The following is a 57,292-nucleotide window of genomic DNA, read 5'->3' as shown; positions in this document are numbered from 1 at the left end:
AGGCGCCCTAAGAAGCATATTTTTAAAGTCTTGGACTTTCCACTTGTTCCTGAGAGCTGTTCTATGTTAAAACATTTTATTTATTTTTTTATTAATTTTATTTTACTCTAGAACAATGTCCTATTTTAGCTATTCTACTTTAAAATTTGTATTCCTAACTGAGGAAGGCCTGCATGATTAGCATTAGCAGCCTGAGTCCCCGGAACCAGTGTAGACGGGCAGCCATCCCTCCACGTGGTTGGAAGGAAGCACGCATCACCTCTGTGAAATCTAGAGGCTTCCAGTTGACCTATAACTCTCCTTGTGTCACTAACCTAAACTTGAGTTTGAGACAATGAAGTATGAATTATTGTCCTAAGCGAAGCACAATTTACATATTCAAATGGGTCCTTTCCTGCTCAAAACAGCCCCTTTTGGACAGGTGGGGGGGTCTGCCTATTTATTTTAACTCTGCTGCTATGGCTCAAAATGGACACAGAAATCCTCTTTCAGACTGCATCTTGTTTTGAATGTAGTTGAAAATTTTAGAAAAAGCCAGAAGTCATTGGAGGCCAAATCTGATAAATAACGTGGCTCCAGGAAAAAACCATCATTGGCTAATCTTCAATAGTAGATTTTTGGGACTAGATTTGGTTGGTTCAGAATACAAGTATTTTTTTGAGCACCTGCTATGTCTAGGCACTGTGCTACGTGCTGGCCTCTAAGAGCGTATGTGAAGACAGTTCTCAAACTGGATTTCCTAAAATATTCTGATGAAGCATAGCATCTCTGAAATAAGGGTGTAGGACCAAGGACATCATGCATTTGTACGGGTGTATAGATGTATTTTGTAAGGTTCTTTCTACATTATAGTAATCTTGTATCTAATTTGCTAGAATGCATAACAAAATCGATTCACCTGCAAAGCAAACGTTTCTGAGTGCCGGGCACTGTGGCAAACAGCAGAAATAAAAACATGCGAACTGAAGGAACCTAAAATCTGGTGGCACACAGACATATTCAAATACCCGTGAAAAAATATAAATGATCTAACAGATATGAACGGTGAGCAGGAGGGACGAGGAGGGCGCGACCTGCTCCTTCAAAGCCAGATCCTGGCAGTGTGATTCACCAGATGGTTCTTTTTAAAATCTAATTTTAGACTTCCTACCTATTTACCAAATACATTGTTCTGCAAACCAAGAAATTAGATCTGAGGTAAAAGGTTCTCTGGCGCCAGAGTTGGGGAAGGGGCCAAGCCAGCCAACAATCCTTTGGAATACTGCTTGGAGGTAGAGGGCCCAGAGGCCGTGCTGGGGAGTCACTGCCTTCAGGCCTAAATTCTTTGTGAGGGGCAACTTTAAGGTTCCATACAATATTCTTTATTTTTATTCAATTTGGATTTTAGACTATGAAGTGTGGGGTGCCTGGGTGGCTAGGTCGGTTAAGTGTCCGACCCTTGACTTCAGCTCAGGTCATGATCTCATGATTCTGGAGTTCGAGCCCCAGGTTGGGCTTTGCACTAACAGCCCGGAGCCTGCTTGGGATCCTGTCTCTCCCTCTCTCTGCCCCTCCCCTGCTGGTACTCACTCTCTCTCTCTCTCTCTCTCAGTAAATATATAAACTTAAAAAAAATATGAAGTGGCATCTGAATATCTAGAGGTTAGTATTTTATGGTTGAGGAAAAAACCAGATGGGAACCAGGTGACGCCTTCAAGCTGCCAATGTGTCTAATCTCTAACTGAAGCAAAAGGCAGAAGCTTTGACTGTTGAAATATAGAATTTAAAGTTACAAAATCCTGTATACATTCACACTGGGCAGCATGATTGTCCTGTGATTAGCTCTGCTCTACTGAACCAATCTGCAAGTTTAAGAAATGCTTTAATAAGCACCCCCCATGCCCCCTCACCCCCGCGCCCTGGAGTAATAAGGATCAGGCCAAGGTGGAGACTATACCAATGCTAAAGGGTTTCACCCCACTCCAAGGGATTGACCTTAGTACACAACATCACCCAGCCGGTAACAGGGCTGGAACTCAAACCCAACCCAACTTTATCTTGGAAAGAATTCTGTTCTATATGACACAGCTATTGTCCCCAAGGGATTCGGAACCCTGAGTAAAGAGGAAGAAGTAAAGGCCACTGGCCCTATCATGGTTTGCTCTGGTTCAAGGCACATGTATCTAGCACACAGGAGACATAGGGACAAAGAAAGATTTAGTGAGGATAAGGCAAGGCTTGGCCCGATATGCTGGCACAAACCCCACAGAGGCCAGTGGGAGTGGGTGAAGCTGTTCACTTTCTTTGGTGCTGTAGCCTGAAGCATGCTGCCTTGCCCCACAGAGCATCTGGAAAGAAGATGTAGGACAGCGACCACATCAGGCAGTAAAAAGCAGTTAGGGAGAATGGAGACACAAGCAGCATGATGACACCTGGAGGGAGAAAAAAAGCAAACATTCCATGTCTATGAAGCTCTCTGCGTGTATTTCCCGCCCTCTTCTCTCCCATCCCCATCCTCCCATCCTTCAGTTTTTACTCATCGGCCTAAGAAACAAGAACCCACGAGACCCGAGCCCTGCCTTTAAGAGGTTTTGTCTCTTTGTAACTAGATAATTATAATGTAATGCAAACTCAGGTTCCATTTGGTTGAATTCAGATCAGAAATCAGTCTTAGCCGAGAATAAATTTGAGTTGTCCAGACCCCTTGTTAGAAATATATATATATATATATCTCCATCCATCCCAGGGGCGCCTGGGTGGCTCAGTCAGTTAAGCATCCGACTCTTGATTTTGGCTCAGGTCATGATCTCAGGGTTCGTGGGATCGAGTCCTGTGTGAGGCTCTGTGATGACAGCATGGAGCCTGCTTGAGACTCTCTCTCCCTCTCTCTCTGCCTCTTCCCTACTTGTACTCTCTCCTCTCCCCTTCCAAAAATAAATAAACATTAAAAAGAAAAAAAAAATATATATATATATGAATGACATATATATTGCCAATTGTGTCAAGTTTAATATGTGATAGTGGCCAATACAATGTTACACATATGCAGAAGAGCACAGCAGACCTGGGACAGCTCTCTTTAGAAAGGCCTGCTTGCAAGGTGCCTGGGTTTGTGAGTTCAAGCCCTGCATTGCGCTCCATGCAGACAGTATGGAGCCTTCTTGGGATTCTCTTTCTCCGTCTCTCTCTGCCCCTCCCCTGGTCACTCTGTCTCTCAATATAAATAAAAAAGATAGGAACGAACGAACGAACGAATGAACGAAGGCCGGCCTGCTTGCCAGGTTGGCCTTTAACTGGAGTCCAGGAACATGGCTAGTAAACAGTTCCCTATATCAATATAGAACTTTCCTGGGGCGCCTGGGTGGCTCAGTCGGTTAAGCATCCAACTTCAGCTCAGGTCATGATCTCACGGTCCGTGAGTTCGAGCCCCACGTCAGGCTCTGGGCTGACAGCTCAGAGCCCAGAGCCTGTTTCGGATTCTGTGTCTCCCTCTCTCTCTGCCCCTCCCCCTTCATGCTCTGTCTCTCTCTGTCTCAAAAATAAATAAACATTAAAAAAAGAGTCTATTTCTAATATAGAACTTTCCCTAATGGGCAAGAATGGTTCCCCGTCCTTAGACTGTGCTGAGTGTTGATTTCCTTCTGTGTAAGTCTAGAATTTTGGTACCACTAGGTCTAGGGTGCTAATGTGGCCAGCCCTTATAAAAACCTTGGACCCTGAGTCTCTAAAGAGCTTCCAGGTACACAAGACTTTCATGGGTGTTGTCACAGTTTTGTGCAGGGTGGCCCCACAGGGAGGACACTTGAGGGGCTGTGCCTCATTTCCTCCAGATTTTGCCCCTTTCATCTGCCCTTTGCTGCCTTTGCTTTGTGTCTTTTGCTGTAATAAGTCTTAACCATGAGTATGACTATATGCATCCTGTGAATCCCCAAGAGAACCACTGAACCATTCCACCTTGTGGAATATCTACTTTGCACTAGACAATCTGCTAGGTATGTTACAAAGATCGCTCCATTTACGTTTCACAATAATTCTGTGACTCAGAATCCAGTCTGTTTTTCAGATGAAGAGACAGAGGGGATATAACCTGTACAAGGTCTTGATTCAAAGCCGTGTCTGCCTGACTTGTAAAAACTAGACAGCCTCGGAAAGCTCAAAGAGGGTTGGAGAGTACGAGGCAACATCGTTTCTGTGGGGATAACTACCATACATTCCTCAAGAGAAATCAGAACATATGATCTGACAGAAGACCACTTTCAGTTACAGAGATGTATTGGAGCTTTGGAATGCTTAATATTTCAGAACAGTCACTGATCTGTTGAGGCAATGGGACAATATTTTAAACCCGAGTTGTCCTGGAAAATGCGTGACATGAGGTCTCCCAGCCACAGGCCGGCTTTTCAGAAGCTCTGTGGGGGAGACGGAACCTCCGTCTAAAAAGGTGATTGGCTGCACTCCAGGTAAGAGGAATATCAAGAGTGGCCATTTTGGAATCTGTCCAGTTGGGCTCTGGTATTAAGTGGTATCGAAATCTGTGAGGTACAGTTTCCTCCTTTACTCTCACAGCCAAGACAATCCAAGGAAGGCTGAGGCCAAGCATATGGTTTATTGGGAGAAAAGGGGAGCAGTGGTATCTACAGGAGCAAAGAGCATTGTGGGAAACACTGTTGCTGAGAGATAGGAGGGCAGGTGGAGGGAAGAAGGGACTAGAAATTTCCCTACAGGACACATCTGTGCCACAGGATTGATCTGCATCATCCCATTTAATCTCAAGAATCCTGAGGTAGGAATTATTGGCTTCATTTTATAGATGAAGAAAACTAAACTCAAAATAATGAGGTCGTCAGCCCAAGTTGATGCAATTAACGCGTCCTGGTATTGGAACTTGAACTCAGGTCTGTTTAGCAGCAAACCCAGATGCTTCTCAACACTGTTCTGCCTCTGCTAGCTGGGCCACAGAGGAGCCACTGCCTAGAACTTGAGCAGGGGCATCGGTGCTGGTGGTACAGAGAAAGGGTATGAGCCTAAAAGGGAAGGTCAGGGGGCACCTGGGTGGCTCAGTCGGTTAAGCATCCAACTTCAGCCCAGGTCATGATCTCACGGTTCATGAGTTTGAGCCCCTGTCTGTGCTGACAGCTCAGAGCCTGGATCCTGCTTCAGATCCTGTGTCTCCCTCTCTCTCTAACCCTCCCCTGCTTGCACTCTGTCTCTCTCTCTCTTTCTCAATAATAAATAATAAACATTAAAAATTAAAAGAAGAAAGGACAGTCAGGATGAAAGCAGGGACCCTATGAACCAGACTGGACCCACAGGGAATGAAGAAAGAAACCAAGTATCCCTGTAGATGTTTGCCTTGTCCCCATGAGCACATCTCAAAAGAAGAAACACTGGTATTCCTTGAAGGAAGCCCTAAGTCAGGGAGAACTCTAGGGAGATATCCGCCAGGTCCCCAGTGTGGCCAGGACCTCAGGGCTTCCTCAATATCGGTTCTGTTCCCAACATGCATCTGAAGTCCCTTCGTCTGCTCTGTTGCCACCACTTCTCATTCGACAGCAAGTCACTTTTCCTCTTTGTTCTCAGTCTCCCGCCATCTGGTCCCCACATTGTAGTCCAAGTGGCCACTTAAAACCGCTGCTCAGAAGTCCCTTCGGAGGCTTCCCCTTTGCCGCTAGGATCAGTTCCCCAAACCCACCCCCTTCACGGACTCGGTATGTATCACTAGGATCTCTCAGCAAGTTCCAGCCACACGGCTGCACGACCGCACCCAGCACCTTCTAGCCTAGAGCCTAGAAAATGCCGTTTTCTCTTCTGAACTACCTCTCTTACCCACCTAGCCAGTCATCTTGAAGGTCACCTTTTTTATTTTTTCCAGTTTTATTGAGATATTATGGACATATAACACAAAACTGTATTAGTCCAAGGTGTGCAGCATAATGATTCGATATTTGTGTATCCTGTGACACGACCAGCAGTCTCGTTAGTGTCTGCCACTGCACAGTTACCCATTTCCCTTTCTTGCGACGAGAACTTTTAAGATCTGCTCTCCTATCTACTTCCAAATACAATATTCTTTTTGTTAATGTTTATTTATTTTTGAGAGAGAGAGACAGACAGACAGCACAAGTGGGGGAGGGGCAGAGAGAGAGGGAGACACAGAATCCGAAGCAGGCTCCAGGCTCCAAGCTGTCAGCACAGAGCCCAATGCGGGGCTCGAACCCATGGACTGTGAGATCATGACCTGAGCCGAAGTTTGAAACTCGACCGACTGAGCCACCCAGGTGCCCCTCTTTTTTTTTAGAGAGGGCACAAGTGAGCGAGGGGTAGAGACAGAGAGAATCCCACAAGGGGCAGAGAGAAAGAGAGAGCGAAGTGGGACTCACACAAAGCAGGGCTCATGCTCACCCGAGGCAGGGCTTGAACCACAAACTGTGAGATCGCGACCTGAGCCAAAGTCAGACGCTTAACCGGCTGAGCCACCCAGGCTCCCCACAACATGGTATTGTTAACTGTAGTCACCGTGTTGTCCATTACGTCCCCAGAACTTAAAATTGGAAGTCTGTACCTTTGACCACCTTCCCCCAGGTTCCATTTAAATGTTACCTTCTGAAGCATCCTTTCCACCCTTCAGACCATTTCAGTCTCATTAAGTCCCCTTCTCAGAGCACCCTGTGCTCCACAACGCATCAAAACTATGCCTTTCTAGCGTCCAACTCTTGGTTTCAGCTCAGGTCATGATCTCACAGTTCATGGGTTTGAGCCCCGCGTCAGGCTCTGCTCTGTTAGCATGGAACCTGCTGGATTCTCTCTCTGCCTCTCTCCCTCTCTGTCATTATAAATAAATAAACTTAAAAAAAAAACAACAACTATGCATTTCTAGTTATTTCTGCCACTATTTGGTTGGGGTCTGTCTCCCCTATTAGACTGTGAATCCTGAGGCAGGAAGGGTTTGTCTAGTTTATCAGTTTGGTTCCCAGTATCCAGCATATGGTAGGTGTTCCTGATTGAACTTAACAGCATTCAACAAATACTTACTGAGCATCTACCACGTGGTTGGCACAATGCTAGGCCCAGGGATTACTGCACGAATGAAAGAGAGTCCTCTATCTGGGGGCAGTTTTAGTGTGTATAGACAATAAAAAAGTAGATACATTTCAGATGCTGATAAACTCCACGGACACAAATAAAACAGGGTAAGGGAGATCGGGAGTGTGGGGGCGAGGTACAGGGTGGCCATGAGCAGCAGTGATAATAGACCAGCACTGGTGCCATTTGAAAGCAGTATTTTCTTTTTTTTAATTTTTTTTTTAATTTTTTTTTAACATTTATTTATTTTTGAGACAGAGAGAGACAGAGCATGAACGGGGGAGGGGCAGAGAGAGAGGGAGACACAGAATCGGAAACAGGCTCCAGGCTCTGAGCCATCAGCCCAGAGCCCGACGCGGGGCTCGAACTCACGGACTGCGAGATCGTGACCTGGCTGAAGTCGGACGCTTAACCGACTGCGCCACCCAGGCGCCCCGAGTATTTTCACTCACCCCCCAGATAAATCAATTTTTTCCAGTTCTCAGACCCCAGGATCTCATCACGTGGATAGTAGCTCTGGTCCATCATGAACAGAATCATAAGTGAGGCCATGCAAGACAGAATGAACGTGTTGCCTTTGGTCAGAAGGCAGGTGGAGGCCAAAACACAGGAAGCATAGCGGCAGGGTAGACCCTTGTATGTGAGGGGAACACCTGCCAGGGAAAGAAGAGGTGGAGATTAGCTGCCTCCCGCTGAGCAAAGCCAGCCCGTTGGGTCTTCCCTGCCACCCACTCCAGATCCCCCTCCTCGCCAGGCAATGGCAGGCTGTAAAGCGGTCAGCCGTTCGCAGAGATGGTGTGTGGGTTCTGTGCCGAATCCCCACGGGGAAGCAGGCGGCTGGGACAAGGCATGGGCCCCAGCACCAAGGAAGGCTCTGCAGGAGGGTCCTCTGAGGTCTTCTAGTCCACCTCTACGCCCCCTTGCATTGTGACCTTGGGCAAGGCAACTGCCCTTGGTTGCCTTGCTCAGTTTCTCCATCTGTTGTAGAAAACTGTGGAGGATGACCTCTAGTTCTGGATTCTGTGAGTCTCTGTGCACCACCCAAAGGTCATACAACGAGAAAAAGGCACAGCTGGTCCGAGAACCATGGGCCCCTGCCCCTCTCCAGGTCTCTGCCAGTGCAGCCTGCAGCCTCCAGTGGGCCTGGGGCACAGGACAAGGAAGGGAAAGGAACCAAAGAGGAGGGGAGGAGTCAGTTACCGCCTCCCCCCCCAAGGCTTCTGGCACCCAACAGCGCCCCTCCGTGGCTCCCCACCCTTAGCTACAAGGCTGGGGTCCACTCACCGGTTGAATAAAAACACAGCCGGAAGGTAGCAGCTAACACATAGATGACGGCCAGGAACGCATTCAGAGGCCCATCCACGCCTAGGAGCAGGGCTGAGGCCAGGCCAAAGGTGGTGAAGACAGCAAAGTCATTCAGCTCCACCCCTGCTCCAGGAGGTCGAGGTCAGAACTTATGCTCATTTGTCTTGCACTTTAGTCCCCTGTGGTGGGGGAGCTGCAGGGGTGCCAAGCCGGGACTGAGGTCCCAGAGAGCAACAGCTGCTCCCCTAGGGATCAAGGATGGGGGCGGGGCGGGGTGGGGGGGGGCCTCCTGGCTCTGCCTCACATGGACCATGCGGCCTGAGGCAAATCTTTCCTTCTCAGGTCTTAGTTTTCCCGCCCTTTAACATCCAGGGTTGGACCACAACTGGATACAAGTTCACAAGCCACGGAACCCTTTTTTTCAAGGAAACTCTTACATGGAAATATTTTCTTGTATTTTAAACCAGCCGCTCTGCTGGGGTGATTTTTCATTTCCCCCCTCCCAAGCACCGCAGCCACCACCCACTCCCAATTCCTGGGGCACCCCTAGCGGGGAGGCAGCACCACCAAGGAAACTGCGGCCTGGGCAAGGATGGCTAAGGATCAACAGGTGAGCCCGCGGGGGGGCCTAGATCTGGACTATGGGGCTCCGGGATGGTTCTCCGGCTGTTTCTGCTGTCCTCGGAGGGAGGTGAGCAGGAGTGCTGACTCCTGAGAGCCTGCTGGATGTGAGAAGATGGAGGGAGACCCGAGATGGGCTCCTGGGGTCAGGGATCAGGGGTCTGAGGTCTGGACTCACCCGATCTCGAGCAGAGGCTGAGGTGTCTGGTTATCGTCCCAACTGCCATGTCTAATAGGAAGCTGATCAGAAGCATCCAGGAGGCACTGTAGCATTTCCTGAAGTGTAGGGCAGCAGGCCCCGACAGGACAGCTGTGTCATGGGCTGCACTGGGCAACCCCTCCACACACACACACACACCTGCCATACTCTCAACCCACAGTCTTAAAGGGGGTGCCTCGAGCCCCTTAGATAATTACTAAGGTCCCTTCCAACTCTAAATCCCAGGCATATCTGAGGGCACAGGGGTCCTATGTTCCCAGCCTCTGCAACCATCTCACTGTGGTTTCTCAGATAAACCACTCCCTACCCCTCTAGGCCTCTCTTCCTCCATCTGGAAAGTGAGGGGGTTGTGCCAAATGATTTAATAGAGGCCTATTCAGATAAGCTATTTCTCCCAGTGCAAGTTTAGGTAACTCATGACTTTTAAGGAATTGGTCCCTTTCATTTAGGCTACGTCACTTACAGAGTTGTTCATAATATTCCTTTATTATCCTTTTAAAGTCCATGAGATCAGTAGTGATGGCTCTCTTGCATTTCTGATACTGGTAGTTTGTGTCTTCTCTTTTTTTCTTTATTTTCCTGGTTGGCCTGCCTAGAGGCTTATCAATTTTATTGATTTTTCCAAAGAATCAATCAGCTTTGGGTTTTGTTGATTGTCTCTACTGATTTCTTATTTTTAATTTCATTGATGGCTGCTTTTTTTTTTAATATTTATTTAGTTTGGGGAGAGCACAAGCAGGGGAGGGGCAGAGAGGGGAGACAGAAGATCAGAAGCGGGCTCTGTGTGGACAGGCTGGCACTGTGAGCCCAATGTGGGGCTTGAACTCATGAACTTCGAGATCGTGACGTGAGCCAAAGTTGGACGCTCAACTGACTGAGCCACCCAGGTGGCCCCCCACCCTCCCTTTTTAAAGTAGGCTTTGCACCCAGAGCGTGGAGCCCAAATGCGGACCTTGAACCCACGACCTTGGAATCAAGACCTGACTTGAGGTCAAGAATCAGATGCTGAACTGATTGAACCACCCAGGTGTCCCTCTCATTTTTATTATTTTCTTCTGCTTACTTTGGATTTAACATGCTTTTTTTTTTCCCCTAGTTTGCTAAGGTGGAAGCCTTATACTATTGATTTCTATCTCCCTTTTTTTCCCAATTTTTCTAAGGCTTTATTTTTTGGGGGCGGTTTTAGGTTTACAACAAAATTGAAAGGAAGCTACAGAAATTTCCCATCTACCCCCCCCCATCTCCCACCTATGCATAGCTTCCCACATGATCAATATCACTCACCAGAACAGTACATTCTAGTTCTTGACACATACCAAAAATGAACCTATGTTGACACATAGTCACCCAAAGTCCGTAGTTTACCTTAGGGTTCACTTTTGGTGTTGTACATTCTATGGTTTTGGAGAAATGTATGATGAATATCCGTTATTATAGTATCATGAAGATTATTTCCAATGTCCTAAATATCCTCTGTGCTCCACCTATTCATTCCCCCCACCCTCCCGTAGCAATCACTGATTTTTTATTATCTTGATATTTTTGCCTTTCCAGAATATCATATCACTGCAATCATATAGTATATAGCCTTTGCATATTGGCTTATTTCACTTGGTAATATGCACTTATGATTCCTCTGTGCCTTCTCATGGTCTGATAGGTCATTTCTTTTTAGCACTGAGCAATCCTCCATTGTTTGGAAAATTTGGAAATACCTCAGTTTATTCATCTATTCACTTATTAGACTATATCTTGGTTGCTTGCGAGTTTTGGCAATTGTAAATTAAACATCATAAACATCCAAGTGCAGGGTTTTGTGTGGACATAGTTTTCAGTTCATTTGGATAAATACCAAATAGTGTGATTGCTGGATCATATGGTAAGACTAGGTGTAGCTTTATGAAATTGCCAAACTGTCTCCCAAAGCAGCTGAACCATCTTGTGTTCCCGCCAGCGGTGCATGAGAGTTCCTGTTGCTCCACATCCTCACCAGCATTTGATGTCGTCAGTGTTCTGGGCAACTCCTTTGGCCGGTAGGTGTGTAGTAATATCTCACTACATCTCCCTGATAACATACAATGTGGAGTATCTTCACATGCTTACTGCCATCTGTGTATCTCCTTCGATGAGGTCTCTGTTAAGGTCTTTGGCCCATTTTTTAATTGAGTTCTTTGTTTTCTTATTGAAGAATTTTAAGCTTTGTGTATTTTACAGTCCTTTCTCGGATGTACCTTTTGCAAATATTTTCTCCCAGCCTATAGCTTGTCTTCTAATTCTCCTGATGTTGTCTTTCACAGAGGTTTCTTTTCTAACACACGCATTCAATGTTACAAATTTCACTATAACTACCACTTTCACCGCATCTCACAAATTTTGATAAGTTGGGGTTTTTTTTTTAATTTTTTTTTAACATTTATTCATTTATGAGAGACAGAGAGCACAAGCAAGGGAGGGGCAGAGAGGGAGACACAGAACTGAAGCAGGCTCCAGGCTCCGAGATGTCAGCACAGAGCCCAAAGCTCACGGACCACGAGATCATGACCTGAGCCGAAGTCAGACGCTTAACCGACTGAGCCACCCAGGCACCCCAACAAATTTTGATAAGTTGTATTTTCATTTTCTTTTAGCTCAAAATAATTTTCTTCTTTAATGTATTATTTAGAATCGTGTTGCTTAACCTTCACATATTTTGGGATTTTCTAGTTATCTTTCTGGTATTGATTTCTACTTTAATTCCATGGGATCTGAGGGCATACTTCATATGATTTCTATTCTTTTACATTTGTTGAGGTATGTCTTATAGCCCAAAAGTGTGAGGAGAAGAATGTGTATTCTGCTGTTATTGGGTAAAGTATTCTACAAATATCAATTAGATCCAGTCGACTGATGGTGCTGTTCAGTTCAACTATCTCCTTACTGATTTTCTGCCAAATGGATCTGTCAGTTTCTGATGGAGAGGTGTTGAAATACCCAACTACGATAACGGATTTGCCCATTTCTCCTTGCAGTTCTGTTTTTTTTATCTCACATATTTTGATGCTCTATATGATTTCCAAGATCTCTTTCAGATCTTACATTCAAGGATTCTGTGCTTTGGTCCAGCACATGCTCCCAGACCCCTCTAAAACCAGCCACCATAGTCTCAGGCAAGGCTGCCCTAGAATGCCATTCCTAAGTCTACACCCTGATTGCAATGCTTGGATGACCAAGCAGAAGCAGAGAACCTCACCCCAGGCTTCAGCTGTCTCCAAACAAGCTCAGCACTACCTTTCCTTAGAGCCATACCTATGTGTCTAAAGGGAAATGGGCCCACCACTGTGCCATAAAAATGACACTCCCAAAACTGAGGCACCTGGGTGGCTCAGTCTGTTAAGTGTCTGACTTCAGCTCAGGTCATGATCTCATGGTCTGTGAGTTTGAGCCCCACGTTGGGCTCTCTGCTAACAGCTCAAAGCCTGGAGCCTGCTTTGGATTCTGTGTATCTCTCTCTCTGCCCCTCCCCCACTCATGCCTCTGTCTCTCCCTTTCTCTCAAAAGTAAATAAACATTAAAAAAATTTTTTTTAGCTACACTCCCAGAAGATTGCACTGAACTAAGAAGTTAGAGATTTTCTGCTGTAGATATGCTCTACTTTATAAGACCCCCAAAAATCCAGACTTAGAGAATCATAAAATTTAACTGGAAGGGAACTCAAACATCATCAGGTAAAATGATTTAATGGATGAGAAACAGATCCAGAGAAGTCACTTGCTGATGGTTATAGAGAATCAAACAAGTTAGGAGGCTGCATTATAAAGGATTTATCTTTAAAGAACTGATTTGAGGGGCGCCTGGGTGGCTCAGTCAGTTAAGCATCCGACTTCGACTCAGGTCACGATCTCGCGGTCTATGAGTTTGAGCCCAGCGTCGGGCTCTGGGCTGATGGCTCGGAGCCTGGAGCCTGCTTCCGATTCTGTGTCTCCCTCTCTCTCTGCCCCTCCCCCGTTCATGCTCTGTCTCTCTCTGTCTCAAAAATAAACAAACGTTAAAAAAAAATTAAAAAAAAAAAAAGAACTGATTTGCCAAGGCATTGAAATATGATTCAATTTGTAGAAATATAATTTGCTTACAACTTTTTAGGGGCCCATAAACATGTCCCAGATTTTCCATAATAGTGCTGACTGTAAATATTCCCCAGATCATATGTTCTAATTTAAGAATCAAAACTTTCTCATGATAGCCTGCCTAACCCAAGGATTATGTAAAGGCCACCAGAATAGAATCTCTTGGTTTTCTCATAAAGACCATTCCGGACTGCCACAGCTGGAAGGAACCTAGAGATCACAGTGCGAGCTCCTTGTTTTAACGATGGAGAAACCAAGGCTCAGGGATGCGACCTAAAGTCACATATCAGGCTGGTAGTAGAGCTGAGGCCAGGATCTTGGCCTCTTGACTCCCAGTCACTACCCTTTCTCCTGCCCCCGGTTGATCCTGGGCCTCAGTGCCTGGCTATCTAGGCTCCCCGCTCCTCCCTGCATGCCATTGGCTCCAGCTCTTGGCTAAGATCCTCCTGGGCCCCAGACCTACTTGCAGACGCTGCAGAAGATGGAGAAGAGCCCCAGGATCATGTTGGCCAGGGACAAGGCATTGGTAACGTCCTTCCAGGAGAACTCATTCATATAGAGATGGATCTGGTCGTTGGTCAGGAAGAACCTGGTGCACGGATCTGGGGCTCCGGGGAGAGGGGTCAGGGGTTCCCAAGGTCAAAGTGTCCCAAAAGAGGCTCCCAGGACCAGGCAGCTCCTGTTCCCTGGACCTCATCCCAGAACTGTACCCTCCCAACGCTGTTTCACTGACTAGAATGAGACAGGAGGTAGCTGGAGGACACCAGGAGGTAAAGACCAAGGTGCTAAAAATGGGTGTCTTGGGAAGGCACAACAGCAAAGCCCCCACGCCAGTACAGCCACAGTCTCCAACCCCTCCGTCTGCCCCCTTGCCTACAGTGCAGACCTCCCTCCAGCCCACGGTTGGCCCTCCTGGTACCCCCATGGCCCAGGGTATAAGGGATATGGGCCCTTCCCCTATCTGGGAGACGAGCCTTTTGTCATAGGTGAGCCCTTTAAAAAAAAAAATTACAAAGCTACTTTTCATATTTTTTATTCCTGTGAGGGGAGCCCCACAGGAATAAAAAATAACACTGGGAAAGGGCAAGCCCCTCGCCCCCAGGAATGTTCCAGGGGGCGAGAGGCTACCCGAGGGGTAGAAAGCACGAAAGGGACCCACTGCAGAGTCAGCCTCCCTTGTCCTGCAGGCCTTGCTCTTTCCCTCAGAAGGACGGGGCTGCAGCGGGGGTGCCCCGAGGTCCTGGTTCTGACGAGCCCCAACCAGAACATCAGGCCCAGCTCCGACAGGGGAAGAGATGAGAGACAAGAGATGAATGCGTCCAGCACAAAACGGCGCACAAGGCACCTTTCACTCTGTTCTCTCTCCTGATCCTGACGACCTCAGGAGACGGTGCTGTCATTATTTGATGAATGCAAAATCTGAGCCTCAGAGAAATGGAGATATATCGGCTCAAATCACATCCTCAGTGAGTGAAAGGTAATCCTGCCTGCTGGATTCTAAGTCTGGTGTTTCCTCTGCCGGGGGCACAGGTCCGGAAGGAGGCGGTCTGTGGGGTAGGAGGCCAAGGAGGAGCTCAGGGGGCCAGCCCCACGGGGCGGTTTCATCCTGCCCAAGAGGAAGCGGCCCTGCCCCGGGCCCCTCAGAGCCCAGGGAATCAGCTGGCCCTGCCTATTTCCATAGCCTGGCCGGCTCTATTTTGCCTCCAACACCAAACCTGCACTCCATACACATAAATGGCCTGTGGCACCAAGTTTCTTGGGGCGAAAGAGCCCCAGTGCTCCCTGAAACAGGGACGCCCCACTGGTCACCATAAACACGCTGCCCACAAACAGCAATCCTGCACCTGAATAAAATACGCAAGTTCCGAGGTGTTGTCGCAGCCGCTTTCTCGTTTCATCCTCACTCATTTTAGAGGTGAGGAAGCTGAGACTCCCTCTGCCCAGCCCCTGTCTCTGCCCCAGGCTGGACTTAAGACAAATTAGGGCCCATAAGCCCTGCCACCAAGATGTCGGAGGCCGGGAGGAGGGGGCTAGACTGGGAGTTTGGAACTGGGAGTTGATCAGGCAGCACTAAGGGGCTCACTGCTCCCCCAGGCAGGTCCCATTCACCAAGGCCATCAGGACTCCTGAGACCCCTCAAAACCTAAGACAGAAGAACGCTGCCTAAGAAATCCGGGAGGGAAGGAGAGCCAAGGCCGGCTGCTCAGTTCCTCCTCAGGAACCCCTCCCTCCCGGTCTCTCCTGGGCCCCAGGGCTGACCCCAGCAAGACCAAACACCTCTGTCCCCAGCCCAGCTGCTGCCAGGGCAGCAACCCAGCATCTCTGCCTGTCAGGGGTAGTCAGCAGATGCCTGTGGGCATTTCTACCAATTGCCACGCACACCTCATCTGTACTCCTTGAGTTGTTTTTTTGTCTTTTTGTTTTTAATTAATGATCGGTTATCTACTCTATCATCTCTTTCATTCATGAAGCATTTTCATGTCTATGGTTTCCATTGGCCCGTAAGGTCTGCCAAGTGAGGGTCAATATCCATAGTTGCCAGATGAGGCAAGGAAGAGTTAGAGAGGGGAAGAACCTTGCTCAAAGTCACACAGAAGTGGCAGGACAGGGCTTACAACTTCACCTTAGGTGTTCCTTCCCCTCCACTCCGCACTCTGCTGTCTACCAACCAACAGGACTGAGCACTGTGCTCCCTGTAAGCTCAGACTGCACTAGGTGCTGGGGAACACCTTCACGGAGCATACAGTCCACCCAGGGACACAAGACTCACGCATGCATGTGGGGACTCCCAGACTCTGTTCACGATGGTACCCCATCTTACAGATGAAGAATCTGAGGTTTCAAGATAGTCAAGTGACTTGGCCCCGTGAAATGGAGCCAGGACTTGAATTGGGCCTCCTCTTTCGCAATTAAGTGCTATTTTCAACATAACGCACAGGTTCCGGGTGTAAAAGGATGTGGACCTGAGAGTAAGGGCTCTAGAAATCCAGACAAGAAAGGAGCAATCCATTCATTCAACAAACATTTGGTCATGAGCAAGAATGAGCGCCTGGTGCTTGGGACATGGAGAAGATTAAGACCTGGCCTCGTGTCTCAAGGAGCTCAGGCCAGCAGAGGTGTTCAACCCTGCCCAGGAAAGGGGAGTCGACCAGGCTGCCAGGGGAGCATGGAAGAGGGACCAGCCTGACAGAGGGCTCAGACAAGACTTCTCTGAGGAGGGGTTCAGAGCTGAGGCGTTGCGCAGCATTGGCCTGCAGGACTAGATCGTGTCACTCCCGAACTTTGCGGAAGCCCGTCAGGGGCTCCCCATTCCCCCGGGAATGGAGTCCACCTCCTTCCTTTGGTGTACAAGCCCTTATGATGAGGCTGGCTCAGCCCCCAGCCTCCTCTCTCCACTGCCCCTGGCTCCGGCCCTCCCTCTGCTCTCGGGTTGGCCGGTGGCCCTCTTTGGGAAGGCTGACTCTCCCCTGGAGTGAGTACTCCTCCCCCGCACTGCCACATCTCCGTGTGCTCACCGTGTGACACTCGGCACTCTACACTGGCACCGCGTCTCTTGTCTTCCTTGCCGACTGCAGGGCAAGCAACTTGAGTGCAGACTGAGGTCCCCTGTGCCCAGCATGAAGCCTGACAATAGAAGTTGTTCAAGGATCGTTAAATCGGTAGAATGTGTCACTCTGGTGCTTCCCCAGGATCCTCTCACTGCACCAAATCACATCTCTCCCCCGCACCAAAGCCCGTTCAGTCTGTCCTCCAAGAAGCCCTCTCAAATGAACGCTCAACAATCCAGACCCTCCACACACCCAGCATCTACCTAATGCCTACAATCTTCCATTTACTCATTTTAAGATACATTTGTTGATGCCTGCTACCCCCAGGACTACGTTCTGGGGCAGAAAGAACAAGAGCCAGGCTGCATCGCCAAGAAGGAAGGGGTCTGGCAGGGGAGGTAGATTCGAGTAGGGGCAGTGCGGCAAGTGTTACGGCGGGCAAGGCGCTGTCCCATTTCTCTGGGCGCACAAGGGAACACCAGACTGAGTCTGCGGTGGCAGTGGGGAAAGGTTTCTCTGATGTGGCGACATTTGGGGAGGGGCTCCAAGGATGAAGGGGCAAAGGGGTAAAAGCTGCAATAGTACGATGAGGCTGGATCCCCGGGAGGAAGCGGGGGTGACCGGAGGCGTAGTGGGCAGGGAGGTCGCAGTTGAGGGTATGCCTGAATGACCTTGAGTAGCAGTGATGTGTCTGGGTCAGATATGGTTGGGAGTGGAGGGGAGAAAGTGAAGAAAAGGCAGGCAGCCCTGAGGCTGGTGAGAGAGGGCAGAGAAGTGAGGAAGCGGGAACTGCAGACGCGGGGACTGTGGGCAGGAGAGGGCAGAAGGGTACGGCCTGCCCCAAGGCTGCACAGCTTCTGTGTCTGGCATCCAGGGCACAAACTGCAGTGAGCATGCTCAGTTAGGGCGCTCCATCAGGCGCAGGGACTCCGGGTCGCAGCCACTCTAGTTAGACATTCTCCCCACCCCTCAGCCCTCCAGACCACACCCCCAACAGATAGCCACGCCCCCTCTCCCAGTTCTCGGTCCTGTCCAGGCCCTGCCGGGGTCCCAGGAAGACACCCCCTCTGAGAAGATGGAAGAGATGGAGGCAGGCTGGGCTCTAGGGCAGCGCTTACCCACAGGGTCCTGGTCGCTGACAGTAATCTTGGGAGGGTCACGCGCTTTGTCAGGATGCTTACCTGGGGACCAGACATTCCTGGGTGGGGTGAGGGCCGCACTCCTTCCCTGCTTCCTGTGTGGTGGGTGGCGGCCACCACAGGCCTGAGGGAGCCACGCAGGTCCCAAGCCTCTCACCCCTGGCTCTTAGCTCACAATCCAGGAGGGGCAAGGGAGGGGCAGCGGGGCTCTAGTTGGCTGGAAGAGGGGCCTCAATCTGCAGAGGAGCCCTAGGCCACCCTGTGGGCAACTTGGGGAATGGAGGGATCTAGGAGGAGGGGACTGGTCTCTCCAACGTGGCCAGCAAAGGAAGCCTTGAGAGGCAGAGACCAGAGTGCATGGTGCAGGAGAGGTGGGCTGGAAGGACTTTGGGGAAGACAGGGCTGTAAAGGGTTGCTGGGGTCCAGACTGTGACAGGTCCCTAGAGCAGGGCTTTTGCTGTTTGGTTCACTGCTGTATTTCTGTACCTGTAAGAACTGCTTTGGCATATGGTAAGTCACCCCATCCCACCCCAGTATTTGTCAGATGAATGGCAAGCTGAGTAATTTACACTGTCCTGAATGTTGGTTTAAGTATGGATGACATGGTCACTTTGGTTTAGAAATATGATTCTGGCAGCCAGCGTGGAAGAAGGGTCTGTAATACCACAGGACAGATGAGGCAGGCTGGAGCAAGGACGTATTTGCTGGACAGCAACGGAAGGGAATGGAAGTAGCCGGACTAGGAGCCATTGTGAAAGGAATCCCCAGGGTGTGGGAGAGGTGTGAGAGGGAGAAGCTAAGAGCCTCCCAGAGGTGTCTGGATTTGGCAACTGGATGAATAGTGCGCTACAGAAAGAAGCTTGTTAGTACTGGGTAGGTTCCCAGGCACAGGTTCTAACACCTGCCCCACATCCTCCCACCTGCCCTAACGCTGAGTCAGAGCAGCACTGGCTTCCAGGACCCCACGGGAGAAGATGCAAGGCAAGGGGCGGAGCTGCACGGTCCTGTGACACTGTTGTCTCTCCCAGCAACCTGGAGGGGGAAAGAGGAGCGTGTCCTGAGTGGCGACTAGCCTTTGGCCCTGTTCACGGTGCTTTACACACATTATCATCTTACTGGATTTTCTCAAATGCTCTTGACGTTAGCATTAGCATTTCTACTCTCCAGAAGAGGAAATGGGGGATTCGTTGATTTTAATAATTAGTGGAAATGAGACCTGAACACAATCTAACACTAAAGTCGGACCTAAGGTGTCTGAGAAACTAAAAGAGAAAACCAGAATGGAGGCAACAAGTCCAAGAGTCAGGGCAGCTTCCTCCTTTCCTTTGTATTTACCTTAATTTGTCCATGCCACGTGGACCATTAGTGGCAAATTACAAACTACAGCCTACTGGGGTGCCTGGGTGGCTCAGTCGGTTGAGCGGCTGACTCTTGATTTTAGCTCAGGTCATGATCCCAGGGTGGCGGGATTGACCCCCACTTCGGACTCTGTGCTAGGTGTGGAGCCTGCTTGCGATTCTTTCTCTCCCTCCTTCTGCTCCTCTCCCCCACTTGTGATTGCTCTCTCTCTCTCTCTCTCTCTCTCTAAAAAAAAGCCAAACAACAACAAAAACCACTACAGCATACTAATGGCAATGCTGGCTTTACCTCTTAACCACGTTTATGTTGCAGCACTAACACTATCAGATGTGTAAATCTTACTTTGCTTTCCTGAACCTATTCCCTAATCTGTAAAATGGGATTCTTGTGTGAATTAAATGAGATTATATGAAGTGCTTAGTGCAGAGTAGAAGTTCAATCATATCAGTATTATTCTAAGCACACGATCATGCATCTGTCAGCCTGGACATCCCCAAGGCTTCCTTCTGAAGAGGGAGAGGAAGGAGGGATAGCCACAAAAGACACTTGTCCCCGTCTGTCAGAAGTTTCTAGCGTCCTTCTGTTCTGGAATCTCACAAGAAAGTAGAGAACAAGAATAGTAGACTGTCTACACTTGTATTAATATGGTAGCCACTAGCCACATATGGCTCTTAAGTGCCTAAAATGTGGCTAGTCTGAATTGAGATGTGCTATATGTGTAAAATACACACCACAGTTCAAATATTCAAATATATATATATATATATATATATATGAGCTATGAGTTGGAATACATATATGTGGAATATATATATGGAATATATATTCAAATAATACTAAAAAATTATTAGCGTGTTATTTCATATATAACACACAAATAATTTTTTAGTATTATTTGAAGTGTTAATATTTAGGATATACTGGGTGAGATAAAATGTATTATTAAAGTTAATATCACCTGCTTCTATTTTTTAATGTAGCTACTAAAAAATTTAAAACCATACATGTGACTCACGTTACATTTCTATTAGTGATGTTGACTTAGATCCTTTACAGGATCTAAGTAAGTACGCAGGTATAGATGTCCATCCATTCGTACATTATTAGAGTATTTATTACGTGCCAGGCACTATGTCAGGTGCAAGGGATATAGCAGCGAACAAGGCAGACACTGTTTCTGTCCTCACGGAACTTAGATTCGAGTGTGGGCACAAATAATGGCTACTCGTGATAAGTGCTATGGAAAATGAGGCAGGGCCAGAAGTTATTTTGACGTGAGACGAGTTGGTATCTCTGACAGGGGAATCAGTGCAGTGCTACTTGAGCAGGGACCTAAATGGTGAGAAGCCACAAACCATGCAAAGACCTTGGGGGAAATGTTCCAGGCAGGTGGAACAGCAAATGTATAGCCTTTGAAGCAGAAATGAGCTTGATTTGTTAAAGGGACAAGGTCAGCAGGAACGTGGCAAGACCACACAGAATCCTGGAAAAAAGCTTGGGCTCTAGTCTAAGTGTAATGAGAAATTCTTGAATCATCTTTTTTTTTTTTTTTAATTTTTTTTTCAACGTTTATTTATTTTGGGGACAGAGAGAGACAGAGCATGAACGGGGGAGGGGCAGAGAGAGAGGGAGACACAGAATCGGAAACAGGCTCCAGGCTCTGAGCCATCAGCCCAGAGCCTGATGCGGGGCTGGAACTCCCGGACCGCGAGATCGTGACCTGGCTGAAGTCGGACGCCCAACTGACTGCGCCACCCAGGCGCCCCATCTTGAATCATCTTTATAGAGAAGTGTTGGGACCCAATTTATATTTTTAAAGGACAACGCTACCGGGGCACCTGGGTGGTTCAGCCGGTTAAGCGTCCAACTCTTCTTTTTTTTTTTTTTTTTTTAATTTTTTTTTTTCAACGTTTATTTATTTTTGGGACAGAGAGAGACAGAGCATGAACGGGAGAGGGGCAGAGAGAGAGGGAGACACAGAATCGGAAACAGGCTCCAGGCTCCGAGCCATCAGCCCAGAGCCTGACGCGGGGCTCGAACTCACGGACCGCGAGATCGTGACCTGGCTGAAGTCGGATGCTTAACCAACTGCGCCACCCAGGCGCCCCAAGCGTCCAACTCTTGATCTGGGCTCCAGTCATGATCTCACGGTTGGTGAGATCAAGCCCCACATTGGGCTCTGTGCTGACAGCATGGAGCCTGCTTGGGATCTCTCTCTCCACCTCTCTCTACCCCTCCCCACTCAGGCTCTTTCTCTCTCAAAATAAATAAATAAACATTTAAAAATAACAATAATAAAGGACAATGCTACCAGTCTCCGTGGAGCTAGCCTGAAGCACCGTGAGAACCGGGGCAGGGAGGTTTGCTGGGAAGTCACTGCATTAGTCCAGGCCAGAGACACCGCGGTGGTCTGGCCCTAGGGGTACGGGTGGAAGTGGTGAGAAGCAGTCAGATGTGGGATATATTCTGAAGACAGCTGAGAAGACCTGCTGACTGGCACAGGAAGAACAAACAGAATCGAGGATGACTTAGATTTCTGGCCTCCAAAACAGTGAGCTAGGTGTTGATGGCAGTGGAGAGGACTGGCAATGAAACACACTTGGGGCAGAATTCCAGACTCATTTTGGACATGTTAAGTTTATCGTGACGTCAAGTGAGGCTGTTGGGTAAGTAAGTCTGCATGAAGCTCAGGAGAGAGCAGGGTTGGAGACATGTAAGTGCGTCAACAGCATATGGGGGGTATGTAATCCGTGGGAATGGGTTAGATCACCTAATAGAAAAGAGGGCTAAGGAATAGGCCCCAGAGCAATCCAAAAGCTAGATGTCAGGAGACAGAAAAGGTGTAGTCAGTGAGGTTGGAAAAAAGCAGGAGATGGTAATATTCCAAATCAAAATGAAGACAAAAGCTTTCAACTAGAGGCTGGTCCACTGAATCAAAGGTACTTTAGAAATAATCACTCCAGGCACTTAGCAGCTCCTTCCTCCCAATCTCCAGCTCTTTAAGGGGATGAACCCTATCTTGTGCCTGGGGGGTTTGCACAGGTTTTAGTGCCAGGAACATGGGCTCCACTGCTTATGAGTTATGTCTTTAGGTAAGTTACTTAACTTCTCCGGGCCGTGATATACATGCCCTGTGTGCTCATCACTACACATCCCAGTGAACTACTCCTATGGTATCCCATATGCACATCTTCCTCTGTCGCTTTGGTATTTAACTTTCTTACACCTCTATGTCAGGATCCTCTAGGGCTGGTTATGCTCAGACTTGAATCCAACAGGACGGTTTGAGTCTGAGCCATACCACTCTCTATCACTATAACCATGGGCCTGTTCCTTAATCTTTGAGCAGATGTTTCCATTTTCTAAAATAGGAATACAATATACCTCATAGATAGTTGGTTATATGAAAATTCAATCAGGTAATGGATATGCTTGGCAGAATAAAAGTTCACTAAGCAGTATTTGTCATCTTTGCATCTACGATACCAATACTCCCAATACTGGTGGACTGACTGATAACTTGAGAAGGTTAAGACCCAGCAAACCTCCTTCCAGACAGCTAGGGTGGAGAGAGACAAGTACAGTCAGGTGCTATTCACACCTAGTGGACCTGGACAGGACCAGCATGGTGGATTAATAAAGCAAACACAGATTGCTCATTATTCTGGGAAATATCAGGATGTCTTCCACTTCCGTATTTTGTTGCGTGGATCCCCAACGTCCGTATCAGCATTCAAGCCAGAAATTCAAGCATTACCTAAGACTTTCTTCTCACTCGTCCCCCGACATCTTATTATTTAACAAGCTGCAATCTATTGTACCTTCAAAATGCCAAGCTTTATCAAATCCAAGACCCCAACCATTGTAAGACACGGCATTATGTTATGCAGCTCTGAGAAAGGAAAAAGTGCTGCCACTTCAACTACGACGTGCCACTGACTTTTAGAAGCATCCGAGTTCCAGAGATATTAAAACGTGGGGGAAGTAAAGTACACCTTACAACTGATGAAATTATATATCTCATTCCATCACTGCTACCTTAGTTCAGGCCTCCGTCCTCTCTCGCCTGGACTAGGGATGGAAGCTCCTAATGGTCTTCCCTCCACTCATCTTCTAACGCCCAAACAGATTTCTAAAAGGCCAATATTGCCAGCTACGTACCCCCAAATCTTTCCATTAACCCTTTTCCCATAGCCCCTGGCCCACATTCTTCACTTTAAACTGGCTGAAATTTTCCAAATGTCATATTACTTCTAGTCTGGAATTGCTTTTCCTCCCCTTCTTCATCTACTTATCTCTTAGCTACTAGAAGTAAGAGTTTTCTAGGGGCACCTGGGTGGCTCAGTCAGCTGAGCTTCCGTCTCTTGATTTCAGCTCAGGTCATGATCTCAAGGTTGTAGGATCAAGCCCACGTTGGGGGCTCAGCATGGAGTCTGCTTAAGATTCTCTCTCTTCTTCCCCCTCCACCCCCTGCGCGCTCTCTCTCTCCCCCTCTCTCTGAAGGAGGAGGAGGAGGAGTTTTCTAGCCAGGTCGTACCTCACTCTAGCCCTCCTGACTGCCAGGACTAGTTTGGTTGACATGGCTTGTTAAAATGGATATCCCTTTCTTCACTCACAAACAAACATCCAAAAATGAACCCTACTCCAAATTCCAAAGACATCTTTCTCTAGAGGACAGGTGAGAGTGTCCAAACAAGCTTTAACTCTTGTTTTTCAACACGTAAGCTGGTGTCTGCTCTTCCACAAAGTCTTCCTAAATTCTCCAAGCCGTTAGCTATCCTTCCGTGGTGCTCCATATCCTACATGCCACTATCATAGTCTTTTTTATACCACACTGTAATTGTTGATTTGGTTCCTCCCCTACTAGACTGTGAGCTTCTTGGGAATAGGTTGCCTGTTTTATTCAGCTGTGTTATTCTCCAGAACATGGAACCTAGAAGGCACTTAATACTTCTAAAATCTTTGAATGGGTAGATGGATGGGTGAATGAAAAGTGGTTACTGTATATAACCAAGGGGTCCTAGATCCCCACTCAGAGGTGCTACCTCCAAAGTCATTTCACATTGCCACGGACTTTCCCGAAGTTTGGTAATTGGCAGAAGTAGCAAAGAGCAATGGCACTACCTGGTGGTCAGTGCAGGGAACGCACCTTACTGAACAGAAGAACTTTTTTTTAACCACCGCTCTCTTTTTTGCTCTAGAGTGGTTAGGAAATGTAAAGAGTGAGGGAGATTTGGATTTTAAAAAGATCAAACTGCTGATTTTTTGCAGAATGGATTGGAGAAGGATACAGGAGGAAGGAGGGATGCTAGCTGGGGAAGTTATTTTGTCAGAGCAGAGTCCAGTTCCGATCTGTGACTTTACCACTATCATGCTTAACCACTTTGTAATACTGCCTCTTTTACCCAAGAACCTTCTTTTCTCCCTCTCAGCTAAGCACTGTGGCAGAGATTCTAAGATCTGCTTGATGATTTCTGCCTTCTGGTATTCACGCCTTCGTTTAATTCCCTCCTTTGAGTGTGGGCTTGCCTAGGACTTGCTTCTAATGGACAGAATACAGCAAAAGCATGAGATGTCACTCCCGTGATTAGAATACACAAAGCTGTAACTTCCATCCTGTTGGCAGACTCATCCTTGTTGGCTTTGATAAAGAAAGTTGCCATGTTGGGGAGACCCATGTGGCAAGGAACTGAAGTCAGTTTCTGGTTAATAGTCTATTGGTAAACAGAATTAACAACGTTAGTCCAACAGGAGGAATTAAAATTGGGCCAAAATTTAAGTTAGCTTGGAAACAGACCCTTCTCCAGCCTTCAGATGAGAACCCAGTCCTGGCCAATAATCAGAACGCAGCCTGTGAAAAACCTTGAAGCAGAGGGCCCAGGTTAAGTGTGCCTGAACTCCTGACCCATAGAAACTATGAAATCATAAATGTGTGTTGTTTTAAGCCACTAAGTTTCTGATAATTTATGCAGCAACAGATAACTAATAAACACCTACTCAGAATGTGTCATTACCATGCAGGTCAGGACCTTTTGAAAACCTGGGAAACTTACATAACCAACTATTATACCACTAAAGTGTGTGTGTGTGTGTGTGTGTGTGTGTGTGTGTGTCCCCTACACCATCCCCATCAGAGGCTTTTGCAGCTGACCCCACAGAGCATCCCCCCGTGAAACAAATGACCAAGTATCACCTGGATGGCCCTGTCTGGTTCTAGCCCCATTCTGTGTGAGGCCTTCATGGACCATTTTACAGCTAACAAGAAATACACCTTATGAGGGGCGCCTGGGTGGCGCAGTCAGTTAAGCGTCCGACTTCAGCCAGGTCACGATCTCGCGGTCCGTGAGTTCGAGCCCCGCGTTGGGCTCTGGGCTGATGGCTTGGAGCCTGGAGCCTGTTTCCGATTCTGTGTCTCCCTCTCTCTCTGCCCCTCCCCCGTTCATGCTCTGTCTCTCTCTGTCCCAAAAATAAAAATAAAAAACGTTGAAAAAAAAAAAAAAACTTAAAAAAAAAAAAAAAAAGAAATACACCTTATGAGGAAAGGCCATGAAAACTAGGATGGGGTTAGGATATTACCAAGCAGATCAGCACAAGAGACATCCATACCCAGAAAGGAACTTGGGCAACTGTGGTTACAGCAGACTGTGATAAGATATATGGCACTGAAGTACAGCCACACTGGATATGCTGTAAATTTAATTCCACTGAACACACGAGGTGAGGTAGAGTCCCACAAGAGTCTAGTCAGAATAGAACTAGAGGAACTCAGCTAAAAAGCCTCTGCTAAATTATTGGGTAATTCAGGTCAAAATAAGTTTCAATCTGAATTAACTCATGATCAACAGGTTGGCTCTTTTTCTTGTTTCTCACCCACTGCCCCTCTTCCACAATAGTTTGAGGTTGGCATTTAAATGGAGTTGGCCTGCTGCAGATGGCTAAACTCTGGATCTCCTCTTCAGCAAGGCTACAGCACAGATCCATACAGTGGTCCGCGGCAGCCTCCCACATCTCTTCCAAGTCTAGAATTCTGTGAGGTTACAGGTAGACCTTCCCCAAACCTGTCCATTGTTGCTGCCCCAGAATCTCCAGTCACTCAAAGTAGGCAGAAAGAGCAAAACAGGCAAGCCACACTTCCGCAAGAGTGCAAAAATACCAGAATCACACACTGTCTAGTCCAGGCAAGCCGAGCTGTTCATCATCCTCCATTACGCAACATTCCTGTTCCCAGACGCATCTGAAGTTGGAGCTACACTAACTGCTCAACAGCCTCAACCCAATCTTTGTTTTAAGTTTCAAGTTTTTATTTAAATTCTAGTTAACATATCATGTAATATTGGTTTCAGAAGTAGAATTTAGTGATTCATCACTTACCTAGAACACCCAGTGCTCATCACAAGTGCCCTCCTTAATCCCCATTATCCATCTAGCCCATCCCCAACCCACCTCCATGAACCCTCAGTTTGTTCCCTATTGTTAAAGTTTGTTTTATGGTTTGCCTCTCTCTCTGTCTCTTTCCCCACTATGTTCAACCTCAACCCAATCTCAAACATTTCCAGTTACAAAAAGACTAAAAACAGTCCTCTCTGGAAAATGCCTCGCCAACCTTTATGTGGGTAGAAGACACCCCTCTTTCTCCAATGCTCTGACTTACGGGAGAACAGATGGAGATAAAGGAGAAGGAAAGTACACTGGCCAGTACTCTGAAAGTGACTGGTTGGGTTTGGTATGATTCATTACCATCGGAACTGAAAGTAATTACAACAGTATTTATATGCACACAGGGTCTCCTTTCAAGAAGTGCATGATTCCCCCCCAAGACTTCAATTCTCATGCCCCCTCCCATCAACGCAGAAAATGAGGGCAACAAGGAGGTGATAGTGGTAAGTCCTTGCTGTGAGAGCTGTTTGTCAGAGACCTCTCTCAGTCAGTCAGTCCCTGGAAGGCGGGTTCAGTGCTTGGAGGCAGGGCCGCTGGCTGGCTTAGCAACCTGTCCACTATGCTGATTTTAGCATCATGCTTCTCAATATCCTCATACGGAGTCCAGGATAAGTCATGCTGGAGCTTGTAGGCGCCAAGGAAGTCATGTGGACAATTTGTCCCCCATTCCTAAAGAAGGCAAAGGAGTCAGTTCTCATCAGGGTAGAAGGTAAAGAAATTGAGCTTATTTCATTATTTTCTAAAATGTCTATTTACTTATTTTGAGAGAGAGAGACAGAGAGCAGACGGGGAAAGGGCACAGAGAGAGGGAGACAGATAATCCCAAGCAGGCTCCGGAGCCATCAGTGCAGAGCCTGATGCAGGGCTTGAACCCACAAAGAGTGAGATCATAACCTGAGCCAAAACCAAGAATCATTATCCCACTGAGCCACCCAGGCTCCCCTCATTTCCTCATTGTATGCCACAAATTTCTTTTTGGGTTTTCACTTCAGACCAGTCAGAATCATCCTCACTGCATTACACATCAGATACCTCCCTTAACAGAGATAATGACTGTGAGATAATTTAATTGTGTTTTTCATGTATATTTTTTAAGAGTCATGCCAGGGCTCACGAAAAACTCCAATTTTCTAGAAGGCCATTTACAAACCTTATGCCTACATCTTCACGCACATATGCCAAGAGTTTCTCAAAGACCAGAGTAGATTTCTGCACAAAAATACATGTTCTTACCTTTGGAGAAATAATAGAAAAATACTGCTGACCACTCTCCCGTTTATAAAGGTAATAAATGTTGCCAGGTTTTTTTACTATATTACAAGCTACATGGTGCAAGTCGGCATCTCTGCGAGCATCTTCCAGTACCTAAGAACCACAGAGATGTAACAAATTAAGTATTGGACATAACAGGCACACTCAGTGATTATCCCAATCAATGCTTAGGAATTGTTCCCCCATAGCACACAGTCACTACTAGGACCCAGATGATTCTGAGGAGACAAAAATTAGACTATGCTACTAGACTGTAAAAATGCCTTTAGAAGAATTGCATTGGTGAACGTCGCTGGCTTTGAGTGCCTTTTAAATTTCTTTCCTATTTTTCTGCAGTATGTACATTTCTTTTAAAACTGAGAACATGTTTTTCCCCTCAAAATGCTTTACTTCACTGAAACTGTCTCCCAGTGAAAAAGCTTACCTCATACCTAACTTCTTGGGCTTACTCTATTTTGCTCAACACTTCTATATTTCTAGGAGGTCCTGAAGACAAAATAGTTTAACGATTATAAGCAAGACAAAATAGTTTAACGATTATAAGCAAGACCAGGCAGACCTGTGAATTAAATGAGGAAAAGGAGTCCCTACCTAAAAACTGTTACGTGTTACTCACCTTCCTGGCTTGTTCTTGTAAATGTTGGATTTGCTCAGCTATGACTGTTAGTTTGTTGGTGGCATTTGCTCGGATGAATTCGTCAGCCTACAGGTGAGACAAAACCAAACTGTGGGTGGAAAAAGGAGAAGACTTCGACAATGTTCGTATTTAGAGCTCAGAGTGAAGAGTTACCTCAACATCCTCGCTTATGCCTTAAATACCCTTCCTAGCCTCAACACAGTCCTGGGAACTCGCACTCATCTCACCCAGTTCCCACCCAACTCAAATATCACTGTTTATAAGAAGCTCACCCTGGGGCGCCTGGGTGGCGCAGTTGGTTAAGCGTCCGACTTCAGCCAGGTCACGATCTTGCGGTCCGTGAGTTCGAGCCCCGCGTCGGGCTCTGGGCTGATGGCTCGGAGCCTGGAGCCTGTTTCCGATTCTGTGTCTCCCTCTCTCTCTGCCCCTCCCCCGTTCATGCTCTGTCTCTCTCTGTCCCCAAAATAAATAAACGTTGAAAAAAAAAAATTTTTTTTTTTAAATAATAAAAAAAAATTTTTTTTTAAAATAATAAAAAAAAATTTTTTTTTAAATAATAAAAAAAATTTTTTTTTAAAATAATAAAAAAAATTTTTTTTTTTAAATAATAAAAAAAAATTTTTTTTTTCAATGTTTATTTATTTTGGGGACAGAGAGAGACAGAGCATGAACGGGGGTGGGGCAGAGAGAGAGGGAGACACAGAATCGGAAACAGGCTCCAGGCTCCGAGCCATCAGCCCAGAGCCCGACGCGGGGCTCAACTCACGGACCGCGAGATCGTGACCTAGCTTAAGTCGGACGCTTAACCGACTGCGCCACCCAGGCGCCCCCCTAATTGTTACTTCAAATGCTTTCTTGTTTTTTTTTTAATTTTTTTTTCAACGTTTATTTATTTTTTGGGGACAGAGAGAGACAGAGCATGAACGGGGGAGGGGCAGAGAGAGAGGGAGACACAGAATCGGAAACAGGCTCCAGGCTCCAAGCCATCAGCCCAGAGCCCGACGCGGGGCTCAAACTCACGGACCTCGAGATCGTGACCTGGCTGAAGTCGGACGCGTAACCGACTGCGCCACCCAGGTGCCCCTCAAACACTTTTCAAAACCAGAGAGACTGGTGTGACCAATGGGAAGGATTATCACTCAGGCATCAGAAATCTGTCAAAGACTTCCAGCTTACTATCAAGAAAACCTGATTAATGTCTAGGGGTATACGGCAAGTTAAGAAGAAGAAATTACGAGATTAAACTCAAACTAAGAAATATCAAGAGGGTGCCTCTGTGGCTCAGGCGGTTAAGCGTCTGACTTTGGCTCAGGTCATGATCTGACAGTTCATGAGTCGGAGCCCCACATCAGGTTCTGTGCTGACAAGTCAGAGCCTGGAGCCTGCTTAGGATTCTGTGCCTCCCTCCCTCTCTGCCCCTCCCCCACTCACACTCTTGTCTCTGTCTCTCAAAATAAATAAACATTAAAAAAAATTTTTTTAGGGGCATCTGGATGGCTCAGTCAGTTAAGCCTCCAACTGAGGCTTCGTGGTTTCAAGCCCCATGTCGGGCTCTGTGCTGAAAGCTCAGAGCCTAGAGCCTGATCCCAATTCCATGTCTCCCTCTCTGCCCCTCCCCCCTCATGCTCTGTCTCAGTCTCTCAAAAATAGACATTTAAAAATTTTTTTAATTTAAATTTATTACAAATATTTTGTAATATATTTAAAGATATATTATAATGATATAACATAATATATTATAGTATAATTAATATATAGATTATATATAATTATATATGTATATTGTATATATTTAAATTTTATTTTAATAAAAATACAAAAAAGAAATATTAAGAGAATTTGCTGGTGAGTTGAGGAAGCTCAAGGTAAAAGTCAGGTATAAGACAGCATCACATGAGAAGAAAATAATGGAGTCAACAGAGTCAATCATTTATCTGCTCCACAAATAGAGATTGAGCAGCCACTGTGTATGAGACATCATGCCAGGCCCTGGACATACTAGAAACAGGAGAAAGAAGTCCCTACCTCCATCAAGATTGCAGCCTAATGCACTGTCCTTCAGAATATGAAGTAAAATATGTAATTTTTTTAATGTTTATTTATTTTGAAAGAAAGCACGAGTGGGGGAGAGGCAGAGAAAGCAAGAGAGAAAGAGAATCCCAAGCAGGCTCCACTGTCAGCACAAAACTCAATGAGGGGCTCAATCCCACAAACTGTGGGATCATGACCTGAGCCAAAACCAAGAGTCAGTTGCTTAATCAACTGAGCCACCCAGGTACCCCAAATTAGTAAATTTTTAATTTTCTAGCAGCTGTGTTAAAAATAAAAATAAATAGGGGGCGCCTGGGTGGCGCAGTCGGTTAAGCGTCCGACTTCAGCCAGGTCACGATCTCTCCGTCCGTGAGTTCGAGCCCCGCGTCGGGCTCTGGGCTGACAGCTCAGAGCCTGGAGCCTGTTTCCGATTCTGTGTCTCCCTCTCTCTCTGCCCCTCCCCCGTTCATGCTCTGTCTCTCTCTGTCCCAAAAATAAATAAACGTTGAAAAAAAAAATTTTTTTTAATAAAAATAAAAAAATAAAAATAATAAAAATAAATAAGTAAAATTAATTATAATATTTTATTTATCCCAATACATCAAAAAACATTATTCCAACATGCAATCAGTATAAAAAATTTTAATGATACTTTACATTTCATACTAAGTATATACTTATATTTTACACTCATACTATCAATTGAGATACCAAATTATCGTGAGAAATACTCAATCTGGGGCACCTGGGTGGCTCAGTCAGTTAAGCGTTTGACTTCGGCTCAGGTCACGATCTCACAGTTTGTGGGTTTGAGCCCCCTATCAGGCACTGTGCTGACAGCTCAGAGCTTGGAGCATGCCTCAGAATCTGTGTCTCCCTCTCTCTGTGCCCCTCTCCTGCTCATGCGTGCTCTCTCTCTCTCAAAAATAAACAAACATTAAAAAAAATTAAAAGAAATACTCAATCGGTACTTAAACTTCATAAAATTTGCATTTAAAAGGGTCAGTTCACATACTCAGCTTGTTCCAAATATACTTCAAAAGTGTCCAATAATTGAATCAATTATCACATTTTAAAATGTAAATTGTTGGGGCGCCTGGGTGGCACAGTCGGTTAAGCGTCCAACTTCAGCCAGGTCACAATCTTGCGGTCCGTGAGTTCGAGCCCCGCGTCAGGCTCTGGGCTGATGGCTCAGAGCCTGGAGCCTGTTTCCGATTCTGTGTCTCCCTCTCTCTCTGCCCTTCCCCCGTTCATGCTCTGTCTCTCTCTGTCCCAAAAATAAATAAACGTTGAAAAAAAAAAATTAAAAAAAAAAATTAAAAATTAAAAATAAAAATAAATAAATAAATAAATAAATAAAATGTAAATTGTTAAAATTACATAAAATTTAAAATCCAGTTTCTCAGCTGCATTAACCATATAGCCCAAATGCTCAACAACCATATGTGGTTAGAGGCTACCATAATGCAGAACACAGCTCTGGTGAGAGATACAGACACCAACAAGAAAGACAATTAGAGCTAGTATTATGTGGACTCAGAATAATGATGTGCTATTATGAAGAAAATAACCAGAATGATGTGGTAGAAGCAGATCAGAGGTAACAAGTGAGTGGAGTAACTGGTTTAATAGGTAGTGGTAAGCACTGCAGGGATTGGCATGCATGAGCAGGCTAGATGCAAATTCAATTTATTTATTTATTTATTTTAATGTGGTTTTTTTTTAATGTTTATTTATTTTTTTTTAATTTTTTAACATTTATTTATTTTTGAGACAGAGACAGAGCTTGAACAGGGGAGGGGCAGAGAGAGAGGGAGACACAGAATCGGAAACAGGCTCCAGGCTCTGAGCTGTCAGCACAGAGCCCGACGTGGGGCTCGAACTCACGGACCGTGAGATCATGACCTGAGCCGAAGTCGGCCGCTTAACCGACTGAGCCACCCAGGCGCCCCAATGTTTATTTATTTTTAAGAGACAGAGACAGAGCATGAGTGGGGGCGGAACAGGGAGAGAGAGGCAGACACAGAATCCAAAGCAGGCTCCAGGCTCTGAGCTGTCAGCACAGAGCCCGATGTAGGGGCTCAAACTCGTGAACCAGGAGATCATGACCTGAGCTGAAGTCAGACACTTACCAATTGAGCCACCCAGGTGCCCCCGTTTACTTTTTTTTTTTTTTTTTAGAGAGAGAGAGAGAGCATAAGCTGGGAAGGGGCAGAGAGAGAGGGGAACAGAGGATCTGAAGTGGGTTCTTTGCTGACACAGAGAGCCGGATGTGGGGCTCGAACTCACAAACCATGAGATCATGACCTGACCCAAGGTCAGATGCTTAACTGACTGAGCCACCAGGTACCCATATTCAATTTAATAATACCATCATCTGGATGGAGTGGAGTATAACCTTCAATAGACAAGAAGGCCTCACTGAAGATGTGACATTTGACTTGGGTCTGAAGAAAAGAAAGGGCCAGCATGCAACAAAAACTGGAGAAGTTATGTCTGAAAGGCAGTTAGCGAGGGGCAGTAGTTAATGAGTAGTCAGTAAGGGGGCAGGAACCAGATCATGCAAGGCCTTATGGCCCATGGTGAAAGTACTGCATTTTGTTCCAAGGACAGTGAGGCACCTGGTGGCCAAAGAGAAAGCAGGTGGTTTCTAGAGCTAAGAGAGTTCTAGGTTAGGAGTGGCCTCATTATTAATCTTCTTCTTAAGGTGGTGGCAGCAAATCTGTTCCCTGTAAACAAAACAGTCTAATTCATAACAGAAATGAGAAGAGTACTTCTAATTACTAAACACTTCTAATTACTAAAGAGTACTTCTAATTACTAGCCCCAATCATTCTGAGGCCCTTCACATATATTATCTAACTTAATTTTTATAATACCTTATGAAGTTGGAGATGATAACTTCAGTCTCATTTTAGGAATTATACCCAGAGAGGTAAAGCCACCTGTCCAAGGGTTAATAACAGCTAATAAATGGCAGTTGAAGATTTGAACACTGATAAGTCTGATTCCAAATTTCTGCCTTAATACCAGACCTCTAGAGCATTCTAAACACACATCAATACCAAAATGGCATGGCAGCAGTCAGTCCTGCTACAAAGTACATTTCAGGACACCAACAGTAAATATGCTTGATTCAATCTGTTTGTTTCTAGTGTTTTTATTCCAGCTGCTCAATATTGATAATATTGGAAAAAAGGAGGCAGCACCATAATGCATCCTCTGTATTTTACTAGATCATACGCTGAAGGGCAAAAACTGTGTTCCATCTTCTTTTTTTTTTTGTTTCAGGCCATTGTAATAAATATGATGGTCACTCAGTAAGCCATGAAAATGTTTGCCCAAGCTTTGGGCCTAGTTGCCTCCCTCCCAACAAGTGATCCAGTTAAACAGACACATGGTATTCTCCTAATCTATAAAATTTTTTTTTTTAACGTTTATTTATTTTTGAGACAGAGAGAGACAGAGCATGAACGGGGGAGGATCAGAGAGAGGGAGACACAGAATCCGAAACAGGCTCCAGGCTCTGAGCTGTCAGCACAGAGCCCGACACGGGGCTCGAACCCACGGACCACGAGATCATGACCTGAGCCGAAGTTGGCCGCTTAACCGACTGAGCCACCCAGGCGCCCCTCTCCTAATCTATAAAAGTTATGCTTTGCTTCCCACCTCTCTAGAAAAGACAAGTCACTAAGTTTGAATCAAAAGCACTTTCCTAAGCATTTGAATACTTCTTAAATTAAAAAAAAAAACAAAACCTGAAGTACAGAGATGTTTATGTGAGGGAATTTGAGCACATTAATTATTAAATATTTTGAACAAAATAAAGACCTTTGAATATAACCAAAGCCAAATGTGATAATGCACACAAGGGTGAGAGGAGTATCAGAAGCTTTAGAGCAGCAGGGCCCTTTATCTGTACATATTGAAGAGGGTTCTACAACTGGAAGTCTTGGTAAAAATTAGATGGAGGGGTACCTGGGTGGCTCAGTGGGTTAAGCGACCAACTTCTGCTCAGGTCATGATCTCGCAGTCTGTGAGTTCGAGTCCTGGGTCGGGCTCTGTGCTGACAGCTCAGAGCCTGGAGCCTGTTTCAGGTTCTGTGTCTCCCTCTCTCTCCGACCCTCCCCCGTTCATGCTCTGTCTCTCTCTGTCTCAAAAATAAACATTAAACAAAATTTATAAAAAAAAATTAGATGGAATTTGGTTTTTCGCAGCTTTAGATCTAGGAACTTTCCTAGTTGAGACCCTGCATTTTACAGATGAAGAAGCTGAAGTCCAGAGAAAAGTAATTTCCCTTAAGTTACAGTGCAAGTTATTATCAACAGTGGGATTAACACACACGTGTCAAAATTTCTGACGCTTTTTGTTATTTCACATTTCCTCCTTATTCTCTTGGCAATGAATGTGTAAGCACTGGGCTTGGGAATGTTGTGCCCAGTGAATGAGAACACAGGACAAAATTTAAGAGTCCCTGTCCTTCTAGTATATAGGTATGCTGTTTCGAAGGGACACATGCACCCCAATGTTTATAGCAGCACTATCAACAATAACCAAAGTATGGAAAGAGCCCAAATGTCCATCGATGGATGAATGGATAAAGAAGATGTGGTATATATACATATATACAACGGAGTATTACTCGGCAATCAAAAAGAATGAAATCTTGCCATTTGCAACTACGTGGATGGAACTGGAGGGTATTATGCTAAGTGAAATTAGCCAGAGAAAGACAAATATCATATGACTTCACTCATGTGAGGAATTTAAGATACAAAACAGATGAACATAAGGGAAGCAAAAATAACATAAAAACAGGGAGGGGCACAAAACATAAGAGACTCTTAAATATGGAGAACAAACAGAAGTTTACTGGAGGGGTTGTGGGAGGGGGGATGGGACTAAATGAGTAAAGGGCATTAAGGAATCTACTCCTGAAATCATTGTTGCACTATATGCTAACTAACTTGGATATAAATTTTAAAAATAAATTAAATGAAAATAAATTTCAAAAAGTCCCTGTCCTTCTAAAAGATGTTACGTTCTAAAAGCGTTCAGGGCACAGATAACGATCTAATGGGAAGCGGTTTAAAGTAAGTGGACTATGCATCCCTGCAGAATCCGTTAGGGTAATCTGACACTTGCATGGAAACTTCTCTTCACGAGTCAAATGGGAAGAATAACTTCTGTACTGCCTACCTTACAGGGCTGTCCTGAGGCCCAAATGAAATACTGAATATTCAAAGTGCTGTGCAAAACTTCCCACGAAAGGAGATTATGGGCACTCATATTGCAGATGGAGCCTTTGGTCTCAGAAGCTCAGAGTGCGAGTCAGACTACCGACCCTCAATGACAATCAGTTTTCCCGAGTTGTAAAATGGAGACAAAAAGCAAATGGCTTTCGCTTTGGCTTTGGCTGTGAGGTCCCAGTCTCAAGATGCAGGGCCAAACGTGAACCAAAACGGTTCTTTACTTCCCCAGCCGCGCCTCCTCACCTTCTGCACCTGCTCTGCGAGCGCCACGAGGTCTAAGGGGTCCCCGGCCCGGTGGGTGTGGTAGGGGCTCACTAGGGCCAGGCCTCCGGGGGTCGGGGTGAGCTCCACCAGGGCTCCTGCGACACATACCCAGGAACACAGCCCGTGAGCGCCCGCCCTCGGCCTCCCGCGCAGCCCGGGAGACCAGCTGCTCCGTGAGGGCTTCTTTCCCCGCTCGGACTCCCGCCCTGCGTACCTCCCCGACCTGTAGCCGGCTGAACTCTTTGGTCTGCGGGGACTCCCCCCGACTGCCCCGGCGTCTCGGCGTCCCCCATGACAACAGCCGGACCTCCCGCGTCCCCAGCCGCGGCGCGAGAGGGAAGAGCATGCGCATAGAGACCTGTGGGCGGAGCTTCCGTGTTCCCTGGCCATTGGCCATCAGGGCTGAGGGGCACCGCCTGAACCCGGAGGCGGGGCTCCAGCTGACGCCGTAGGCTCTGCTGAGGGGCGGGGTGCTGGCTTAGGGAAAGCCAAAAAGGGCAGTGCAACGTTCGTGGGCATGCGCCACCGGGCTTGGGAGGCGGGGCTCCACTCAGGGAAGGGGCGGGGAGGGGAGGGACGTGGTGGGCGGGGCTCCTCGGGGGTGGGACTCCGGCCTCCGTGGCGGGTGGCAGGCTGTCCCGTTAGGTCTGAGGCGGCAATGGCTACACGCGCTCTGAGGCTGCTGACCACACTGCTGGCGATTGCCGCCGCTGCCTCCCGGGCCGAGGTCGAGTCCGAGACGGGATGGGACATGCCTGCGCCTGATCTGCTCTTCGCGGAGGGGACCGCGGCCTACGCGCGCGGGGACTGGGCTGGGGTGGTCCTGAGCATGGAGCGGGCGCTTCGCTCGAGGGCCGCCCTGCGCGCCCTTCGCCTGCGCTGCCGCACCCGGTGTGCCGCCGACCTCCCGTGGGAGCTGGACCCCGACTCGTCCCCGAGCCTGGCGCAGGCCTCGGGCGCCGCCGCCCTGCACGACCTGCGCTTCTTTGGGGGCCTGCTGCGTCGTGCCGCCTGCCTGCGCCGCTGCCTCGGGCCGCCGGCCGCCCACTCGCTCAGCGAGGAGCTGGAGTTGGAGTTCCGCAAGCGGAGCCCTTACAACTACCTGCAGGTCGCCTACTTCAAGGTGCAGACCTGTCCGGCCCTGGGCGGCAGGGATCCTTCTGGGCGTGGTTGCAGATGACCCGGGCGAACCTGGGGGGCCGGGGAAGTATCCGCGGAGAGGGAAGGTGGCCTCCTGGCCGGGGAGCTCTCTCCTCGGACCCAGGGAGAAGAGGGACCCTGCCCGAAGACCTGCTACGCCAGGTTCGCACAGGCAGATGGTAACCCCAAAGGTCCAGCGTGGGGTTAAGGCACGACCAAGCAAACCTTGGCCTTGTATTCCCCGGGAGGCCTCCTAGAGGGAACTAAAGCGGCAGCTTGGGTCTCTCCGGATTTCATTGTAAGTGTCCCAGTGAGAAGCTAGGACCTTTCTACAGTATCTTCCTTCCGGTTCGTTGTTCAGTGATGCTTTTCCTGCCACACGATTACTGCAGCTCTCTTTCAGGACGTGAGTTTGCCACGTCGCCAGTAGGGGCTGTCTAGCCACTAAGGCTGTGGGGGGACCCTCTGGCTATTGTCAGGTTTTCAAAGAAAATGAGTATTTTTAGGAATTCCAGAGTGGCTTAAGACCAAGTGTATCCATGGATTTGGAGCGTCCCTGGCTTGCGTGGTGGTGGTGGTGGTGGTGATGATAGCCAGCACATTGTTCCAGACGCTATTTTAAGAACTTTGTGTTTATCGATTTATTTGCCCAGATCTTGTCAATATCCTGTAAGGTAGGTGCTATTATTAGGCCCATTTTATTGGGGGGAAACAAAGAAGGAGGAGCTGTGCTGCATATTTATTATATCCATAGTTTCACAGACCTTCAATTCCACCTAAAGAGAGACTTAAGAGAACTGTGGAGACCAGACTTCCACCTCTCCACAAGCATTTTGCTTACACAATTCTGTTCCCTTCCTCCTTGTTACTTGGGAAAGTACTGTATTTGAAACCAAAATAAGTGGGTCATGTCTTTGGTCGTGTCACTTAACAGCACTTTCAAAAATTCTTTGACAAATGTTTCCTGAATACCTACTACATTCCAGTTCTTGTACAGGTCATTGAAATGCTTAACTTTCCATTGTTTTGTTTCCTATCGCTTCCCTATTAAGAATCACTATAGAAGACGCTAAAAAAGGTATGTACATAGGGCTGTGGGAGCACAAAGGAGGGAGAACCTAGCTTTGTCTCAGAGAAACCAGGGAGGCTGAAAGAAGAGTTGACAATTGAAGTCAGTCCTAAATCTCACTAGAGGAGAGGAAGAATGGCCATTCCAGGTAAAGTGAGGCCAGACTCAGAATTCTGCAGGCTTCAGGAGCCAGTGTCAGGTTTTAGAATGCTATTTCTGGAAGGTGGAATAAGCCTTGGGAGAAGGAGAAAGAGGTGGCGGGGCTAACCATTAGGAGATGAGTGTGGGTTGTCCACACGAGAGAAGGAAATTAGGTGCCTTGGTGCTTAGTAAAGTAGGACTGGGGGTGGAGAGAGAAGATAAGAGAGAACGAGAAAATGCACGAGCAATGTAGAAAGATAACAGTGGGAGAATAAATCCATAAAGGCGACAGGCATGGGAGAATTTCTAACTGTACAATTAACAAAACAGGTACAGAGATAGCGATCATTGACCCTAGGTTACCTAGCTATTTTAGGGTCAGAGCCAGGGCCAACTCCTTATCTAATGTGCATTTACTAGTTCTGATGGTAAGAGGAAAAGGAAAAAATTTTTAGGATATTGATTATACCGGCTAACATTTATTGAGCACTTCGTATGTGCCCAGCTCCATGTATTAGAAGCTGCATGTATATCACCTTGTGTAACATTCCCAACAACCCTGTGAGTTAGTGAGTGCTATCTGCAGATGACAGATTAGGGGACTGGATTTAGAGAGTAAACTTTAAGTGACTGATCTAAAGCCCCAGCAAGTGACTGATTAAACCTAGCTTTGTCACAGATCTGTCTGACACTTAAGCCCATGTTAATCATTAGATCATCAGTGATTTATTTTAGCTTCTACATAGGAAACTGTGTAACACGGATATGCTTGAGTCCATTGCTATGGGCATTATTGTGGCATGTAGCACAATTTTTTCTCCTCAGGTTTCAATATAACCACTTGTTTTAACCTCATGAGCCCCAGCCTTTGAGTCAGAAGATGCCATGTCTGGATTTTGCATAAGACCTTAGGATTTTTCAGTCACTCATCTTTTCCTTGAATGTGTCAAAAACACTTGATTCTATTTTATGCAAGAAAAAGAAAAGTATCTTCTAAGGAAATCCTTAGACACGGCGTCGTTGTTAACTGTTCTTTCTCCTCTACTACTAAATTCTTGAAGCGTTACACATTTTTCAGCTCAGTTGCCACATCTGAATCTTGAGAATATATTATTTGGGCAGTCAATCTTCCATAGCATTCCCCCCACAATATGACCTTTGTTTAAAAATAGAATGTTTAGCAGTGCCTGGGTGTCTCAGTCGGTTAAGTGTCTGACTTCAGCTTAGGTCATGATCTCGCAGTTCATGGGTTCAGACCCCGTGTTGGGCTCTGTGCTGACAGCTCAGAGCCTGGAGCCTGCTTTAGATTCTGTGTCTCCCTCTCTCTCTGCCTCTCCCCTGCTTGTTCTCTGTCTCTATCTCTCAAAAATAAGTAAACATTAAACAATATATAGAAATATAAAAAATTAAAAAATAAATAAAAATAGAATGTTTACACTATTGAAGGTTTCACCTCCAATGATTTGGGGAACTGCTACGCCTGATTTGAGAAAGGCTAATTCTGCCCAGGGCTCTGTGCTCCTAATTTCTGGTATGTAGTTCCTGTAATAGGTGTGTTTTCTGCGGCTGGCAAGGTCTAGAGCATACTGTTTGAGTGGATGGCTCAGGAAAGCTGGGATTTCCTGTTTACCGTGGACTGTGCATTTGGACACAAACCTTCAGGGCTTGGATGTGAGGATTATGTTCTTGTGCTTTATTCTTAGATAAACAAGCTGGAGAAAGCAGTAGCAGCTGCACATACCTTCTTCGTGGGCAATCCTGAACACATGGAGATGCGGCAGAATCTGGACTATTACCAAACCATGTCTGGGGTGAAGGAGGCTGACTTCAAGGATCTTGAGGCCAAACCCCATATGGTGAAAAAAACTTTGTCCCTTTCTCTCTCTCTATTTTTATTATTTTTAATTTTTTTTAATGTTTGTTTACTTTTGAGAGACAGAGCATGAACGGGGGAGGGGCAGAGAGAGGGGGGGGAGACACAGAATCCGAAGCAGGCTCCAGGCTCCAAGCTGTGAGCACAGAGCCCGACGCGGGGCTCGAACCCATGAACCGTGAGATCATGACCTGAGCCGAAGTCGGATGCTTACCTGATGGAGAGCCACCGAGGCACCCCCCCTCTCTCTTTTTTTATTAAAGTGACTTTTACTAGGCTTGTTTTCTGATTACAGAAGTAGTAAATGTTCATTGTACAACACTAGAAAAATGCAGATAAGTACAAAGGAGAAAGTAATCATCTATGATACTGCCATCTTAACAAAACCAGTAGTTCAGGGCACCTGGGTGGCTCAGTCAACTAAGCATCCGACTTTGGCTCAGGTCATGATCTCACAGCTCATGGGTTTGATACCCGTGTCTGGCTCTGTGCTGACAGCTTGGAGCCTGGAGCCTGCTTTGGAGTCTGTGTCTCCATTTCTCTCTGCCCATCCTTGCTCACACTCTGTCTTTCTCTCTCTCTCTCTCTCTGTCTCAAAAATAAATAAACATTAAAAAAATAAAAAAAAAAAGAAAACCAGTAGTTCATATTTTAGCCTATTTTTAAAGTCTTCTATATCTTAATTTTTTTTAATGTTTATTTATTTATTTTGAAAGAGAAAGAGAGCACAAGTCAGAGAAGGACAGAGAGGGAGAGAGAGAATCCCAAGCAGGCTTCACACTGTCAGTACAGAGCCAGATCCAGGACTTAATCCCACAACCCATGAGATCAGGACCTGAGCCAAAACCAAGAGTTGGATGCTTAACCAACTCGGCCCCCAGGCACCTCCACTATATCTTAATTTTTTAACCTAATTTGGTATCATGTTGTATACGTATTTTTCAAAATCCTTTTTGAACTGACACTATATCATGAGGCTTCTCTCATGGCTTCAGATTTTCTTTGAAAATACAATTTTTAATGGTTGCATGACAGTCCATTTTTTGCATAATTGTATTAATCTACTGTGTAGGTTTTTGCTTTCACTACAATAAGTGGTGCAATGTTCCTTGATGATCTTATTCTATTTGTTTAGCAGAAATCCATGTCCCACAAGAGACATTATCTGCGATGCTAATAGCATTTTGTAAAGAGAAAATGAATGGGAGCTATGTGTCACAGATAGCAAAACCCATTCTACAGTCATCTGCAGCCCACATCACCCCTTATGCTGGAAAGGTGGCTGCCATCGGCACAGACCTCATTCTAGCATCTAAGAGTTCTTTTTCATTAAATCTTTATTTTGAACACTATTATCCCTATAGAAAAGTACAAGAAAATTGCAACGAACTCCCGTGTATCTTTTATCGAGATTGAGTTAAATGCTTTGGAGTGTCCAGAGAAACCTGTGAAGGCCGTTTACGAAAGGCCTCCACTGAGTAGCAGCCACCGTTTTGCGTCCCTAACCCGAGGCAGGCCATGAGGACGCAGGTGCAGGTGGCCAGGGGTGGGGGTGGGGGCACGAGGGCCAGGGGCTGGGTGCGGCCCGCCGTTGAGTCCCCCCTTCCTCCCAGTAGCACGAGTTCCGGCTGGGAGTGCGGCTCTACTCGGAGGAGCAGCCGCACGAAGCCGTGGCCCACCTGGAGGCGGCGCTGCGAGAGTACTCGGTGGCGGACGCGGAGTGCCGCGCGCTCTGCGAGGGGCCGTACGACTATGACGGCTACAACTACCTGGAGTACAACGCGGACCTCTTCCAGGCCATCGCAGGTGCGCGGCCGCTGGCCTGCCCTCGCCTGCCGCCCGGGGGCTCCCAGGGCCACGGGTTGACGAGGCGCACACGGCGTCTTCCGCCTCAATCCCCGCCGTCTGAGGATGGGCCTGAAAGTTCCCTTCGCTTGAACGTGTTCATCTTCACCAGAATTTGAATCCTGAAGGTCGACCTGATGGTTACTACCCCTCTGATTCCTTTCAGATCATTACATCCAGGTCCTCAGCTGTAAGCAGAACTGCGTCACGGAGCTGGCTTCCCACCCAAGCCGAGAGAAGCCCTTTGAAGACTTCCTCCCATCACATTATAATTATCTGCAGTTTGCCTACTATAACAGTAAGAGCGACTTTCTTCCTTCTCTGCTGCTTTTCAGTAGAATGTCCAAAGCAAGGTAGGCAGGGACGATGGCCCCTGTGCTGCTTCAACATGTTTGGCTTCTCACTGTGACTCTGGGAGGCACCCAGCCAGGTGACCCCTGGGTGCTTTGTGACAAGGGACTGGCCCCAGGAGCCCAGGCCAGCAACCGGCAAAGCTGGGAGAGGACCTAGGACCTCTCTCCTCCCTTCTATAACATTTATAACCTGATTTCCCATCTGAGTTAAGGTAGAGCAAAGGCAAGGGTATATACTACCATTACTGCCATTTAAACCAGTTCACAGGACATTTTCCAGCCCTTCTCCTTAGGACAGTGCTGATGCTCCGGGCAGGGGACTGCCAGTATCCAAACAAGCAGCAATGAGCAGATCTTTCCTGAGTTCCTTCTGTGTGCTAAGCATCACCACACACTCAAGAGCATAAATTGTTTATTTATTTTTCTTTTTTTTTTTTTAGAAGATAGGCATCTAGTGTTTTGTTGTTTGTTTGTTTTTTAATTTTGCTTATTTTAAGAAATCTCTACGGGCTTGAATGCACGACCCTGAGATCAAGAGTCGCATGCTCTTCTGACTGAGCCAGCCAGGCGGCCCGAGTATAAAATGTTTATTAGTTGAGTTGGGGAGACCAACACATGTGCGTGAGAACTGTCCTGTCAGAGAGGCAATCTGCTACTGGTCTGTCCCCATCTTCTGAAAATATGTAGGGAAAAGAAAGTAGGAAGATGGGGATGTTCGTGAAATTGGTCTCATGTGAGGGTAGTGTTTAAATTACTTATGAAGTGTCAAAGATGTGGGCATTCAACATTAGGCAGGCCTGAGCGGCGGCTCAGGTCATGATCTCACAGCTCATGAGTTCAAGCCCTGCTGAAGCTCAGGGCCTGGAGCCTGCTTCAAATTCTGTGTCTCCCTCTCTTTCTGCCCCCCACCCTCATTCATGCTCTCTCTCTCTCTCTCTTTCTCAAAAATAAATAAAACATTTAAAAAAAAATTTTTAAACATTAGGCAGGCCTGAGGATGTTGAGCATCTTAAATCAATTCTATATTCTGTATTTATGTAACTTCTGTTCTTATTCTAGAATTTCCCCCTCAGATCAAGCAGCTGTGTTAGGTAGCAGGGCCATCTTGTGTGCCATCACCGCCTCGAGCTGCACTGAGACTCGGCATCAGTGGTTCTTGGTACCCAGGATTAGACCCTTTCTTCCCAGCCGTCTCTTTTTTTGCTCTGCAGTTGGGAATTATACACAGGCTATTGAATGTGCCAAGACCTACCTCCTCTTCTTCCCCAACGATGAGGTGATGAACCAGAATCTGGCCTACTACACAGCCATGCTTGGAGAAGAACCAGCCAGATCCATTGGCCCCCGTGAGGTGAGAGATTGCCTTAGCTCTGGCAGCTGCGAGCCGAACCCAGACCAGAGGGCAGAAGGGGGTTGGGGGGGGGGGTGCGGTCTGGCACTGCTTGGACAGGGAGGTGTGAGGGCACTAATGCACTTGTCACTCAGGAACAAGGGAACAGCCTCTCGGTGCGATCGGGGCCCCGAAGTCTGTTGTCTGAGTCGTAAAAGAAAAACAGAATTGCAATGCGGGCACCCCTTTTCCCCTTTCTTGGCACCTCTGCTTTGAGACTTGATACTGTTTGGCCAACATCTATCGTTTTTTTACTGCAAGCTAAACTCTTTTTTCACTCACCTATTTTCTTGCCTCCGTTTCCTCCCTGTCCCTTCTTTCTGCCATTGTGTGAGCTGAGCTCTCCCTCTCTCAGCACTATGCCCGACTCCCTCCCAAGCAGACCCAGTGACCAAAGTGAAACTCTCTGACATGCTCAGTGGTCATTTCTAGGTGGTGGGTTATTTCTAGGTGGTGGAATATGGGTGATGTTTGTATCTTGCCCATTTATATTTTCTAAATTCCCTTCAGCGAATGGTATTATTTTTGCACTTAGAAACATAGAAAGTTCTCTGTTTTTAAACTTAGTGAAATGTGATACTATGATCCTTGATATTTTCACATACGCCTTGCACACACCCTGGACCCTCTTCTTGAGCCCAGAACGGTGAGTTGGATTTGAAGTCACTAGTCTGGGCTCAAGCACCTGCTCCTCTAGTTACTAGCTGTATAAACTTCTGCATGTCGTGTGGGATCTCAGGCACATGGCATGGCCCCTCTGAGTCTCGGGTTTTCCTTCCATAGAATGGGATTGTGGTTCTTACTCTTTCTTTAACACGAGATGGGCGTGAGGGTCAAATGACATACTGAGTATAAATGCACTTTGTAAGCCAACAGGCACAAATATCTCCCAGATATTTTGTGGACAGGTAGCATCATGAGGGCCTTACTGATGGTATATGACACAAGCAGCCAGTGGCCAGTTTCCTCACCTCTTACCTCAGCCATCTCTTGAAATAGGGGGTGGCCTGTCACTGCAGGAACGATCCCTGGTTTCAGAACAGGAGAATGAGTGAGACTTAGGACGGCGAGCCTGTCGCCTGTGTCCTGCTGGCTCCTCTCAAGCAAACCCCGTCTACATACTGTGTAAAAGTAACTTTGGACCAGTTTTTCAAACAGATGCCAAAAGCTACTGTTACTCTAGAGGGAACCCATTTGCTTATGCACCAAATCTCTGGGACAAATGTAGGGGGTGCAAAAGCAAGCACACTCCCGCGCCGCTGGCGGGACTGTCGGTGGGACTGTTCGTTTAACTGGCGATTCTACCGCCAGAGATTTGGCCCGCAGCAGAGTTGCCCCGGTATGCAGAGGTAAGCGGGCACAGATGCGCATCAGAACCTTGCCACTGAAAGCAACCAACCGAACCACGCTAAATGCCGTCAGTTTGGGAACTGTCTACGTAAAGGCAGTACATCTGTTCAATGGTATACTTGACACCTGTTTATTGCATGAGCAGATTACTATGCACCACTGTGAAATTGTCTCCATGAGACTGTTTTAGGTAAGGAAAACAAAAGAGATCTATAGTTATATTCTATCCTATTTGTGTTTTTTAAAACACATAGGTATTTTTTAAACTGTACACTTTTTAGACAGATTGATGAGAAATTGTTCGTCAAATTACCCCCAAGGAATGGGCCTACAGGTCCTGGGTAGGGAGAGAGACCAAAATGTTTGTATTTATGGCTGTTGGCACTTTGTGGATTTCTTATAGCTACACATGTGGGATTTTTTTAATATTTATTTATTTTGATGGGGCGCCTGGGTGGCTCAGTTGGTTGAGTGTCCGACTTTGGCTCAGATCATGATCTCACAGTTCATGGGTTTGAGCCCCACTTCGGGCTCTGTGCTGACAGCTCAGAGACTGCTTCGGATTCTGTGCTTCCTTCTCTCTCTGCCCCTCCCCTGCTCACACTGTATCTCTCTCTCAAAATAAATACACATTAAAATTTTTTTAATATTTATTTATTTTGAGACACAGAGAGAGAGGAGAGGCAGGGAGAGAGAATCCCAAGCAGTCTCCACACTGTCAGCACAGAGCCCAACATGGGGCTCAGTCCCATGAACTGTGAGATCATAACCTGAGCTGGAGTCACTATAATGTATTACTTTCGTGTCTTTTTGAATGCCATCTAAATTTTTTTAATGTTTATTTTTGAGAGAGAGAGACAGCACGAGCAGGGGAGGGGCAGAGAGAGAGGGAGACACAGAATCTGAAGCAGGCTCCAGGCTCTGAGCTGTCAGCTCAAAGCCTGACGCGGGGCTCGAACCCGCAAGCCGTGAGATCATGACCTGAGCTGAAGTCAGACACTTAACCGACTGAGCCACCCAAGTGCCCCTTGAATGCCATCTAAAGCACAACCTTAGGGCACTGATGATACAGAAAGGCATTTAATCCAAAATTTACAGACTACCGTAGTAAATCTAATAGTGGATACGTATGCAAGCTGTAGTGGAATCATGGAAGAGAAATAATCGACTGGGCCGCCTGGGTGGCTCAGTCCGTTGAGCATCCGATTCTTGATTTTGGCTCAAGTCATGATCCCAGGGTCATGGCATCGAGACCTGCATTGGGCTTCATGCAGAGTGTGGACCCTGCTTCAAATTTTCCCTCTCTCTCTCTCTCCCTCTCCCCTTCTCCCCTGATGATGTGCCCTCTCTCGCTCTCTCAAATTGAAAAAAAAAAGGAAATAATCGACTGACAAGTCACGGAAGACTTCACAAGAGGGAGTGCCATTGACATTTGGTTTTAAAAGCCTTCAGCAGGTGAATGAGGAAAGGAAGGGCCTTTTAGATGAAGAACAGCATGTCCAAACAACCTGGACGATTGTCCTACATAAATGGAAGATGATACTGGGGAGTTACAGACAACGAGGCCTGGGAGGATCAGATTTTGAAGGGTCTTGAGTGCCTTCCCAGGACCTTGGCCTCTATTCCATAAGGCAGACAGTGGTGGGTGCGCGAAGGGATTTAAACAGTAGCCCGACCAGCTGACACGGTGCAAGGCTCAGAACAGGAAGGAGCTAGAAGCAGGAGACCAGTACAGGGCTACGGTGGCAAGGCAGAGGGGGGCTGCTGGGCCGAGGGAGGCAGTGGCTGGAGGAAGGAACTGTCTAGGTGGAATAGGAAGTGGCGATGGCAGAATGGTTCACTGCTCCATCTTCCCATCTAATTAGAACCAAACTTCCAGCTTTGGAGACACATGAGTGGTGCTGCCTACCTAACTCAGGTACATACAGGTGGAGCAGGGCGCTTTCCTCACAGGTCTGCCCTGTCTGTCCTCCAGCCCCAGGTAGCTAAATTCTCCCCTGTTCACCAGGAGAAGGAGGCAGAGAATGAGGCAGTAGCCAACTTCCCATTGTGGCTGTTGCGGAGCTTACTGTTGAAAATAACCACTCTTCCGATGTGTGTGGCATTTAGTCTGAAAAATTCTTCCACAGCTTTTGTTTCATTTGATTCTCATATGGTGAGGTAGGGCCACCAGCTTGCCCTGAAGGAAAAAAAGCAAGGTTCTTCCTTCCTGGCTCTGGAATCCCGAGTCTCTAATAGAAATAACCCTTCTCGAGGCGCCTGGGTGGCTCAGTTGGTTAAGCGGCCGACTTCCGCTCAGGTCATGATCTCGCGGTCCGTGAGTTCGAGGCCTGCGTCGGGCTCTGTGCTGACAGCTCAGAGCCTGGAGCCTGTTTCAGATTCTGTATCTCCCTCTCTCTGACCCTCCCCTGTTCATGCTCTGTCTCTCCCTGTCTCAAAAATAAATAAAACGTTAAAAAAATTAAAAAAAAAAAAAAAAGAAATAACCCTTCTCTTGCAATCCCCTCTCCTGTGGAGAACCGACCTTGTAGTTGTCCTCTTTGGCCACTAGGTGGGGACCGTCTCATTTGAGAGGGTGCTGCTTCAGGTGCCTTTGTCTTGTTCAGTTAAGACCCTTTTCCCTCCACTTATAGTCGTATTAGTGAGTTTGGAGCAGAGGGAGAAAATAAACCACTTTTAACTAGAACTTTCCTTTCTGGAAAGAAGGTAACTAGCATTTGCTGAGCCCTGTCCCAGGCCACGCACTGTGCTGTGTGGTTCACACCCATCATCTCATTTAATCACCGCAGCAGCCCTGGTAGGGGGCGCTATTCTCCCACATTACAGATGAGAACATTCTGGCTCCAGGAGATGGGCTGACTCGCACAGTGGCCTGTGGCTGGGGGTGGTGACCCAGTTCTGGCCCTGCGTTACCCCAGGGCTGGCACAGTTCCTGTCTCATAGCTGATATTCCACAAATCATTGCCGAGTGAATAGATATAGGAGTGGGATTTGCTTCCTAGGAGCCTCATAGAGCTGTGGGAGAGGGTTAAATGGGAGAACACACCTAGCTGGGTATCTAGAACTTGGTGAACCACTTAAACTCCTTAGGAGAAAATTTCCATCTCCACGTTGGGTAAATATGATAGATGATGTAGAACTCATTGATGTCTTGTTAACACTTTCCTTACTCCCCTCATCTTTTCTTTCAATTGATGGTGTCTTCTTTTTCTTTTTTTTTTTTTCCTCCTTCTGCTGCTTGGAGGCTAGCAGGGCACCTAGGGAGAGATGTGACCCTGGAAGGTACTTAGTTTCTCTGCCCTGGGTAAGCCCTCTCTGTGAGCATGTGTGGGGAGGGCCGGAAGGCCAGACCCTGCTGTTGTAGCTGCAGCCGTGGGACTCCGGGAGGGATCCGGTCTGCTCAGAGTCTGAGAGGAGGCAGGGGCCTAACCAAAATCACATGGGCTTCAGGATGGGGAAGACCTGGGTCTGAATGTCGGTCCCTGCTCCATTTCCTATAGTGTCACCTTAAACAAGTCACATATCCCCTCTGCTCCTCAGCGTCTTTGTCTCTAAAATGAATACTGTCAACTTCAAAGGTGGCTGTAAAGGTTAAGTGATAACACATGGGTCACGGAGCACCTAGGTCTCCTGCCTCAGCAATTGAACCCCTATGGAAGTCCAGAAAGAACTCTCCTTCTTTGAGGAATATTTCCCCATCTCCTGAGAATCATCAGATTTCCTGTCTCGGAGATTAATGGGGGGAGGCAGGGGGCCTTATGCCACCCTCAGAGGCGTTGCTTGCGCCAGGCCAGAGGAACCCGGAGCACAGAGGTGCTGGAGAACAGACACACTAGTACTAGTGGGAGTGGGAGAGGAGTCTCGGGTCACGCAGGGAGCAACAGCGCAGAATGTGGGGTTGGACTCCCCCCTCCCCACCCCTGCTGCAGAGCTAACTGGACTGAGTTCCAGGGCCTTCCTTCCACTCCTTTTCCTCAGAGTGCCCGGGAGTACCGACAGCGCAGCCTGCTGGAGAAAGAACTGCTCTTCTTCGCTTACGATGTTTTCGGAATTCCCTTTGTTGACCCGGTGAGCCAGGATGCAGGAGCTGGGGGTGAGGGGGCTAACTGTGTGACTCTGGGCAAAAACCATCAGGGGCCTGAGCCAGACATGGGATCTGTGAAACCTGTGGATGAGAGGCAGAGGAAGACAAAGGGGAGTTCTGGGCAGCCAGGGGTGACTCCGGCTCCCACACCTCCCTTTACCTCCTGAGAGGAGGCAGGCGATGAGGCGAGTCCTCCCGTAGGCCCTAATCTACGCACAGAGACCTTGGAGGAGGATGCAGGTCGCTCTACAGTGTTGATCTTTCTCCTGATCTGCTTTTAGGATTCATGGACTCCAGAAGAGGTGATTCCCAAAAGATTGCAAGAGAAACAAAAGTGAGGCCCCTGAAGAAACTGCATGGCTGGACCGGCCTGATGAGGCACTCGAGGCTTCCTGAGCCCAGGCAGATGTGAACTCCTGGCAGGGGGGTGGGCTGGTCCAGGCTGGGAGGCTGGGGTGGGAGCCAGGGTGGCCCCAGAACACAGTGCTCAGGGTGGCCGTGCTCACAGGTCCGAAAGGGAAACAGCCGTCCGCATCTCCCAGGAGATCGGAAACCTCATGAAGGAGATTGAGACCCTGGTGGAGGAGAAGACCAAGGAGTCGCTGGATGTGAGCAGGCTGACCCGGGAAGGTGAGAGGTCAGAGCCTGGGGGTCTGCGGCTATCATGTACACAGCAAGCTGGTGTCCTTGCGCAAGCTGACCAGCCCCAGGACCTGTGCCAGGCTTACCCTCGCCTGGTGCCCTTTTTAACTCACCAGGACTTCCACCCAGAAGGGGCACTGACGATTGGTCTTTGGTTAAGAGATAGGATTCCTGTTGTCACTGCAATGCTGGTTCAGCTCACTGCAGTCAGTGTTTACAGCACAGACCTCATCCTGTCCCCCCCCCCCCCACACACACACACCGCTTCCATCATGTACCCAGTTACCAAGCCTCCAGATCCGAGGGCTCTGCCCCCGTCAACCTGCACTGAAACTGCTTTTCCTCACCTGTCTCCCTAGGCCTCTCCTCTCCCGGTGCTGGTGCTGCAGGCCCCGGTGCTGTCAGAGCACTCCTGTCCCTCCTTGGTCTGTCCTTCCCCTCCCCTGCCACGTGGCTAGACCAGTCTTCCAAATTCAAGGACCTTGCCCCTACCCACCCTGCCTGCCCCTTTCACCTCATGTTGAGCTCTTCCCCTGCTTATACCTTCTGTTCATCTGCCAGCCTGTCCCTCCTCCCAGGGCCCGCCCATCATCTCTGTCCACAAAGCCTTTCTTAAACTCCCAGCCCTGAGGATCCCCTCTGTCTTCCTTTTGAGCTTCCTTGGGAGCCTTCTCTGTGCTTGCACGAGGTCTGCCCGTGTGCATAATTGTTGGAAGAGGTGCCACCTTCAGGTGTGAGACCCTCGCGGGGGCCGGGCACACAGTGCAGCCTCAGTAAATAGATGGAATTGAATTGCGTCTCCAGTGGGTCCCCAGCATGGAGGGAGGCCACGAGAAATAGAAGAGAAGGTTGGCCTTTGCTCCGCTGTGGCTTAAGTTGACAGTGGTTAATTTAACAAGATTAGCATATGAAAAGAATTGGCCCAGCATTCCTACGTTTTCACTCTATTGTTTCTTTGGATCCTCATAACTGCCTGGGGGGGTGGGTTGGGCAGATGGAAGTCCCCATTGTAAATAAATACCGCTGCTGCTGGTGACAATGATATGATGGGAACTAAAGTTTTGAGCATTAACTATGTGCCAGGGATTGTGCTCGTTTTTTGTTTTTGTTTTTGTTTTTGTTTTTTGAAACAGGGCGGCTAATTTAGCCGCTCCCCTTTAAAAAAAATTTTATGTTTATGTTTGAGAGAGAGAGAGAGACAGAGCGTGAGTGGTGGAGGGGCAGAGAGAGAGAGAGAGGGAGATGCAGAATCAGAAGCTGGCTCCAGGCCCTGAGCTGTCAGCACAGAGCCCAACGCAGGGCTTGAACTCACAAACTGTGAGATCATGACCTGAGCTGAAGTCAGACGCTTAACTGACTGAACCACCCAGGCGCCCCTGTGCTAGGTTTTCAATTTGCCTTGTTGTTCTCTTACATCAAACAAGCATCAGACTTAGGTAGATGCTATTTTCCAGATGAGGAAATTAGAGCTCAGGGAGGTTAAGTAACTTGCTAAGGTCACACAGCTAATAAGCATGTTCTTTCTGATTCTGGGGCTCATGGTCTTAGGAACGTGTTGGTGATGTTTCCTTATTGGCAAAGGCCCAAGAACCAACAACTGTTTGGGAGGGGAGCCAGGACTAGCGCTTGGCTCTTCTGTCTTGTCAGCTCCAAGTTCTGTCCTCCTGGCCACCCCACCTTTGGAAGTGACCGAGTAGGAGGTTTCTCTGGCGACCTGGAAACACCTGGAATTTCTATCCCCATCCAATGGAGAGTGTCTGGACAGAACTGCTGCAGGTCTCAGCCCAGTCTCGTGACTGCTTTGCAGGTGGCCCCCTGCTCTACGAAGGCATCAGTCTCACCATGAACTCCAAAGTCTTGAATGGTTCCCAGAGGGTGGTGATGGATGGTGTCATCTCCGATGATGAGTGCCGAGAGCTGCAGAGACTTACCAACGTAAGGGAAACCCGGTGACCGCGCCTTCACCCCAAGGCCCAGCCTCCCCTGCACCAGTGCCCCTCACTGCTCACCCTTAACCACCCCAGCTGCCCTGTCTACGTCCTGTGTTTTGGGCCTTGTAGGCAGCAGCGACCTCAGGAGATGGCTACCGGGGTCAGACCTCCCCACACACCCCCAGTGAAAAGTTCTATGGAGTCACTGTCTTCAAGGCCCTCAAGGTAAAACCGATACTCAGTGTTCTAAGAGTGTGGGGGATGGGGAGAGGGGACGCTCAGGCTTTGGGAGAGGGGAGAGTTGGGGGTGGCGGCAGGAAAGGTGAAGGTGTCTGCCTGTCACAGGATGAATTAAGTTGAGGGAGGTGGACTGTTGAGGCCTGGCTAGTAAACTCAGTGTGATCAGAGCGAGGCAGCAAGACTGACCGGTGTCCAGAGCCGGGAGAGTGCTTTCTGAAGGGCTGCACAAACTGTTCATAAAGAGAAGGGTGGAGGAGGGGCGGGTGTAACACTGGGGGGCCGTTGTGCGTGGGTGCAGCGTTGGCACTTTGGGCGAGGGACAGGGAGGGGGGCCTGTTGCCTCGGTGGGTCCCGTCAGCCCACAGACGGGCGTTCAGGGCAGCCGACCACTGGTCTCCTTGGCAGCTGGGACAGGAAGGGAAGGTTCCCCTGCAGAGCGCCCACCTGTACTACAACGTGACCGAGAAGGTGCGGCGCGTCATGGAGTCCTACTTCCGCCTGGACACCCCCCTCTACTTCTCCTACTCCCACCTGGTGTGCCGCACCGCCATCGAAGGTGGGCCTTCTCCATCCCTGCCGCTCTCACCGCACACGCTCTGTGCCCTGGCATTGGTGCCGAGGACGTGGGGAGGAACAGGACAAGGTCCTTTTCATCCTAGTTGGGGAACCAGAAAGTGGCAGCCCAGTGCGATCAGTGCAGCCCAGGAAGTTACAGTCAACTGGGAGGACAGGAGGGCTTCCCGGAGGAGGTGATGACAGTTGTGCAGGATGAATAGGAGCTGTGGAGTGCGCAGGTGATGAGAGGTTGTTTAAGCCAGAGAGAACAGCATGTGCAAACGAGGGCAGGCATTGGACAATCTGGTGATGGGGCTAAGAAAGTGGCCGTTTCTGGGGAGTGGGGGTGAAGTTGGGGTAGTCAGATAAGACTGGGGAGGCCTTCAGAAGCCAGATTATGGAGAACTACATTCAGGACTTGGTTTTCATCCTGTAGGCCATTGGTTCTCAGCAGTGGTGTTGGACGTACAGGTGTGTAGATCAGTCATGAGCTAAGTTGCAAGTTCTCCATCACCACCTGTTAAATACCAAATCTGTGAGAGATCTAATTTTATAAATCAAGGAAGATTAAGGAGCACCCAGCTGGCTCAGTCAGAGCGTACAACTCTTTTTTTTTCTTTTTTGAGAGAAAGAAAGAGTGCACAAGTGAGGGAGGGGCAGAGAGAGGGAGAGAGGAGAATCCCAGAGGGAGAGAAAATCCCACATACACTCTGCACTGTCAGCGCAGAGCCCAAAACTCAAGCTCACCCAATGCGGGGCTTGAACTCACAAACCGTGAGATCATGACCTAAGCCAAAGTCAGATGCTTAACTGACTGAGCCTCCCAGGAACCCCAAGCATGCAGCTCTTGATTGTAAGTTCAAGCCCCACAGTGGGTGTAGAGATTACTTAAAAATAAAATCTTTAAAACAAAAACAAAAACCAAGTCAGAGCACATTCAAGGTCATTCCTTGCCCACTCGCCCTCTCTTCTATCCCTTTTGCTGTCCTGAGGAGGGGTGAGGGATGGCCAGTGCCCGTGGAGGGGGGCGGGGGTCACACGTGGCCTACAGCTAGATCTGTCGTGCCACAGCCTTCAGAGGCTCTCCGCACTGATGCACTGTGGCTAGGTGGTAGGGATTAGAGAGCTTTACTCTCCCCCGGAAGGTTTGGATTTCTATCAAAATCTGGACACACCCAAAGGAATGTGTCAGATACACAACTATATGTGTCACGGCATCCCAAGCTGGGGACATGGGCAGTGGAAAGCTGGGAAGGGTCCTCAAGCAGGAAGGACTCGGTGAGACCTCTTTTTTACAAGGTTAGTTTTGCTGCTTTGTGTTGAGAGATTCGGAGGGCATGGATCAAGCCAGAGGGAGGAAAGCCGGTCAGCCGTGACCTGGGTGGGTGAGGACAAAGGCCTAGAGCTGGCAGGTGGTGTTGGGAGTAAAGAGAAGGGAAGACACGAGGGGGGTGTAGGAGGTGGAGGGACAGGGCCTGATGACTGGCTGCACAGGTGGGGACAAGTAGGAGGAATCTATGGTGACCTGACAGGGCCACCAGCCTGCTCAGGGCATGCCAGACATTTGCGCTGGGGGCAGTGGCTCCGTGTGATGTGCGTGCTTGCCTGGCGTCCTAGAGTACGTGCCGTCTGTTCTCTTTCACGACCTTCCTCCTGCATGGCTCCTCCACCTGCAAAGCCCTACTGAGACTAACTCTTTACCTTTTGATTGATTGATTGATTGATTGATTGAGAGAGAGAGGGAGAGGGAGACATAGAATCTGAAGCAAGCTCCAGGCTCTGAGCTGTCAACACAGAGCCCCACACAGGGCTCGAACCCACTAACCGTGAGATCATGACCTGAGCCAAAGTCAGACGCTCAACCGACTGAGCCACCCAGGCACCCTGCTAACTCTTTACCTTTGCTCCTATCTGTTCCCCCTCCATGCCGTCCTCACCTTGTCTCCCACTGCATATGGAGTCTCCCCGTACCCTGCCTGCATCCTACCACCCTCCTGACTCCTCATTTTTACTTACCTGGGGGTTCCTGTTTTGTATTGTAGCCAGAAAGCTAGGGTCGTGCAGCTCAGCCCAGAACCTGCCCCTTGGTTAGAGCCTCCTGACCCTACTTGCTGCACCTGTTTGCCCCACCAAGAACCTTCCTGGGAAACCTGCAGATTTGTCCTGGCCTCTGGGCTGGTGGCTGAGCCAGAGACCCCCCTAGTTCATTGGCCATTTCCATAGACCCAGACACATTTGGGGAAGTACCCCCCCCATGCCAACAGGAGAGCTGCAGTGTCTCCTGAGGTGTCCCCGCGTTAATGTGCGTTACCCCGGCCCCAGAGGCACAGGCTGAGAGGAAGGACAGCAGCCACCCAGTCCACGTGGACAACTGCATCCTGAACGCCGAGGCCCTCGTATGCATCAAGGAGCCCCCCGCCTACACCTTCCGGGACTACAGGTGACAGCTGTCCCCCTCCCCAACACACATGCACACGGAGCTGTGGGCCCAGCTGTCCCCAGAATGCAATCCCTGTCCCCACGCCCTCTGGCTAGGAGGTCAGTTAGGGGGTCATTCCAGTGTGGTGTCATGAGAAGGACAGCGGATTCTCTGGAGTGAGGGTAGAGGGGTGGGAAGGCTGGGGTCATGTTTGAGGCTTCAGAGAAGGGTCTAGAAGGCTCTCTTTCCATGAAGCCATCCTCCAGCTGCTGGTTGAGAGCACCTGGAGATGAAGGAACTGGAGCTGTGGGTTGTTGAGGGAGGGGAAGGGCAGGGAAGGGAGGGGAAGGGAGGGTGGGGAGGAGGAGGAGGCCCTTGGCAAGACGCTGTCTGTTGTTCCCAGTGCTATTCTTTATCTAAATGGAGACTTCGATGGAGGAACCTTCTATTTCACTGAACTAGACGCCAAGACTGTGACAGTGAGTATGCCCTTGTCCCCATCCCTGGGAGACAGAAACGCCCAAAGCGCCATGGGCCCGGCGGCCAGGGCTCCCCTCCTCAAGCGGGGGGCGGGGGGCTTTGAGATGTGTCACCTACTCCTCTGAATGGCCACCTCTCCAGCTCTGGTCTTTGGGAAACCAGGCTGAGGAACTACCCTTGGTCCCGGACCCTGATGATCCCGCGTCCCTTCTGAAGACAGGTTGCAGTCTCCATGCCATGTACCACCCCACCATCCCACACTTTGTGTCTCCTTCAGGCAGAAGTACAGCCCCAGTGCGGAAGGGCTGTGGGGTTCTCTTCAGGCACCGAAAACCCGCACGGAGTGAGGGCTGTCACCAGAGGCCAGCGCTGTGCCATCGCCCTGTGGTTCACGTTGGACGCCCGGCACAGCGAGCGGGTGAGAGCACTTGGTACCGCTGTGGTCTGTTCCTGGAAGGGCTCGGGTTCTGCTCCCACCTTCCCGTCTCATTGCCAGTGGCTTAGACATGACAAGAGTCCCAGGCCTTGAGTCCACAGAGGCCCCTCCCTCCAGCGATGTGTCACCGTGGCCACGTCTCCTTGTCCTCCCCGGCCCTTCTTCCTTACTTGTAAACGGGGCTGTAGGTCAGGGATGCCAGGATCGGCCACGATCCTGGTGCTTGACTCCCTGGCTGGGCAGCACCCCAGCTGTCTGCCCAGAGAGGAGCTGTTGGGAAGGAGGGGAGCTCAGAAGCCAGGGAGGAAGACTTTCTTGTTCTCGGGCGAGTAGCGCCTGAGAGAGGGGAGTGCCTGGTCCCGAGGCCTCTCTGAATAGGCGGGTCTGTCCTTGTAGGACAGGGTGCAAGCGGATGACCTGGTGAAGATGCTCTTCAACCCCGAAGAGATGGTCCTCCCCCAGGAGGGGCCCCCCCAGCCCGTCGAGGAGTCTCTCTCTGGCGGTGAGGCTGGGCGCAGGGATGAGCTCTGACGGCGTCCGGCTCACTGTGGGTGGGTGGCCAGACCCACCTGGAGTAAACGTCCTGCGCCCTGGACCGGCCGGCCCCTGGGGGCTGCGGAGCAGTGAGAAGGTTCCGTCTGCTGCCCGGCCAACGGGACCCTGCTCACGGCTATCCGCACGGTGCTACTGCTCCCCGAAGTGGACATGGCAGGACGGCCCTCTCTCCTCTGGACCCGGCTGTGGGCTCGGGACGCAGGCCCCGAGCCGCCCCTGGAGGCCTGCACAGGCAGCCACATGACAGCACTACGGTATTTAAGTGTCTGTGTAGACAACCAAAGAATAAATGATTTGTGGGGTTTTTTTTTTTTACTCAGTAGTTTATTCGGAGGGTCGAAATATGTCCACCTGCTGTAGAACTTTCACTTGATAAAGATCGCTCTGGGCAGGATACAGCTCCGGTGCCATGTGGGGACGCCTGGCTCAGGGCCCGGCTCGGCCACTTCTTGTGCAGCCTTGGGCCAGACACTTAACCTCAGAGCTGTCATCGGTACAATGGGGACCCCGGTGCTCGCTCTGCCCACCTCCTGGCAGTT

At 48.3% G+C, this 57,292-nt stretch overlaps 3 protein-coding genes across 4 annotated transcripts; 1 reads left to right on the top strand and 2 right to left on the bottom strand.

Annotated features, from left to right (window-relative positions):
• Nucleotides 1–2,179: 2,179 nt before the first annotated feature.
• Nucleotides 2,180–28,137, bottom strand: TMEM269 (transmembrane protein 269). Its single transcript, XM_043574626.1, has 8 exons — nt 28,028–28,137; nt 18,041–19,030; nt 16,827–16,935; nt 13,775–13,913; nt 9,167–9,264; nt 8,347–8,490; nt 7,515–7,715; nt 2,180–2,411 (listed from the first exon to the last, which is right to left on the bottom strand). Exons 2-8 carry the CDS (start codon nt 18,053–18,055, stop codon nt 2,275–2,277), a joined length of 843 nt encoding a protein of 280 aa, XP_043430561.1. The 5' UTR covers nt 18,056–19,030; nt 28,028–28,137; the 3' UTR covers nt 2,180–2,274.
• Nucleotides 26,940–36,619, bottom strand: CC1H1orf50 (chromosome C1 C1orf50 homolog). 2 transcript variants are annotated; one of them, XM_043574628.1, is made up of 5 exons: nt 36,474–36,619; nt 36,230–36,345; nt 28,683–28,769; nt 28,028–28,159; nt 26,940–27,463 (listed from the first exon to the last, which is right to left on the bottom strand). In XM_043574628.1, exons 1-5 carry the CDS (start codon nt 36,541–36,543, stop codon nt 27,278–27,280), a joined length of 591 nt encoding a protein of 196 aa, XP_043430563.1. In that variant the 5' UTR covers nt 36,544–36,619; the 3' UTR covers nt 26,940–27,277. The 2 variants fall into 2 exon arrangements, with proteins under 2 accessions (XP_043430563.1, XP_043430562.1); XM_043574627.1 differs by having other exon boundaries at nt 36,465–36,591.
• A 223-nt stretch (nt 36,620–36,842) lies between these two features.
• On the top strand, nt 36,843–57,059 carry P3H1 (prolyl 3-hydroxylase 1). The gene is made up of 15 exons (XM_043574625.1): nt 36,843–37,373; nt 40,304–40,456; nt 42,090–42,279; nt 42,485–42,616; nt 43,883–44,022; nt 49,390–49,479; nt 49,777–49,829; nt 50,004–50,125; nt 51,945–52,072; nt 52,198–52,293; nt 52,714–52,864; nt 55,186–55,303; nt 55,686–55,761; nt 56,040–56,180; nt 56,595–57,059. Exons 1-15 carry the CDS (start codon nt 36,909–36,911, stop codon nt 56,727–56,729), a joined length of 2,190 nt encoding a protein of 729 aa, XP_043430560.1. The 5' UTR covers nt 36,843–36,908; the 3' UTR covers nt 56,730–57,059.
• Nucleotides 57,060–57,292: the final 233 nt, after the last annotated feature.

The sequence above is a fragment of the Prionailurus bengalensis genome, chromosome C1 (assembly GCF_016509475.1).
Source record: "Prionailurus bengalensis isolate Pbe53 chromosome C1, Fcat_Pben_1.1_paternal_pri, whole genome shotgun sequence".
NCBI lineage: Eukaryota > Metazoa > Chordata > Mammalia > Carnivora > Felidae > Prionailurus > Prionailurus bengalensis.
This window is presented reverse-complemented; position numbering and strand designations above follow the sequence as displayed.

Excerpts from the sequence above, each read along its gene's own strand:
- TMEM269 (XM_043574626.1), bottom strand. Across the intron at positions 9,265-13,774 it reads ATCTTCTGCAGCGTCTGCAA|GAAATGCTACAGTGCCTCCT; the intron begins GTAGGTCTGGGG and ends CCTACACTTCAG. Across the intron at positions 8,491-9,166 it reads CAGCCTCTGCTCGAGATCGG|GGGTGGAGCTGAATGACTTT; the intron begins GTGAGTCCAGAC and ends CTCCTGGAGCAG.
- CC1H1orf50 (XM_043574627.1), bottom strand. The coding sequence starts at position 36,543 with ATGGGGGACGCCGAGACGCCGGGGCAGTCGGGGGGAGTCCCCGCAGAC. Across the intron at positions 36,346-36,464 it reads GCCGGCTACAGGTCGGGGAG|GAGCCCTGGTGGAGCTCACC; the intron begins GTACGCAGGGCG and ends TATGTGTCGCAG. Across the intron at positions 28,770-36,229 it reads TCGCAGAGCAGGTGCAGAAG|GCTGACGAATTCATCCGAGC; the intron begins GTGAGGAGGCGC and ends TCTCACCTGTAG.
- P3H1 (XM_043574625.1), top strand. The coding sequence starts at position 36,909 with ATGGCTACACGCGCTCTGAGGCTGCTGACCACACTGCTGGCGATTGCC. Across the intron at positions 44,023-49,389 it reads GATCCATTGGCCCCCGTGAG|AGTGCCCGGGAGTACCGACA; the intron begins GTGAGAGATTGC and ends CCTTTTCCTCAG. Across the intron at positions 56,181-56,594 it reads ACGCCCGGCACAGCGAGCGG|GACAGGGTGCAAGCGGATGA; the intron begins GTGAGAGCACTT and ends CTGTCCTTGTAG.